At 45.3% G+C, this 72089-nt stretch overlaps 1 protein-coding gene across 1 annotated transcript; it reads left to right on the top strand.

The window, feature by feature from the left end:
* Positions 1-27862: 27862 nt before the first annotated feature.
* Positions 27863-51220, top strand: LOC309556771 (F-box/LRR-repeat protein 6-like; the record flags this gene model as incomplete). Its single annotated transcript, XM_082259269.1, has 9 exons — positions 27863-28158; positions 28239-28397; positions 35580-35643; positions 37419-37550; positions 39310-39417; positions 41926-42039; positions 45736-45964; positions 50734-50980; positions 51059-51220. 9 exons carry the CDS (start codon positions 27863-27865, stop codon positions 51213-51215), a joined length of 1506 nt encoding a protein of 501 aa, XP_082115395.1. The 3' UTR covers positions 51216-51220.
* Between the last annotated feature and the right edge of the window lie 20869 nt (positions 51221-72089).

The following is a 72089-nucleotide window of genomic DNA, read 5'->3' as shown; positions in this document are numbered from 1 at the left end:
ACACATACACCTACCTCCTGGAGAGTGATCTTGATCTGACACACATACACCTACCTCCTGGAGAGTGTTCCTGATCTGGCACACATACACCTACCTCCTGGAGAGTGTTCCTGATCTGGCTCCTGGAGAGTGTTCCTGATCTGACACACATACACCTACCTCCTGGAGAGTGTTCCTGATCTGACACACATACACCTACCTCCTGGAGAGTGTTCTTGATCTGACACACATACACCTACCTCCTGGAGAGTGTTCTTGCTCTGGCACACATACACCTACCTCCTGGAGAGTGTTCCTGATCTGACACACATACACCTACCTCCTGGAGAGTGTTCCTGATCTGACACACATACACCTACCTCCTGGAGAGTGTTCTTGATCTGGCACACATACACCTACCTCCTGGAGAGTGTTCTTGATCTGGCACACATACACCTACCTCCTGGAGAGTGGTTCTTGATCTGGCACACATACACCTACCTCCTGGAGAGTGTTCTTCATCTGACACACATACACCTACCTCCTGGAGAGTGTTCCTGATCTGACACACATACACCTACCTCCTGGAGAGTGTCTTGATCTGGCACACATACACCTACCTCCTGGAGAGTGTTCTTGATCTGACACACATACACCTACCTCCTGGAGAGTGTTCTTGATCTGACACACATACACCTACCTCCTGGAGAGTCTTCTTGATCTGACACACATACACCTACCTCCTGGAGAGCGTTCCTGATCTGACACACATACACCTACCTCCTGGAGAGTGTTCTTGATCTGACACACATACACCTACCTCCTGAAGAGTGTTCCTGATCTGGCACACATACACCTACCTCCTGGAGAGTGTTCTTGATCTGACACACATACACCTACCTCCTGGAGAGTGTTCTTGATCTGACACACATACACCTACCTCCTGAAGAGTGTTCCTGATCTGGCACACATACACCTACCTCCTGGAGAGTGTTCTTGATCTGACACACATACACCTACCTCCTGGAGAGTGTTCCTGATCTGGCACACATATACCTACCTCCTGGAGAGTGTTCTTGATCTGGCACACATACACCTACCTCCTGAAGAGTGTTCTTGATCTGGCACACATACACCTACCTCCTGGGAGAGTGTTCCTGATCTGACACACATACACCTACCTCCTGGAGAGTGATCTTGATCTGACACACATACACCTACCTCCTGGAGAGTGTTCTTGATCTGACACACATACACCTACCTCCTGGAGAGTGATCTTGATCTGGCACACATACACCTACCTCCTGGAGAGTGTTCCTGATCTGGCACACATACACCTACCTCCTGGAGAGTGATCTTGATCTGACACACATACACCTACCTCCTGGAGAGTGTTCCTGATCTGGCACACATACACCTACCTCCTGGAGAGTGTTCCTGATCTGGCTCCTGGAGAGTGTTCCTGATCTGACACACATACACCTACCTCCTGGAGAGTGTTCCTGATCTGGCACACATACACCTACCTCCTGGAGAGTGTTCCTGATCTGGCACACATACACCTACCTCCTGGAGAGTGTTCTTCATCTGACACACATACACCTACCTCCTGGAGAGTGATCTTGATCTGGCACACATACACCTACCTCCTGGAGAGTGTTCCTGATCTGACACACATACACCTACCTCCTGGAGAGTGTTCCTGATCTGACACACATACACCTACCTCCTGGAGAGCGTTCCTGATCTGACACACATACACCTACCTCCTGGAGAGTGTTCTTGATCTGACACACATACACCTACCTCCTGAAGAGTGTTCCTGATCTGGCACACATACACCTACCTCCTGGAGAGTGTTCTTGATCTGACACACATACACCTACCTCCAGGAGAGTGTTCTTGATCTGGCACACATACACCTACCTCCTGGAGAGTGTTCTTGATCTGGCACACATACACCTACCTCCTGGAGAGTGTTCTTGATCTGGCACACATATACCTACCTCCTGGAGAGTGATCTTGATCTGGCACACATACACCTACCTCCTGAAGAGTGTTCTTGATCTGGCACACATACACCTACCTCCTGGAGAGTGTTCTTGATCTGACACACATACACCTACCTCCTGGAGAGTGTTCCTGATCTGGCACACATATACCTACCTCCTGGAGAGTGATCTTGATCTGGCACACATACACCTACCTCCTGAAGAGTGTTCTTGATCTGGCACACATACACCTACCTCCTGGAGAGTGTTCCTGATCTGACACACATACACCTACCTCCTGGAGAGTGATCTTGATCTGACACACATACACCTACCTCCTGGAGAGTGTTCTTGATCTGACACACATACACCTACCTCCTGGAGAGTGATCTTGATCTGGCACACATACACCTACCTCCTGGAGAGTGTTCCTGATCTGGCACACATACACCTACCTCCTGGAGAGTGATCTTGATCTGACACACATACACCTACCTCCTGGAGAGTGTTCCTGATCTGGCACACATACACCTACCTCCTGGAGAGTGTTCCTGATCTGGCTCCTGGAGAGTGTTCCTGATCTGACACACATACACCTACCTCCTGGAGAGTGTTCCTGATCTGACACACATACACCTACCTCCTGGAGAGTGTTCTTGATCTGACACACATACACCTACCTCCTGGAGAGTGTTCTTGCTCTGGCACACATACACCTACCTCCTGGAGAGTGTTCCTGATCTGACACACATACACCTACCTCCTGGAGAGTGTTCCTGATCTGACACACATACACCTACCTCCTGGAGAGTGTTCTTGATCTGGCACACATACACCTACCTCCTGGAGAGTGTTCTTGATCTGGCACACATACACCTACCTCCTGGAGAGTGTTCTTGATCTGGCACACATACACCTACCTCCTGGAGAGTGTTCTTCATCTGACACACATACACCTACCTCCTGGAGAGTGTTCCTGATCTGACACACATACACCTACCTCCTGGAGAGTGATCTTGATCTGGCACACATACACCTACCTCCTGGAGAGTGTTCTTGATCTGACACACATACACCTACCTCCTGGAGAGTGTTCTTGATCTGACACACATACACCTACCTCCTGGAGAGTCTTCTTGATCTGACACACATACACCTACCTCCTGGAGAGCGTTCCTGATCTGACACACATACACCTACCTCCTGGAGAGTGTTCTTGATCTGACACACATACACCTACCTCCTGAAGAGTGTTCCTGATCTGGCACACATACACCTACCTCCTGGAGAGTGTTCTTGATCTGACACACATACACCTACCTCCTGGAGAGTGTTCTTGATCTGACACACATACACCTACCTCCTGAAGAGTGTTCCTGATCTGGCACACATACACCTACCTCCTGGAGAGTGTTCTTGATCTGACACACATACACCTACCTCCAGGAGAGTGTTCTTGATCTGGCACACATACACCTACCTCCTGGAGAGTGTTCTTGATCTGGCACACATACACCTACCTCCTGGAGAGTGTTCTTGATCTGGCACACATATACATTCCTCCTGGAGAGTGATCTTGATCTGGCACACATACACCTACCTCCTGAAGAGTGTTCTTGATCTGGCACACATACACCTACCTCCTGGAGAGTGTTCTTGATCTGACACACATACACCTACCTCCTGGAGAGTGTTCCTGATCTGGCACACATATACCTACCTCCTGGAGAGTGATCTTGATCTGGCACACATACACCTACCTCCTGAAGAGTGTTCTTGATCTGGCACACATACACCTACCTCCTGGAGAGTGTTCTTGATCTGGCACACATATACCTACCTCCTGGAGAGTGATCTTGATCTGGCACACATACACCTACCTCCTGGAGAGTGTTCCTGATCTGACACACATACACCTACCTCCTGGAGAGTGTTCTTAATCTGACACACATACACCTACCTCCTGGAGAGCGTTCTTGATCTGACACACATATACCTACCTCCTGGAGAGTGATCCTGATCTGACACACATACACCTACCTCCTGGAGAGTGTTCTTGATCTGACACACATATACCTACCTCCTGGAGAGAGTTCTTGATCTGACACACATACACCTACCTCCTGGAGAGAGTTCTTGATCTGACACACATACACCTACCTCCTGGAGAGTGTTCCTGATCTGACACACATACACCTACCTCCTGGAGAGTGATCTTGATCTGACACACATACACCTACCTCCTGGAGAGTGTTCTTGATCTGAGACACATACACCTACCTCCTGGAGAGTGTTCTTGATCTGACACACATACACCTACCTCCTGGAGAGAGTTCTTGATCTGGCTCACATACACCTACCTCCTGGAGAGTGTTCTTGATCTGACACACATACACCTACCTCCTGGAGAGTGTTCTTGATCTGACACACATACACCTACCTCCTGGAGAGAGTTCTTGATCTGGCACACATACACCTACCTCCTGGAGAGTGTTCTTGATCTGGCACACATACACCTACCTCCTGGAGAGTGTTCTTGATCTGGCACACATACACCTACCTCCTGGAGAGTGTTCTTGATCTGACACACATACATCTACCTCCTGGAGAGTGTTCTTGATCTGACACGCATACACCCACCTCCTGGAGAGTGTTCTTGATCTGACACACATACATCTACCTCCTGGAGAGTGTTCTTGATCTGACACGCATACACCCACCTCCTGGAGAGTCTTCTTGATCTGACACACATACACCCACCTCCTGGAGAGTGTTCCTGACCTGACACACATACACCTACCTCCTGGAGAGTGTTCTTGATCTGACACACATACACCTACCTCCTGGAGAGTGTTCTTGATCTGACACACATACACCTACCTCCTGGAGAGTGTTCCTGATCTGACACACATACACCTACCTCCTGGAGAGTGTTCTTGATCTGACACACATACACCTACCTCCTGGAGAGTGTTCTTGATCTGACACACATACACCTACCTCCTGGAGAGTGTTCTTGATCTGACACACATACACCTACCTCCTGGAGAGTGTTCCTGATCTGACACACATACACCTACCTCCTGGAGAGTGATCTTGATCTGACACACATACACCTTCCTCCTGGAGAGTGTTCTTGATCTGACACACATACACCTACCTCCTGGAGAGTGTTCCTGATCTGACACACATACACCTACCTCCTGGAGAGTGATCTTGATCTGACACACATACACCTACCTCCTGGAGAGTGTTCCTGACCTGACACACATACACCTACCTCCTGGAGAGTGTTCTTGATCTGACACACATACACCTACCTCCTGGAGAGTGTTCCTGATCTGACACACATACACCTACCTCCTGGAGAGTGTTCCTGATCTGACACACATACACCTACCTCCTGGAGAGCGTTCCTGATCTGACACTCATACACCTACCTCCTGGAGAGTGTTCTTGATCTGACACACATACACCTACCTCCTGAAGAGTGTTCCTGATCTGACACACATACACCTACCTCCTGGAGAGTGTTCCTGATCTGACACACATACACCTACCTCCTGGAGAGTGATCTTGATCTGACACACATACACCTACCTCCTGGAGAGTGTTCCTGATCTGACACACATACACCTACCTCCTGGAGAGTGATCTTGATCTGACACACATACACCTACCTCCTGGAGAGTGTTCCTGATCTGACACACATACACCTACCTCCTGGAGAGTGTTCCTGATCTGACACACATACACCTACCTCCTGGAGAGCGTTCCTGATCTGACACACATACACCTACCTCCTGGAGAGTGTTCTTGATCTGACACACATACACCTACCTCCTGAAGAGTGTTCCTGATCTGACACACATACACCTACCTCCTGGAGAGTGTTCCTGATCTGACACACATACACCTACCTCCTGGAGAGTGATCTTGATCTGACACACATACACCTACCTCCTGGAGAGTGTTCCTGATCTGACACACATACACCTACCTCCTGGAGAGTGATCTTGATCTGACACACATACACCTACCTCCTGGAGAGTGTTCCTGATCTGACACACATACACCTACCTCCTGGAGAGTGTTCCTGATCTGACACACATACACCTACCTCCTGGAGAGCGTTCCTGATCTGACACACATACACCTACCTCCTGGAGAGTGTTCTTGATCTGACACACATACACCTACCTCCTGAAGAGTGTTCCTGATCTGGCACACATACACCTACCTCCTGGAGAGTGTTCTTGATCTGACACACATACACCTACCTCCAGGAGAGTGTTCTTGATCTGGCACACATACACCTACCTCCTGGAGAGTGTTCTTGATCTGGCACACATATACCTACCTCCTGGAGAGTGATCTTGATCTGGCACACATACACCTACCTCCTGAAGAGTGTTCTTGATCTGGCACACATACACCTACCTCCTGGAGAGTGTTCTTGATCTGACACACATACACCTACCTCCTGGAGAGTGTTCCTGATCTGGCACACATATACCTACCTCCTGGAGAGTGATCTTGATCTGGCACACATACACCTACCTCCTGAAGAGTGTTCTTGATCTGGCACACATACACCTACCTCCTGGAGAGTGTTCCTGATCTGACACACATACACCTACCTCCTGGAGAGTGATCTTGATCTGACACACATACACCTACCTCCTGGAGAGTGTTCTTGATCTGACACACATACACCTACCTCCTGGAGAGTGATCTTGATCTGGCACACATACACCTACCTCCTGGAGAGTGTTCCTGATCTGGCACACATACACCTACCTCCTGGAGAGTGATCTTGATCTGACACACATACACCTACCTCCTGGAGAGTGTTCCTGATCTGGCACACATACACCTACCTCCTGGAGAGTGTTCCTGATCTGGCTCCTGGAGAGTGTTCCTGATCTGACACACATACACCTACCTCCTGGAGAGTGTTCCTGATCTGGCACACATACACCTACCTCCTGGAGAGTGTTCCTGATCTGGCACACATACACCTACCTCCTGGAGAGTGTTCTTCATCTGACACACATACACCTACCTCCTGGAGAGTGATCTTGATCTGGCACACATACACCTACCTCCTGGAGAGTGTTCCTGATCTGACACACATACACCTACCTCCTGGAGAGTGTTCCTGATCTGACACACATACACCTACCTCCTGGAGAGCGTTCCTGATCTGACACACATACACCTACCTCCTGGAGAGTGTTCCTGATCTGACACACATACACCTACCTCCTGAAGAGTGTTCCTGATCTGGCACACATACACCTACCTCCTGGAGAGTGTTCTTGATCTGACACACATACACCTACCTCCAGGAGAGTGTTCTTGATCTGGCACACATACACCTACCTCCTGGAGAGTGTTCTTGATCTGGCACACATACACCTACCTCCTGGAGAGTGTTCTTGATCTGGCACACATATACCTACCTCCTGGAGAGTGATCTTGATCTGGCACACATACACCTACCTCCTGAAGAGTGTTCTTGATCTGGCACACATACACCTACCTCCTGGAGAGTGTTCTTGATCTGACACACATACACCTACCTCCTGGAGAGTGTTCCTGATCTGGCATACATATACCTACCTCCTGGAGAGTGATCTTGATCTGGCACACATACACCTACCTCCTGAAGAGTGTTCTTGATCTGGCACACATACACCTACCTCCTGGAGAGTGTTCCTGATCTGACACACATACACCTACCTCCTGGAGAGTGATCTTGATCTGACACACATACACCTACCTCCTGGAGAGTGTTCTTGATCTGACACACATACACCTACCTCCTGGAGAGTGATCTTGATCTGGCACACATACACCTACCTCCTGGAGAGTGTTCCTGATCTGGCACACATACACCTACCTCCTGGAGAGTGATCTTGATCTGACACACATACACCTACCTCCTGGAGAGTGTTCCTGATCTGGCACACATACACCTACCTCCTGGAGAGTGTTCCTGATCTGGCTCCTGGAGAGTGTTCCTGATCTGACACACATACACCTACCTCCTGGAGAGTGTTCCTGATCTGACACACATACACCTACCTCCTGGAGAGTGTTCTTGATCTGACACACATACACCTACCTCCTGGAGAGTGTTCTTGCTCTGGCACACATACACCTACCTCCTGGAGAGTGTTCCTGATCTGACACACATACACCTACCTCCTGGAGAGTGTTCCTGATCTGACACACATACACCTACCTCCTGGAGAGTGTTCTTGATCTGGCACACATACACCTACCTCCTGGAGAGTGTTCTTGATCTGGCACACATACACCTACCTCCTGGAGAGTGTTCTTGATCTGGCACACATACACCTACCTCCTGGAGAGTGTTCTTCATCTGACACACATACACCTACCTCCTGGAGAGTGTTCCTGATCTGACACACATACACCTACCTCCTGGAGAGTGATCTTGATCTGGCACACATACACCTACCTCCTGGAGAGTGTTCTTGATCTGACACACATACACCTACCTCCTGGAGAGTGTTCTTGATCTGACACACATACACCTACCTCCTGGAGAGTCTTCTTGATCTGACACACATACACCTACCTCCTGGAGAGCGTTCCTGATCTGACACACATACACCTACCTCCTGGAGAGTGTTCTTGATCTGACACACATACACCTACCTCCTGAAGAGTGTTCCTGATCTGGCACACATACACCTACCTCCTGGAGAGTGTTCTTGATCTGACACACATACACCTACCTCCTGGAGAGTGTTCTTGATCTGACACACATACACCTACCTCCTGAAGAGTGTTCCTGATCTGGCACACATACACCTACCTCCTGGAGAGTGTTCTTGATCTGACACACATACACCTACCTCCTGGAGAGTGTTCCTGATCTGGCACACATATACCTACCTCCTGGAGAGTGTTCTTGATCTGGCACACATACACCTACCTCCTGAAGAGTGTTCTTGATCTGGCACACATACACCTACCTCCTGGAGAGTGTTCCTGATCTGACACACATACACCTACCTCCTGGAGAGTGATCTTGATCTGACACACATACACCTACCTCCTGGAGAGTGTTCTTGATCTGACACACATACACCTACCTCCTGGAGAGTGATCTTGATCTGGCACACATACACCTACCTCCTGGAGAGTGTTCCTGATCTGGCACACATACACCTACCTCCTGGAGAGTGATCTTGATCTGACACACATACACCTACCTCCTGGAGAGTGTTCCTGATCTGGCACACATACACCTACCTCCTGGAGAGTGTTCCTGATCTGGCTCCTGGAGAGTGTTCCTGATCTGACACACATACACCTACCTCCTGGAGAGTGTTCCTGATCTGGCACACATACACCTACCTCCTGGAGAGTGTTCCTGATCTGGCACACATACACCTACCTCCTGGAGAGTGTTCTTCATCTGACACACATACACCTACCTCCTGGAGAGTGATCTTGATCTGGCACACATACACCTACCTCCTGGAGAGTGTTCCTGATCTGACACACATACACCTACCTCCTGGAGAGTGTTCCTGATCTGACACACATACACCTACCTCCTGGAGAGCGTTCCTGATCTGACACACATACACCTACCTCCTGGAGAGTGTTCTTGATCTGACACACATACACCTACCTCCTGAAGAGTGTTCCTGATCTGGCACACATACACCTACCTCCTGGAGAGTGTTCTTGATCTGACACACATACACCTACCTCCAGGAGAGTGTTCTTGATCTGGCACACATACACCTACCTCCTGGAGAGTGTTCTTGATCTGGCACACATACACCTACCTCCTGGAGAGTGTTCTTGATCTGGCACACATATACCTACCTCCTGGAGAGTGATCTTGATCTGGCACACATACACCTACCTCCTGAAGAGTGTTCTTGATCTGGCACACATACACCTACCTCCTGGAGAGTGTTCTTGATCTGACACACATACACCTACCTCCTGGAGAGTGTTCCTGATCTGGCACACATATACCTACCTCCTGGAGAGTGATCTTGATCTGGCACACATACACCTACCTCCTGAAGAGTGTTCTTGATCTGGCACACATACACCTACCTCCTGGAGAGTGTTCCTGATCTGACACACATACACCTACCTCCTGGAGAGTGATCTTGATCTGACACACATACACCTACCTCCTGGAGAGTGTTCTTGATCTGACACACATACACCTACCTCCTGGAGAGTGATCTTGATCTGGCACACATACACCTACCTCCTGGAGAGTGTTCCTGATCTGGCACACATACACCTACCTCCTGGAGAGTGATCTTGATCTGACACACATACACCTACCTCCTGGAGAGTGTTCCTGATCTGGCACACATACACCTACCTCCTGGAGAGTGTTCCTGATCTGGCTCCTGGAGAGTGTTCCTGATCTGACACACATACACCTACCTCCTGGAGAGTGTTCCTGATCTGACACACATACACCTACCTCCTGGAGAGTGTTCTTGATCTGACACACATACACCTACCTCCTGGAGAGTGTTCTTGCTCTGGCACACATACACCTACCTCCTGGAGAGTGTTCCTGATCTGACACACATACACCTACCTCCTGGAGAGTGTTCCTGATCTGACACACATACACCTACCTCCTGGAGAGTGTTCTTGATCTGGCACACATACACCTACCTCCTGGAGAGTGTTCTTGATCTGGCACACATACACCTACCTCCTGGAGAGTGTTCTTGATCTGGCACACATACACCTACCTCCTGGAGAGTGTTCTTCATCTGACACACATACACCTACCTCCTGGAGAGTGTTCCTGATCTGACACACATACACCTACCTCCTGGAGAGTGATCTTGATCTGGCACACATACACCTACCTCCTGGAGAGTGTTCTTGATCTGACACACATACACCTACCTCCTGGAGAGTGTTCTTGATCTGACACACATACACCTACCTCCTGGAGAGTCTTCTTGATCTGACACACATACACCTACCTCCTGGAGAGCGTTCCTGATCTGACACACATACACCTACCTCCTGGAGAGTGTTCTTGATCTGACACACATACACCTACCTCCTGAAGAGTGTTCCTGATCTGGCACACATACACCTACCTCCTGGAGAGTGTTCTTGATCTGACACACATACACCTACCTCCTGGAGAGTGTTCTTGATCTGACACACATACACCTACCTCCTGAAGAGTGTTCCTGATCTGGCACACATACACCTACCTCCTGGAGAGTGTTCTTGATCTGACACACATACACCTACCTCCAGGAGAGTGTTCTTGATCTGGCACACATACACCTACCTCCTGGAGAGTGTTCTTGATCTGGCACACATACACCTACCTCCTGGAGAGTGTTCTTGATCTGGCACACATATACATTCCTCCTGGAGAGTGATCTTGATCTGGCACACATACACCTACCTCCTGAAGAGTGTTCTTGATCTGGCACACATACACCTACCTCCTGGAGAGTGTTCTTGATCTGACACACATACACCTACCTCCTGGAGAGTGTTCCTGATCTGGCACACATATACCTACCTCCTGGAGAGTGATCTTGATCTGGCACACATACACCTACCTCCTGAAGAGTGTTCTTGATCTGGCACACATACACCTACCTCCTGGAGAGTGTTCTTGATCTGGCACACATATACCTACCTCCTGGAGAGTGATCTTGATCTGGCACACATACACCTACCTCCTGGAGAGTGTTCCTGATCTGACACACATACACCTACCTCCTGGAGAGTGTTCTTAATCTGACACACATACACCTACCTCCTGGAGAGCGTTCTTGATCTGACACACATATACCTACCTCCTGGAGAGTGATCCTGATCTGACACACATACACCTACCTCCTGGAGAGTGTTCTTGATCTGACACACATATACCTACCTCCTGGAGAGAGTTCTTGATCTGACACACATACACCTACCTCCTGGAGAGAGTTCTTGATCTGACACACATACACCTACCTCCTGGAGAGTGTTCCTGATCTGACACACATACACCTACCTCCTGGAGAGTGATCTTGATCTGACACACATACACCTACCTCCTGGAGAGTGTTCTTGATCTGAGACACATACACCTACCTCCTGGAGAGTGTTCTTGATCTGACACACATACACCTACCTCCTGGAGAGAGTTCTTGATCTGGCTCACATACACCTACCTCCTGGAGAGTGTTCTTGATCTGACACACATACACCTACCTCCTGGAGAGTGTTCTTGATCTGACACACATACACCTACCTCCTGGAGAGAGTTCTTGATCTGGCACACATACACCTACCTCCTGGAGAGTGTTCTTGATCTGGCACACATACACCTACCTCCTGGAGAGTGTTCTTGATCTGGCACACATACACCTACCTCCTGGAGAGTGTTCTTGATCTGACACACATACATCTACCTCCTGGAGAGTGTTCTTGATCTGACACGCATACACCCACCTCCTGGAGAGTGTTCTTGATCTGACACACATACATCTACCTCCTGGAGAGTGTTCTTGATCTGACACGCATACACCCACCTCCTGGAGAGTCTTCTTGATCTGACACACATACACCCACCTCCTGGAGAGTCTTCTTGATCTGACACACATACACCTACCTCCTGGAGAGTGTTCCTGATCTGGCACACATACACCTACCTCCTGGAGAGTGTTCTTGATCTGACACACATACACCTACCTCCTGGAGAGTGTTCTTGATCTGACACGCATACACCTACCTCCTGGAGAGTGATCTTGATCTGGCCAACTATTGTGAAGGGTGTTTTCTTTACCAGGGAAAGAATTCTTTGGTCATCCACCACAGTTGTTTCCGTGGTCTTCCGTGTCTTTTGGTGTTGCTGAGCTCACCTGTGCATTCTTTCTTTTTAAGGATGTTCCAAACAGTTGATTTGGCTACTGTAGCGGCCGCCCCGATGGAAAGAGGGGTTTCCCTGCCAGAGATGTTCTCTTCCTACTCATCCTTGCTCCTTTTTCATAAATGTTTTTTACTATACACATTTAATCATCAACTATTACCCCCTTTTTAATTTGTTTTTCTTTCTTTGACAGTTACTCTCATCAGATTATAGATTATCATACATACAGGGAGGCTCCCTTGCCACCAGCCTGCCTACTCCTGGGGCTGCGATGCACGATTTTGACGCACCCTCCCCCGCCCCGTCTCTGATATCATCCGGGATGTCGGGTGGGGTGCGTCATAGGCTGCATCGGCGCCATGTTCGTTTGCCCCTCCCCGCTCTCCTTCGGGATCGGGTTGCTGGGGCAACCCTCCTAATCCACTCTGACGCTTGGCGGTGTGGGTGTGTCTCGCCTCCGGCGCTCCATGCCGGATGTGAGATCATACCTCCCCGACCCATATAATGGCGTCTTCCACATGGCGTTGGCGGGTAACAGCCGATGATAGTGGGGTGTTGGGACATGGAGGGGCTAAGAAGCTACCCACTTGGTCATCTGTAGTTTGGTTCCAATCCAGCAATTATTTGCACGATACTGTCTATCATTCCATTCATTTATTGGTAAGACACTTATTGATATATTCTTTACTTTCTTTCACCTTGTTATACACGTGGATTGTTTCCTTATCTTTTCAATTTTTCTTTCACTACTATTATTCCTTTTGGCAACATTGGTACTTCACATATCTTTTTTGTTTTCCTGGCACATGGCACTTTTACTTCATCTTCATTTCACATTCTATGGGTTTTTGTGTTATATTTTCCCTATATTTACTTTTTTCTTGGCACACTATAGCATGCTCCTATATCTTGTATATACCTAACACATAATTTGATACACTTTGGTTACCCCTATACATCTCCCTGGTATTCTGATAATATCTTAAGTCTTGGTCGGACACATATGATCACTATTATTATCTCACCTATTTCCCTTGATCCTTTTCTTCATATGTTTATATATTTGAATACAACCCTTACTTAATCACATAAGAAATATGATAAGTATATAATTAAATTATTATTTTGAGATACACTCTGCAACTATTCTTTTTCAGTCTCCTCCCTTTTTTTTAAGACTTTTCTGGTCACGATGTGTCCCCTCATTAATATTTATTCAAGTGATGTCCATACCCATATCCTTTTTTTGGAACCATCATAGCTACCCCTTCATTTCTCCCTCCCCTCGCTCTCCACCTCGGCCAATTTACCCGCCTCAGCCCCGGGTGAGACAGTTTGCTGTGTGTTGGGAGATGACCCCCTTCCTTCTCAGAAGTCTCGCCTCTTTTAACTACTGTAGTAAGTAGGATTCTTTATTTATTCTGGAGCATTGGTTATTTTTTCGTTATTATTTATTTTTTCCGTTATTTTTCCCATAATTATTATACATTTAAATATCAATTTACATTTACAGACTCAAAGTCTCAAACTAGCTCCTGATGAGTGGACATAGAGCCACGAAACGCGTAGAGCCTATTAAATATGAAGATATACTATTTGAAGACTGACTACATGTTGTTTATATATAAAATGTATTGACGGATTTTTTTATTCATTGATTATGATGTAAAGATATATTTTTATGAATTGATGTACTTCATGTCCAGCTTTTGATTTGTATAATGTTTATATTTATTTTGATATTGCTGTACCCTTTATGAAATATGTAATAAATTATCAATTTTTTATAACATTTCATATTATTATATAATATCTATCTATGAAAGGAGTAATCAACTTAAATCGATTACCTATAGCGCTTGCTGTGATAAATAGTGAAAAATTTGCATAAAAATGTATAAATCAATAATCCGCGAAAAAATCTATAAACATATAATGAATAAGTTAACAATCAAGTCCATATGTGAAATAAATATGTGCAAAGATATCAAATAGTCCAATAAATAATGTAAATTCCAAAACAATTAATAGATGGATAAAGCGCCGATATTCCTTCTTCTCTTCTTCCCAATAAAAATGTGACCCTTCACCGTGGAAAATAAGTGAAATGCAGACTCACCAGAAGACGGGGGTCCTGTATGCCTTACGGCATCAGGACCTACCTTGCTTTGGAGACAGTCTCCAGATACAGGAACGTCCCTCCTGGCGGACCCAGATGTCCCTTCTATGGTGCCGGTATCGCTGCTGGCTCACTCCAAGGGGTTCCAGCACAGCTCAACGGGTAGATGGTCCTCCTATATAGGGTCAGCTCCAGCCACGGGGTATAAGGGAAAAAACTTGGATAGTGCAATATTGTATGTAAATCAAATTTTATTGCACACCCCCGGTTCACTCCAAATACATGCAGTCCCAAAAAAGGTTATATGGTGTATAATTGAATATATATCCACACACAAAGATCAAATGGTGAAGAAAATCCAAACTGATGTGGTAAACCAACGAAAAAACAGTCCATGCATATGCAGACACGCCGTCATACACGTGGGCTTACAGTGGCGAGCGGTAGTTCCGGCTTGCGTTCCACCGAGCGCCGTATGACGTCACAACGTGCGTTCCACCTAACGCGTTTCGTCATTGGCTAGACGTCTTCAGAGGTGGAGTCAGCACGTCTATCCAGGTCTATTTGTATTGGAGCTACCGATGTCCACTCCGCCCCTACTTGTGGCCGGAAATGGCCGCAATATCCGTGTCCCCATTGCTTTAATAGATACAGCGGGCTAAATTCTAATATAAGTAAGCACCTTTCACAAACATTAAAGTAGCTAATCCCGTGCAGGGCAAAACAGTGTTGTAATAGGAAATGGCGGGGAACGGCTTCATCCTTATAATATACCATTATGAACCTTTATCATTAATTCCAGCACCGTAGATACATATATTTATGCCCCTATGCAATATGAATGTATCCTTTTTGTACTTCACTACATTTAGATCATAAAATTTATTAGTACTAAATATATTAATATATATAAATTAATTATACGTTAAAAATACTTTATTCATATTAATTAAAATCAAGTTAAAAATTAATTAATAATAAATGGTTTTCCGGGGGTAGTTAAATAATAGATATTAAGATAGTATAGTGGACATACAGTGTATACCTAATAAATATAAATTCCATGAAATATGATATAATGTTTTTTATTTCCATATATATATATGACTAAAATTAAATTCATATTAAAATTAATAAATAGTTTTTTATTATTTATTATTATTATTGAGAGTAAAATTTCTATAAAAATTATTGTTATATTACACCCAATGGGGATCAGATAAAATGCAAACAGATAAAAATCAGATGAGGAATCGCAGGTGCTACTCATGGGTTTGAGATAAAACAATTGATGTCCATATCAATGTTCATACCCTTGGGCTGTAGGGTGGACAATTCAAAAATCCATCTCGTTTCATTTTGAGAAACTGCGATTTGCATGTTATTTCCTCTCCAGTTTTTCTCTATTCTGTCTATGCCCTGAAAGGATAAGAGAGTGGGGTCTCTGTTGTGTACTAGTCTAAAGTGCATGGAGACACTATGTTTCTTGAATCCATTTCTGATGTTAGTAATGTGTTCTCCAATGCGTACCCTGAGCTCTCTTGTAGTACGGCCTACATATTGCAGCCCGCAAGGGCACGTCAAGAGATACGTGACATGCGTGCTATTGCAGGTTATTCGTTTTTTTATTTTATATTTCTTTTTTGTCACATTGGATTGAAATTCCAAAATCTGACGTCTTCTCGTTTTGACCGTTCTGCAGGGTTTGCATCTTCCACATGAGTAAAAACCATTGTAATCTAAAAAAGTTAAAAGGCGTTTTGGGGGGTCTGGTACATTCTTCACAAGTCTATCCCTAAGATTTGGTCCTCTGCGATAAATGAACTTAGGGTGATTGGGGATAATCTCCCTTAATTTCTCATCCCTTAGTAGAAGGTGCCAATGCTTTTTTATTATACTTTCTACTTCCTTGTATCTCACGTTATACTGCGTAATAAAATTCAGCGAGTAATCCTTATTTGTTTTTGATTTATCTTCTAAAAGCATGTTTCTGTCCATACTTTTGATATCCTCTTTTAATTTTAGAAGGATATCTTCTTTATACCCTTTTTCTTGGAACCTTTTGATAATCATATCAGCTTGACACTGAAAATCTTGTTCATGGGTACAGTTCCTTCTTAACCGCATTAGTTGTCCCTTAGGTATTCCTCTGATCCAGTTGGGGTGATGTCCACTATGGGTGGGGATATACCCATTTCTGTCCGTGGGCTTAAAGTGCGTTTTAGTGCATAGTCCATTCTCGCCCCTAAAAACCGTGAGATCCAAGAAATGTATCTCGTTCTTATCCCATGTGCCGGTAAATTTGATCTTATATTTGTTGTTATTCATACCTTCTATATATTCTCTCAGGGATTCTTCCGAGCCTCTCCACACGATAAACACGTCATCAATGTACCTTCGGTACATCACCAATTCTTTCGTTTTTTTCCAAATATTTCTTCGTTTTCCCATTTGCTCAGGAATATATTGGCAACACTGGGAGTGTACCGTGCCCCCATGGCAACTCCCTTGTGCTGCCGATAATATTCCCCTTGGTGCCAGAAGTAATTGCTTCTCATTGCCATTTTTAGAAGTTTTAGGATAAATTTCTTTTGATCCAATTCCAAATCCAACTGGTCTTCCAGGGCCCATTCAATGGCTGTTAAGGCATCCTTCTGTTCAATGTTGGTGTATAAAGATTCCACGTCCACCGTGGCTAAAATGATATCTTCATCCCAACTTTGTTCCTTGATCAAATTGATGAGGTGTTTACTATCTCGAAAATGAGATGGGTACCGTGTGACCAGAGGGTTAAGATAGACATCTAAATACTCTCTGATCCGTGAGAACAGGGAGTCTATCCCACTTATTATCGGTCTGCCCGGCGGTTTTTCAGAATTCTTGTGCACCTTTGGTAATTGATAAATAACTGGTAGTCTGGGGGCTTCAGGGAGTAGATAACGGTATTCCTTATTTGTAAGTATTCCCCTTTTATGTGCTCTTTTCAAATATTTTTTACATTTTTTTCTATAAGTATTTAAAGGATTACTCTTTAATTTTGTATATGTATCTTCATCATGTAGCAGTCTATTAAGTTCCTCATAGTAATCCTCTTTCTTGAGGATAACGATGCCCCCGCCTTTATCCGCTGGGCGAATCATGACATTTTTCCTTTGTTCCAATTCTCGTATCCCTAGTTTTATATTTTCTTTAGGTCTATGCCATTTTTTCTTCAGCGTTTTCAAATCTTGTTCAACTAATGTTTTAAAAGTGTCCACAAAATGGTTGTTCCCGCATTTGGGGTTAAAAGTTGATTTGTTTTTTAATCCACTACTCATATATTTACTCTCATTATTTAAAACTTTAAAATCAGGTTTATTATGAAAATGTTTTTTTATATTGATTTTTCTTACAAATTTCTGTATGTCCACAAATACGTTAAAAGGATCTAAAAGTTGGTCAGGAGCGTACTTTAATCCCATGTCTAGTGTCTCCAATTCCTTATCTGAGAATACAACCCCGCTCAGGTTGAAAATCCCAAGGCCTAACGGGCCCTTTTCCTTTTTGCTTTTGCCACCTCTACATCCTCTGCGTCTTTTTCCACCTCTTGTTCTTTTCGTGCAGGAGGGGGATAGTTGGATTGGTTCTGGTGGTAAGTTTGGTAACCCTGGTAGGGGGGTGGGGGTTGGGAGTGCCAATGTCCTCCTCTGCCTCCCCGTCCTCTTCCGTAGTATGGGCGATTCCAACCTTGGTTCCAACCCTGGTTGCCGTAGGGTGGGCGATAATGGTAATGTGCTTGGTTTCTGTAATTGTTCCATACCGGGGGTTCCCTGTTGTCCCATCTGGGAAAATCCCGATGTTGGGGTCTCTCAGGGGTGTAGTACCCATTCTGTGTGTTCCCCAGTGGTTGAAAGGAATTATATGTCGGTACATTGTACCTCACAGGTGGGTTAGAGGATGGGCCTGACCTGTGCTTTTCCCATTGTATATGTGGGGTCCTTTGTGGTTTGGGCCCCCCTGTAGATCTGGAAGTAATGGGATGGTGATTAGATTCCTCTTGTGGGGTGGGTGTTGGTGCTCCTTGTTGTGGATAGATTTCTCTCTCTGGGGACGGGGATCTGGATATGACATTCGTTTCTACTTTGATTTCCTGCCACTTATAAACTAAGTTTTTATTATAGTCCCCAATATCTCTCTGATATTTCTTTATTTTCTTTTGTTAGGTGTCCCTGTCCAATTTATCCAAAAAATCTTTCAGCTGTTTATACTTCTTATATTCGTTGGAATTTATATATGGCTCTAGTTCTTCTTTTAGATTTTTTATGTTTTCATTTATTTTATTCAACTTTGATTTTCTTCTTTTTACTATGAGTTCTAACAGATCCTGTTCACAGGTTTGGAAAAACGAATACCATTCATCTTCCAGGTCTGTGTCTGTCATACCATCATTAGGGGCAAGGTCCCACCTAAGTCTCCTTGGGGTCATCTTGTCTTTGATATATTTTTCCGGGGTCAAGTTGTCCCACCAGGTTCTGATTTGTTTGTCCATTTGGTTCTTTAGGGACTTAAATAATTGATCCATATTTTTACCGGCACATGGGATAAGAACGAGATACATTTCTTGGATCTCACGGTTTTTAGGGGCGAGAATGGACTATGCACTAAAACGCACTTTAAGCCCACGGACAGAAATGGGTATATCCCCACCCATAGTGGACATCACCCCAACTGGATCAGAGGAATACCTAAGGGACAACTAATGCGGTTAAGAAGGAACTGTACCCATGAACAAGATTTTCAGTGTCAAGCTGATATGATTATCAAAAGGTTCCAAGAAAAAGGGTATAAAGAAGATATCCTTCTAAAATTAAAAGAGGATATCAAAAGTATGGACAGAAACATGCTTTTAGAAGATAAATCAAAAACAAATAAGGATTACTCGCTGAATTTTATTACGTAGTATAACGTGAGATACAAGGAAGTAGAAAGTATAATAAAAAAGCATTGGCACCTTCTACTAAGGGATGAGAAATTAAGGGAGATTATCCCCAATCACCCTAAGTTCATTTATCGCAGAGGACCAAATCTTAGGGATAGACTTGTGAAGAATGTACCAGACCCCCCAAAACTCCTTTTAACTTTTTTAGATTACAATGGTTTTTACTCATGTGGAAGATGCAAACCCTGCAGAATGGTCAAAACGAGAAGACGTCAGATTTTGGAATTTCAATCCAATGTGACAAAAAAGAAATATAAAATAAAAAAACGAATAACCTGCAATAGCACGCATGTCACGTATCTCTTGACGTGCCCTTGCGGGCTGCAATATGTAGGCCGTACTACAAGAGAGCTCAGGGTACGCATTGGAGAACACATTACTAACATCAGAAATGGATTCAAGAAACATAGTGTCTCCATGCACTTTAGACTAGTACACAACAGAGACCCCACTCTCTTATCCTTTCAGGGCATAGACAGAATAGAGAAAAACTGGAGAGGAAATAACATGCAAATCGCAGTTTCTCAAAATGAAACGAGATGGATTTTTGAATTGTCCACCCTACAGCCCAAGGGTATGAACATTGATATGGACATCAATTGTTTTATCTCAAACCCATGAGTAGCACCTGCGATTCCTCATCTGATTTTTATCTGTTTGCATTTTATCTGATCCCCATTGGGTGTAATATAACAATAATTTTTATAGAAATTTTACTCTCAATAATAATAATAAATAATAAAAAACTATTTATTAATTTTAATATGAATTTAATTTTAGTCATATATATATGGAAATAAAAAACATTATATCATATTTCATGGAATTTATATTTATTAGGTATACACTGTATGTCCACTATACTATCTTAATATCTATTATTTAACTACCCCTGGAAAACCATTTATTATTAATTAATTTTTAACTTGATTTTAATTAATATGAATAAAGTATTTTTAACGTATAATTAATTTATATATATTAACATATTTAGTACTAATAAATTTTATGATCTAAATGTAGTGAAGTACAAAAAGGATACATTCATATTGCATAGGGGCATAAATATATGTATCTACGGTGCTGGAATTAATGATAAAGGTTCATAATGGTATATGATAAGGATGAAGCCGTTCCCCGCCATTTCCTATTACAACACTGTTTTGCACTGCACGGGATTAGCTACTTTAATGTTTGTGAAAGGTGCTTACTTATATTAGAATTTAGCCCGCTGTATCTATTAAAGCAATGGGGACACGGATATTACGGCCATTTCCGGCCACAAGTAGGGGCGGAGTGGACATCGGTAGCTCCAATACAAATAGACCTGGATAGACGTGCTGACTCCACCTCTGAAGACGTCTAGCCAATGACGAAACGCGTTAGTTGGAACGCACGTTGTGACGTCATACGGCGCTCGGTGGAACGCAAGCCGGAACTACCGCTCGCCACTGTAAGCCCACGTGTATGACGGCGTGTCTGCATATGCATGGACTGTTTTTTCGTTGGTTTACCACATCAGTTTGGATTTTCTTCACCATTTGATCTTTGTGTGTGGATATATATTCAATTATACACCATATAACCTTTTTTGGGACTGCATGTATTTGGAGTGAACCGGGGGTGTGCAATAAAATTTGATTTACATACAATATTGCACTATCCAAGTTTTTTCCCTTATACCCCGTGGCTGGAGCTGACCCTATATAGGAGGACCATCTACCCGTTGAGCTGTGCTGGAACCCCTTGGAGTGAGCCAGCAGCGATACCGGCACCATAGAAGGGACATCTGGGTCCGCCAGGAGGGACGTTCCTGTATCTGGAGACTGTCTCCAAAGCAAGGTAGGTCCTGATGCCGTAAGGCATACAGGACCCCCGTCTTCTGGTGAGTCTGCATTTCACTTATTTTCCACGGTGAAGGGTCACATTTTTATTGGGAAGAAGAGAAGAAGGAATATCGGCGCTTTATCCATCTATTAATTGTTTTGGAATTTACATTATTTATTGGACTATTTGATATCTTTGCACATATTTATTTCACATATGGACTTGATTGTTAACTTATTCATTATATGTTTATAGATTTTTTCGCGGATTATTGATTTATACATTTTTATGCAAATTTTTCACTATTTATCACAGCAAGCGCTATAGGTAATCGATTTAAGTTGATTACTCCTTTCACATTTTGCACCAGCACTTTCTATAGCAGCTGCTATTATAAGTATATAATACAATCACTTGTTTATAACTATTTATATATATTTATTTATCGATCACCATTAGGCTGTTACACTTTCACATATTTGTTATTATTGGATTACTCACTATAGGACTAGGCCCTTCAAAATACTCGAATAGATCCCTCCTTGGTGCAGGTAATATACTTGCATCTTCAGGTATATTTTTTCCAATATCTATCTATGACTGCAAACCTCATTTAATGTCCCACAACTCTTTGCCTTTTTCCAGATGTTCTCTTCCCCCTAGTGGGAGGGATGCTGTAGAGTAGAGCAGGAATCGCTCTTACCAGAGCTAGGGATTTAGCGATCTAAGCAGAAGAGAGATAGAGCTGGTATAGTCTTCTACCACAAACATGAGATGAGACTCCATGTTGAGGGTAAGCAAGAAGAACTGTTTATTGAACCCACACACACACATTATATACACTAGCAGGTCAGGTGAGTCTGATTTCATTAGCATATGCAGATAGATTTGTATACAGGAACAGAATAACCCTAAACTAATTATCTAGCCACCTGGCCAGAACAATGTGGGGTCATTAACATGTAACAATGGAACAGGAATACTTAGCACAATACACGTTCCATCTCAAAACACAGACAGTATTAGCATATTTAACAATGTGTGGATGACCAGTGGCTGAGCCGATGACATTGCAGTACAATACACGTTAGCATCACTTGTAAATACAGACCCCATTTGAAGCAATCCAAACCACCAAGTATCTGATTTTTTAATCATAGTGACGGTTAGTAGTGTCACAGCCACACCTAATGTTTTTGCTATCTCTCTGATGGGTTTGTTTTGTTTTTTCAGCCTAATGATGGCTTGCTTCACTGATAGTGACAGCTCTTTGGATCTCATATTGATAGTTGACAGCAACAGATTCCAAATGCAAATAGCACACTTGAAATGAACTCTGGACCTTTTATCTGCTCCTTGTAAATGGGATAATGAGGGAATAACACACACCTGGCCATGGAACAGCAGAGCAGCCAATTGTCCCATTACTTTTTGTCCATTAAAAAGTGGGAGGCACATATACAAACTGTTGTAATTCCTACACCGGTCACCTGATTTGGATGTAAATACCCTCAAATTAAAGCTGAAAGTCTGCAGGTAAAGCACATCTTGTTTGTTTCATTTCAAATCCATTGTGGTGGTGTATAGAGCCAAAAAGATTACAATTGTGTTGATGTCCCAATATTTATGGACCTGACTGTATGTATGTATGTGTACATGTGTGTGTTTATATATGGGTGTATTATTATTATTATACAGGATTTATATAGCACCAACAGTTTGCGCAGCGCTTTACAGTGTGGGGAAGACAATACAGTTACAATACAATTCAATACAGGAGGAATCAGAGGGCCCTGCTCATTAGAGCTTACAATCTAGAAGGGAGGGTCAAGTGAAACAAAAGGCAGTAACCGAGGGGGATGGGCAGATGGAGAAAATGGAGGTAGAGTTGTTAGGGGTTGGTAGGATAGGCTTCTCTGAAGAGGAGGGTTTTCAGAGATCGCCTAAAAGCTAATAGAGTAGGAGATAATCGGACAGATAAGGGTAAGGAGTTCCATAGGATTGGAGAGGCTCTGGTAAAGTCCTGGAGGGGAGCATGGGAGGAGGTGATTAGGGAGTTAGAGAGCAGGAGGTTTTGAGAGGAAGGAAGAGAGCGATTAGGTTGGTATTTTGAGATGAGGCTGGTGATGTAGTTGGGGGCTAAGCTGTGGATTGCTTTGTAAGATGTTGTAAGTATTTTGAATTTAATTAGTTGGGTGAGTGGAAGCCAGTGGAGGGATGGACAGAGAGGAGCGGCGGACACTGAGTGATTGGTGAGGTGGATGAGTCTGGCGGCAGCATTCATGATGGATTGAAGGGGGGAGGAGCCTGTGTAGAGGTGAGCCAATGAGAAGGGAATTGCAGTAGTAGTCAAGGCGCGAAATGACCAGAGAGTGAACTAAGAGCTTTGTTGTGTCTTTGGTTAGAAAGAGGCGTATTTTGGAGATGTTACGGAGGTTGAGGCGGCAAGATTTGGACAGCGATTGGATGTGGGATTTGAAGGAGAGTTCAGAGTCCAGGACATATGTGTATGTATGCACATTACTTTTAACCACTTAAGCCCCGGAGGATTTGGCTGCTAAAAGACCAGGGTTTTTTTTGCGATTTTTTACTGCGGGACTTTAACGGACAATTGCGCGGTCGTGCGACGTTGTACCTAAACGAATTTGACGTCCTTTTTTTCCCACAAACAGAGCTTTCTTTTAGTGGTATTTGATCACCTGTGCGATTTTTTGATCATGCGATATAAACAAAAAAAGAACGTCAATTTTGCAAAAATAACAATATTTTTCACATTTTTTTATATGAAATTCCCAAAAAAAAAAAATGTAAAAATCAAAATTTTTTAACATTTAACATTGGCCAATTTGTTTTATGCTACATACGTTTGGTAAAAAAAAATCGCAAAAAGCGTATTTTGATTGGTTTGCGCAAAAGTTATCGCGTTTACTAACAAAGGGAAAGATTTTTGTCATTTTTGGTGTTTTTTTTTTTAACGCGTAATGGCGGCGATCTGCAATATTTTTTTCGGTACTGCGACATTGCGGCGGACAGATCGGACCCTTGACTGACATTTTTGACACTTTTGGGGGTAGCAGTGACATTACTACAGTAATCAGTGCTATACATATGCACTGTTACTGCAAAAATGACACTGGCAGGGAAGGGGTTAACTTTATTGGAGAGGGAGGGGTTAAGTGTGTCTTAGGGGCGTGATTCTAACTGTATAGGGACATGGCTATTGGTGTAAAAACAAAGATCAACGGTCCTACATAGTAGAACCGTCTGATCTTCATTTTTACACCAGGGAGAATGACGGGCGGCTTGTTTACATAAGCCGCTCCGCCTTTCTCCCTTCACTGGAGCGATCGTAGTGTGACCGGCGGACATCGAGTCCGCCGGTCACACGCACTGACTTGTCTGTGAACGAGCCGCGGCGGGCGCGCGCCTCGGCGGGCGCACGCCCGCCCGCAATTGGCTCTCAAGTCAGTGACAGGCGAGTGACGTATCCATACGTCACTCTGCCTGGCCGGGTCTGACCGCCGCAGTATATAGTCGTGCGGCGGTCGGCAACCGGTTAATCCTGACCCCCTATATGTGTACAATCAGAACTAGAGATCGACCAATTATCGGCAAAGCCAATATATCGGGGGCCGGTATGCACTTTACCCGATATATCGAATTTGGCCCCGGAGATTACTGATATTTCCAATATTTCGGGAAAGTGCTGTACCGGAGTGATGGCTGCAGCTAGAGGCCTCACCCCGGTACCGGCATCCATAGCTGACGCTCGGCTGTCATTACACGGAGCGGCAGGGGGCGTCCCCCCCCTCCCGCTGCCTTCCGTGGCTCGCCCGTTTCTCCCATCCCACTAGTAGACCCGGGCAACCAGCCTGCACGGCCGCCAAAGACCCGATCAAAGCTGCATTCGGTCCATGTGATCAGTAGCTGAACTGACCTCTCCCCCAAGCTCTGACCGGAAGAAGCAGACAAAATCCCCAGTCTCCTCCATAGGCCATAATGAGTGAGTAGGAGGCACGCCCCTAGTCCCCTTAAGTCCATGTCTTCCCAAAATACACTGACTCTGGGAACCTAGGACCTGGATACTAGGATTGCACCGATACCACTTTTTTAAGACCGAGTACAAGTACCGATACTTTCTTCAAGTACTCGCTGAAACCGATACTTTTTGTTAATGTCATGTGACTAATATATAGCACTGATGGGGTGGCACTGATGAAGCGGCACTAATATACAGCACTAATTGGGCGGCACTGATGAAGCGGCACTAATATGCAGCACTGATGGGGTGGCACTGATGAAGCGGGAATTAATATGCAGCACTGATGGGGCGGCACTGATGAAGCGGCACTAATATGCAGCACTGATGGGGTGGCACTGATGAAGCAGGACTAATATGCAGCACTAATGGGGCGGCACTGATGAAGCGGCACTAATATGCAGCACTGATGGGGTGGCACTGATGAAGCGGGAGTAATATGCAGCACTAATGGGGCGGCACTGATGAAGCGGCACTAATATGCAGCACTGATGGGGTGGCACTGATGAGGAGGCACGAATATGCAGCACTGATGGGCACTAATATGCAGCACTGATGGGCACTGATGAGGCGTGGACTGTGTCAGTAGTTTTTTGTTTATATCATATTTTTTTTTCAATTTATACTTTGTTTGTTATTTTTTTGGGTGGGGGGGAGTGGACAGTGTCATGTTTTTTTTAAATTTATTTTTATTTTTGCAATTTAACCTTTAAATATTTATTTATTACAATTCATTCTTTTTTTATTATTTTTCTTTTATCAGCACTGTTGGGGGGGGGTAGTTTGGTAAGATATCAGGGGTCTAAACAGATCCCTGACATCTCGCTTTTGAGACAGGGAAAGGGTCCGAGAACACAGACCCCACCCCCCCACTCCCTTTCTCTGCAGCCTCTGCTGCACTGAAGATGAATGAACAGAAGACAGAGGCTCCTCCCTATTCATAAACTGAAGAATTGTAAATGCAATTTACGATGCTCGGTTATGAATGAACAGTCAGTGATCGCTGACTCTGTGCATTCAGAAAAGGAAGGAGCCGGTAAATTACATATATACCGGCTCCTTACTCCGCTCTCTATCCTGACAGATCTGGGATGAGGGGGGACCTGAAGAGGAGCCGGAGGAGGACCCAGGAAGCTGAAGGAGGGCCCAGGGAGCCAGAGGAGGACCCGGGGAGCCGGAGGAGGACCCAGGAAGCTGAAGGAGGACCCAGGGAGCCGGAGGAGGACCCGGGGAGCCGGAGGAGGACCCAGGAAGCTGAAGGAGGACCCAGGGAGCCGGAGGAGGACCCGGGGAGCCAGAGAAGGACCCAGGGAGCCAGGGGAGGACCCAGGAAACTGATGGAGGATCCAGGGAGCCGGAGAAGGACACAGCGGACAGTCAGGGAGAATCGGTGCCATGGTGGGGTCAGTTATAAGCACCAATTTCCCTGTATAGCTCTCAATAAAGCAGCTGACAGCCGCGGGAGGGAGAGGAGGAGAAGTGGCTGTCAGCTGCTTTATTGAAAGCTATACAGGGAAATTGGTGGTTATAACTCTCCCCACCACTGCACCGATCATCTGTGAGGCTACGCTGAGGAGGCTGGGCCCGGTACAACAGGGCCGGCTGTACTGGCCTATCAGTGGCCCTGCTGGTAGGTATCGGATTTAGCATCAAAGCATTTGCTTGAATACAAGTACTCATGCAAATGCTCAGTATGGGTACTGATACTAGTATCGGTATAGGTACAACCCTACTGGATACATATTTAGGGCCTCTATGCCCAAACCAGTAATGACTGCTTTAGACTGTGAGACTCAGAGCAGATGGTAATATAATCAGCTCAAACCAAGCTGATACTGGGGTCTTCTGCTGTAATCTAAGGTGTTATGTTTGTCTTTGCCCCTTTGTGTGCCTCCTAGGTGTACATTCCTATTGTTAATTGAGTCACCTATTAAACTGGAACATTGTCCTTCCGCTGGAAGCATCTCATTATTATTTTTATTGTTATATCATTATTATCTCTTCCTTTTAGATGTCACCTTCCCGCAAGAAGCGCTCTGCAAAGCGTGGTCGTCCCAAAAAACACTCCAGAAACAGGCAGCAATCCCAAAATGCAGCACCTTCCCATTATATCAATCAAACAGATAAGGACATGGCGCTCCTCAACTCCAGCAATCACGATCGGAACGCAGGCTGTGTGGTGGCATCAATGGACAAGGAAGCTGTCACCACTGACTTTGGCTGGAGCTCTGTCATCCCAGTGGAGATCTTATATCGAGTCTTCCGATTACTGGTGGACAGTGAGGGTGCGGTGCCCACTCTGTGCAGGTGAGGACAGAAGATGACGGGCGTATCCTGGGTATTATTCTCTTCATCTCTTATGTCCCTGTGTCCCTTTTCATCTGTAGGCTCTCCCAGGTGTGTCGGCTATGGAGAAGGGTAGCGTCCAGTCGGGACTTGTGGCGCCGTGTGACAGTGAGTCGCTGCTGGGTCATTCCAGACGAAAAAGATTCACCTCGAACCCAGGAAAGGGTGATGAAGACAATGGAGGCGTTCATCCAGCAATGGTCAGTTTAGATCTTCTCTAGATGTTTGTTAGACAGGTTGTAGAATTGGGCAGCAAGAAGTGTTATCTGCAGATATCCACAAACCAGAAGACCCCAAAACTATTCCAAACAAAAAAAAAAGAATTCCCATGCCTTTACTTTACATTTTGGTGTCACATTTTTGAAGAATTAAATGAAACTTTCTTCTTCCTCCATTAAGGGACACAGTAATTCTTACACTATTGGGTTATACTGCCGCCTACTCGAAGATTGGACACTGGCAACCAGAAAAAGTGTAAGCCAGCCTCATGTATAACCCCCCTTTACCCAGCATGTCTCAGTGCATTCATCCAGGGTATCAGTTACCACTAATTCTCGGCCTCCAGTGTTCAAGCGTTGTGACATCAAGCCCCTCTCCTACGCGTTGCGCCACAGGGTCACGTGGCTTCCTCTGGGATGTGCACTGGTGGATGCAGTATTTTTATTGCTTGTGGTCATTTGTGTTTACAGTTTTGGAGAATGTGAGTTTTATACCTTGAGTTGTTTTTAGTAATATTTGTGGTTTTAAGGATAAAGCACTATGGTTGTACTTTACATTTCTATGGCTGAGTGGAGGAGCGATTAGAAGGAGGAGGCATCTGTGCTATTAATGCCCAGAAGGACTACTCAAAGTCCTCTCTGGAGGAACAAAAGTGTAATTAGACCATATTATTGTGTGTGGTCCATTACCCGAGGTGAGAGCACACTCGGTGGAGGGGTTAAATGCCGCGTGAAGCATGTTTGACACGGAGTAATGGAGTGTAATAGGAAGATTGCATAGTATCACTGTGGGCTGTACATATAGTGATAGTGACAATAGAGACAGATGTAGCACCCTGCAGGTAGGTGCTAGGTAAAGTATAATGGACCTTGGCTGCTTAACAGCAGGGCCATGATTTCAGCTGGACTGTCATGTCTCCCCAGGTGAGGTTACTGAGAGGGGAGTCTCCCCACTGGCTCTGTGAGAGGATTCTCATTGAGCAGTGGAGGAAACCCAATCAGGGGCTCAGTCAGGCTTGTATCTACCCCAGAAGGCAGATTCTGCCGCAGAGGATTCTGGGAGTGGGTATAAGTTTGAGGGGAGTGCATGACGCAGCGTCTTTGGCGGGAAGCAGAGTCCCAGGAGGGGGAAGTACGGCTGTCTCTCCTCCTGTCAGAGGAAGTGGATGTCCCTGGGTGCTGCCTGAGAGCCCAGAGGGTGCTGAGTTGAGCTGAAGGGGATCCGGTGTGCCGAGAACCAGCGGAGCGAGAGAGGGGTCCAGTCCCAGGAAAGCTTATAAAGGTTGTGAGTACTGTGGATTGACCCTGGGGGTCTTCCTAGTGTCAGAGGAGACCGCTCTATAGAAGGTTCTGGGATCCAAGAGTCAGCTAGCTGTAAAGGGGGTACCTAGTCAGAGGACCCTGAAGTGTTAGAGGGGGTACCTAGTCAGAGGACCCTGAAGTGTTGGATGGGGTACTTAGTCAGAGGACCCTGAAGTGTTAGAGGGGGTACTTAGTCAGAGGACCCTGAAGTGTTAGAGGGGGTACCTAGGTTAAGGACCCGGAAAGTGTTAAAGGGGCGCCTGCAGTTTGGGCCCTGAAGTGCCAGTGTACAGTGTGGAGTATACCAGCTGAGAGTTCCAACAGCACAGGAAGAGCTGCCTCACGCCAGCGCAGGGCCGGAGGGAGCTATTCAGTGACTTTTGAGCAAAGCAATGTCAGGAGTCAAGTGTTCGACAGTCCTGGCAAACAAGCGTCAGGAAGCGTCGGCTGCCGTCAAGACAGCGCTAACAGGCATTGTTCTAGAAGAGTCCCGAAATTGTACCTAGTTGAGCCAGAGGAGCATCCCACTCATTCCCTTCTCCTATCCCCGAAACATAATAAAACACACAAACCAAAGATGCCGGAATTGTCCTTGTCTCAGTTCTCACACCTGGAGTTACAGTTCAAATGTGCTGGAAGTGTTACCGGTAACAATGGCAGACCCACCTCAGGCCCCATGCCTGGAAAACCTGCTACACATTATTTCACTCTTCTTCACATTAGCACTGAGAGTCACCATTGGTGTTTATATGAAATTAGTGCAGGAGCATCTCTTAAAATTGGAATATCATCAAAAAGTGAATTCATTCCAGTAATTCAATTCAGAAAGGTAACCTCCTATATTTTATATAGATGTGTTACACAGAGTGATATATATTATATAGATGTGATTTCACACATTTTTTTCTTTTCATTTTGATGATTATGGCTTCCAGCGAGTGACACCCCAACATTCAGTATCTCAGAAAATTAGAATATTATATACGACCAATAAAAAATTTTTTTTTTTTATAAATACAGAAATGTTGTCTTAGTGAGAAGTCCATGTACAGTATAGGATGCACTCAATACTTGGTTGGGGCTCCTTTTGCATGAATTACTGCATCAATGGGGCGTGGCATAGAGGCGTGGCATGGAGGTGTGGCATGGAGGCGATCAGCCTGTGGCACTGCTGAGGTGTTATGGAAGCCCAGGTTGCTTTGATAGCGGCCTTCAGCTCCTCTGCATTGTTGGGTCTGGTGTCTCTCATCTTCCTCTTGACAATACCCCACAGATTCTCTATGGGGTTTAGGTCAGGCCAGTTTGCTGACCAATCAAGCACAATCCCATGATCATGTGACCAGTTATTGGTAGTTTTGGCAGTGTGGGCATCAGCATCTCTATAAAGCTGGTCAGTAGAGGGAAGCATGAAGTGCTCTAGAATTGCCTGCTAGAGGGCTGCGCTGAATTTGGACTTGATAAAATACAGTGGACCAACACCAGCAGATGACACGGCTCCCCAAATCATCATTCAGTTGAGTTCAAGTCTGGGCTCTGGCTGGGCCTCTTTACAGAGTTGTCCCGTAGTCACTCCTTTGTTATCTTGGCTGTGTGCTTAGGGCCGTTGTCCTGTTGGAAGATGAACCTTTGCTCCAGTCTGAGGTCCAGAGCGCTCTGGAGAAGGTTTTCATCAAGGATGTTTCTGTCAGGACCCGAACTTGAACCTGGGACCTCCAGTGTGTCTGGTAATGACTCTACTTGCTGAGCCACCTGGAATACTGGACAGCTCCTTGGACAAATCCTTGAATGATCTTGCCATGAATCTTGATTGCCTTGAACCTTGAACTCTTTGCTCCTCCCATGAACTTCCTGATTTAAGCCATGTCTTTGCACTTCCTGGTCGCCAGAATATTGTACCTTCACCAGCCAATATCTTGCTTGTTTCTCCTGCTGCCGTCCGTATCTTCGCTACCATTCGTTATCGACACTTGGCTTGTTCCTCGACTACGCTTTTGCCTAATCCCGACCTGCAACTACTTGTTACCGACCTTTGGCTATTCCTAGACTACGCTTCTGCTTGATCCTGACCTGCTAGATCTGCTACTGGACCCTGGCTTGCTCACCTCCTGATGGGGCGATCCTGAGGACCGCGACCTGGTACTAACACGCAGCAAAATCCATCTCCACCATCAGGAGCGCTGGTGAACACCGGTTAGTACTTAGATTCCGCACCTCAGGTGAGCCTGCGTCATCTGCCATCTTTCTTGATCTGTTCAATCCCCCCCCCACCCCCGTCTCTAACTGACATGAAACTTTTCTCCTATAGGAAATGTAGGCGGGGATCTTGTTTCCCATATGACAAATACCTCAAAAAGGGGCTTATTTGCTAAGTTTCTATAATTCGGACACAACTTTGAACAATCACCAGGGGGCACTGTTAGATTACGATCAAATTTGGGACATTGAATTTAATTTCATTGTTTTCCCAAAGATAACCTTTTGACCTAAGTCTAGGAAAGAAATTAAATCTCCTGGGTTGTCCCCTACCGCCTCAGTTTCTGTCAAGAATAGAAGCTCCCTTTAAGATATATGTTTGCTTGGATAAGGTTTACGACCACAGCGTCTCAGAATACCCCTCCTTCACATACCTTAAAATTAAGTAAATTAGTTCAAGACACAATTTAGTTCTTTACACATAAGGTAAGAAAATGGTATATATACTGTATCTACCCAACATTATATACCTCTAGTTCACGCCTACTATATCGAAAATATAACAACACATTGTTGCTAATGTATTTCACATAATGTTTCCTTTAAGCATATTTTAAATGAGTTCTAAAAAAAAATATATATATATATTGATCATTGTTCATTGTGAAACACAGATAAGGCTTCAAATATCACCCTCATTAGTATCTGGTGCCATTCTGGTTGGACTCTATCTGGTGAGATTTCAAAAGGGCCCCATTATTTATGGCTTAAAGAAAAAAAAAATCTTTTGCTGAGACTTAAAACTTGTCTGTTAAAGAAACTCAAAGACAATTTTTGTTTATTATTATACAGGATTTATATACAGTGCCATGCGAAAGTATTCGGCCCCGTTGAACTTTGCGACCTTTTGCCACATTTCAGGCTTCAAACATAAAGATATAAAACTGTAATTTTTTGTGAAGAATCAACAAGTGGGACACAATCATGAAGTGGAACGAAATTTATTGGATATTTCAAACTTTGTTAACGTAAAAAAAAAAACTGAAAAATTGGGCGTGCAAAATTATTCAGCCCCTTTACTTTCAGTGCAGCAAACTCTCTCCAGAAGTTCAGTGAGGATCTCTGAATGATCCAATGTTGACCTAAATGACTAATGATGATAAATAGAATCCACCTGTGTGTAATCAAGTCTCCGTATAAATGCACCTGCACTGTGATAGTCTCAGAGGTCCGTTTAAAGCGCAGAGAGCATCATGAAGAACAAGGAACACACCAGGCAGGTCCGAGATACTGTTGTGGAGAAGTTTAAAGCCGGATTTGGATACAAAAAGATTTCCCAAGCTTTAAACATCCCAAGGAGCTCTGTGCAAGCGATAATATTGAAATGGAAGGAATATCAGACCACTGCAAATCTACGAAGACCTGGCCGTCCCTCTAAACTTTCAGCTCATACAAGGAGAAGACTGATCAGAGATGCAGCCAAGAGGCCCATGATCACTCTGGATGAACTGCAGAGATCTACAGCTGAGGTGGGAGACTCTGTCCATAGGACAACAATCAGTCGTATACTGCACAAATCTGTCCTTTATGGAAGAGTGGCAAGAAGAAAGCCATTTCTTAAAGATATCCATAAAAAGTGTCATTTAAAGTTTGCCACAAGCCACCTGGGAGACACCAAACATGTGGAAGAAGGGGCTCTGCTCAGATGAAACCAAAATCAAACTTTTTGGCAACAATGCAAAACGTTATGTTTGGTGTAAAAGCAACACAGCTCATCACCCTGAACACACCATCCCCACTGTGAAACATGGTGGTGGCAGCATCATGGTTTGGCCTGCTTTTCTTCAGCAGGGACAGGGAAGATGGTTAAAATTGATGGGAAGATGGATGGAGCCAAATACAGGACCATTCTGGAAGAAAACCTGATGGAGTCTGCAAAAGACCTGAGACTGGGACGGAGATTTGTCTTCCAACAAGACAATGATCCAAAACATAAAGCAAAATCTACAATGGAATGGTTCACAAATAAACATATCCAGGTGTTAGAATGGCCAAGTCAAAGTCCAGACCTGAATCCAATCGAGAATCTGTGGAAAGAACTGAAAACTGCTGTTCACAAACGCTCTCCATCCAACCTCACTGAGCTCGAGCTGTTTTGCAAGGAGGAATGGGCAAACATTTCAGTCTCTCGATGTGCAAAACTGATAGAGACATACCCCAAGCGACTTACAGCTGTAATCGCAGCAAAAGGTGGCGCTACAAAGTATTAACTTAAGGGGGCTGAATCATTTTGCATGCCCAATTTTTCAGTTTTTTATTTGTTAAAAAAGTTTGGAATATCCAATAAATTTTGTTCCACTTCATGATTGTGTCCCACTTGTTGTTGATTCTTCACAAAAATTTACAGTTTTATATCTTTATGTTTGAAGCCTGAAATGTGGCAAACGGTCGCAAAGTTCAAGGGGGCAGAATACTTTCGCAAGGCACTGTAGCGCCAACAGTTTGCGCAGAGCTTTACAGTGTGGGGAAGACAATACAGTTACAATACAATTCAATACAGGAGGAATCAGAGGGCCCTGCTCATTAGAGCTTACAATCTAGAAGGTAGGGTCAAGTGAAACAAAAGGCAGTAACCGAGGGGGGTGGGCAAATGGATAAAATGGAGGTAGAGTTGTTAGGTGTGGATAGGATATGCTTCACTGAAGAGGAGGGTTTTCAGAGATCGCCTGAATGAACTTTCATTCACCCCATGACAAAATGGCTGCTAGGTTGCCCATTAGAACAATATGTATAAAATAATATGTATAGGCTTTATATGACTCAATTTTTAGTCCCGATAGTTCTGACAGTGTCTATGGAAATGTTTGACCATTCTTCCAGAAGCGCATTTGTGAGGTCAGGCACTGATGTTGGAGAGAAGGCCTGGCTCACAGTCTCCACTCTTATTCATCCCAAAGGTGTTCTATCGGGTTGAGGTCAGGACTCTGTGCAGGCCAGTCAAGTTCCTCCACCCCAAACTCGCTCATCCATGTCTTTATGGACCTTGCTTTTTATGTTGGAACCGGAAGTGGCCATTCCCAAACTGTTACCACAAAGTTGGGAACATGAAACTGTCCAAAATGTCTTTGCATGCTGACGCCTTAAGAGTTCCCTTCACTGGAACTAAACGGCCAAGCCCAACCCCTGAAAAACAACCCCACACCATAATCCCCCCTCCACCAAATGATTTGGAACAGTGCACAAAGCAAGGCCCATAAAGACATGGATGGGCTGTTATAGGTGCAAAGGGTGGGCCAACTCAATATTGAAACCTACAGACTAAGACTGGGATGCCATTAATGTTCACCAGTATGTAAAGGCAGGCGTCCCAATACTTTTGGTACTGTAGTGTATATATCAAGGGGAGATTGGTGGTGCCTTAAAAGCAGTTGCCATAGGAGATCCCCATGCATGAACCTTTATCCATTCCAAGTAGCAGTGCTCACTTTTATATTTAGTTCTAGTGGTGAGTGTTGCACGGTGAACATTTTTGTTGCATATATACTGTAGCAGTCATCTGTTTAGCTGTGTCCAGGGTTTACACTGACTAGTGGTCGAAATCTTTTGGAATATTGATCACATGTCCTCACCTTCATTGCTGTCATCTGTAATCCAGTTTGTTTCTTCTAGGCTTCCTCAGGTCTCTGACTTTTCTCTTCATAAATGGAAGAGTTCTGTTTCCTTTGTACTACAGGTAAGTGCGATCGTTTACTCTCCATCCTCAGGGGCTGAGAAGTCCCTACCACCTGTCCTTAGACACCATGGGCGCCTCTTATCTATCCCCAGATGCCATGGGACCCTCGTTTTTAGTCTCTTAATGCCATAGGGTTATCTTGCCTGTCCCTACATGCCATGAGTTCCTCCCACGAGCTCTTGGTGCCACTGGTGCTTCATACCTCTCCCCCCTTGCCACTAGGTCCTCTCCCCTGTCCATGCAGGGCCGGTGCTTCCACTAGGCAAACTAGGCAGCCGCCTAGGGCGCATTGCCACCTAGGGGCGCAGCCACGAGTCAGCACTCACTCTCCGTCATGAATGATCCTTGTGAGCTGAGGGGAGGGACGGCAGTGGGGGAGGAAGAAGGGACAGAGGAAGATGTCAGGTGTCTGGGGCAGTGGCAGAACTACCAGGCCCTGGCTTTCCACCATTGTTGGGGGAGTCCCAAGGGGCAGGAAAATAGCCCACCGGAGTGCTAGCTGCATAATGATCCTCTTCGTCTGGAGCTGAGCAGCCTAATCCCTGGGCGGGAAGTGACTCTCTAATCTGAGCTGGTGGGCAGCCGTTCATTTCCCTCGGTCGGTATTAAGCAGGGAGCGGGGGAGAGCTGAACCTGAGCCGGAGCTCGGTACTGCAGGGCGGCACCTTTACTGGAGCAGAAGCGACGAGGTACCGGAATGGTCTGAGGATGTTGGTGATGAAGGAGGTGCGGAGCTCTCTGACTGCTGCTTCTCCCTCCAACAGGAGCCGGTTGGAGCTGTGGTGAGGAGAGGAGCGTCCTGGGAGAAGGAATCAGCAGGATCACAGTGAAGGAGGGCAGAGTGCAGGCCACTCTCTTCATACTGCTCAGTAAGTGTCCCCAGAACAGGGAATCAGGGTCCCTGGGTGTGACATGGAGTATCACTGGTGTGAAAGAGAATTCCGGTCACCAGGTATGCCAGGGGGAATCGGAGTCACCAGGTGTGACAGGGGGGAAAGGGGTCACAAGTGTAACAGGGGTTTGGGGTCACCAGGTGTGCCATGAGGAATTGGGATCCCTGGGTGTGCCATTGGGGATTGAGGTCCCCAGGTGTGACATGGAGGAACATCAGGGTCCCCAGGTGTGACATGGAAAAACATTAGGGTCTCCGGGTATGACATGGAGGAACATCAGGGACCCCTGATGTGACATAGAGGAACATTGGGATCACTGGGTATGACAGCATTACATGGAGGAACCATCAGATCAGGGTCACTGGATATGACATAGAGCAGTTTTTAACCCCTTCCCTTTTTTTTTTTTTGGGGGGGGGGCGCAAGTAGCTGATCTTGCCTAGGGCGTAAAACAGTCTAGCACCGGCCCTGTGTCCATGGATGCCATAGTGACTTCTGCCTGTCTCCACATGCCATGGGTGCCTTCCACCTTCTTGGTGCCATGAGTCCCTCCCATCTCTCACCAGATGCCACAGGGCCCTCATACTTGGATGCCATAGGGACCTCCTATCTGTCCCCACAAGCCATCAGGGTTCTCCCCATCTGTACCTTGAAGCCACAGGGCCTCCTTCTTATCCTCTGAAGCCACTGGGGCCTCTCCACCTGTGCCCAGATGCCATAAGGGTTTCTGGATGCCAAGGTTGTTTCCTCTATGTCTCCAGATGCCACAGGGCTTCCATCCTGACCGACTCTCAAAAGGGGGCCTATAATCTCCCTCAAATATCTGTCTTGATATCTTCGCCTGGTATCCTGCTTCTCACCGTCTTTTCTGTTTTTCTGTAGAATTTGTCGCAGTCCTGCCCACTGCTGACGTCTCTTACAATGTCACATTGTAATCAGGTGACTGTGGATGACCTGCTGTCTATAGGACGTTGCTGTTCAAAATTGCAGAATCTCAACCTGCAATTCTCCAAGGTACAATGTGCATCGCTCTACACACTCTGCAGAACAAGCTGTGTTTGATATGGGAGGCTGTCTTGTGTTTTCTCCATTTTACAGTGAGGGAAAAAAGTATTTGATCCCCTGCTGATTTTGTGCGTTTGCCCATTGACAAAGAAATGATCAGTCAATAATTTAATGGTCGGTTTATTTTATCAGTGAGAGACAGAATAACAACAAAAATATCCAGAAAAACGCATTTCAAAAAAGTTATAAATTGAATTGCATTTTAATGAGTGAAATAAATATTTGATCCCCGATCAATCAGCAAGATTTCTGGCTCTCAGGTGTCTTCTATACAGGTAATGATCTGAGAATAGGAGCACTCTCTTAAAGGGAGTGCTCCTAATCTCAGCTTGTTTCCTGTATAAAGAAACCAATCAATCAATCTATCAAATTCCAAACTTTCCACCATGGCCAAGACCAAAATGCTGTCCAAGGACATCAAGGACAAGATTGTAGACTTGCACAAGGCTGGAATGGGCTACAAGACCATCGCCAAGCAGCTTGCTGAAAGGGTGACAACAGTCGGTGCGATTATTTGCAAATGGAAGAAACACAAAATAACTGTCAGTCTCCCTCTCTCTTGGGCTCCATGTAAGGTCTCACCTCGTAGAGTTTCAATGATCATGAGAACGGTGAGGAACTACATGGGAGAAACTTGTCAATGATCTCAAGGCAGCTGGGACTATAGTCAGCAAGAAAACAATTGGAAACACACTACGCCGTGAAGCACTAAAATCCTGCAGCACCCGCAAGGTCACCCTGCTTAAAAAAGCACATGTACAGCCCATCTGAAATTTGCCTATGAACATCTGAATGATTCAGAGGAGAACTGGGTGAAAGTGTTGTGGTCAGATGAGACCAAAATCAAGCTCTTTGGCATCAACTCAACTCGCTTTGTTTGGAGGAGGAGGAATGCTGCCTAAGACCCCAAGAACACCATCCCCCACCGTCACACATGGAGGTGGAAACATTATGCTTTGGGGGTGTTTTTCTACTAAGGGGACAACTTCACCGCATCAAAGGGACGATGGACAGGGCCATGTACCATCAAATCTCGGGTGAGAACCTCTTTCCCTCAGCCAGGGCATTGAAAATGGGTCGTTGATGGGTATTCCAGCATGACAATGACCTAAAATACATGGCTAAGGCAACAAAGGAGTGGCTCAAGAAGAAGCACATTAGGGTCCTGGAGTGGCCTAGCCAGTCTCCAGACCTTAGTCCCATTAAAAATATGTGGAGGGAACTGAAGGTTCGAATTACCAAACGTCATCCTCAAAACCTTAGTGACTTAGAGAGGATCTGCAAAGAGGAGTGGGACAAAATCCCTCCTGAGATGTGTGCAAACCTGGAGGCCAACTACAAGAAACGTCTGACCTCTGTGCTTCCAACAAGGATTTTGCCACCAAGTAGCAAGTCATGTTTTGTGAAGGGGTCAAATACTTATTTCACTCATTAAAATTCAAATCAATTTATAACTTTTTTGAAATGTGTTTTTTTCTGGATATTTTTGTTGTTATTCTGTCTCTCACTGGTAAAATAAACCGACCAATAAAATTATAGACTGATCATTTCTTTGTCAGTGGCCAAATGTACAAAATCAGCAGGGGATCAAATACTTTTTTCCCTCTCTGTAAGTGCCCCAAGTCTGAGGCTTGACTTTGACCGCTGTCTGCTGATACTTCCCTCACCTTCTGTTTGTCTTGTAGTGATGGGTGTGTTGTCTCCATAGGTTCAGTTTGATGCTGTGCAAAGATTCCTAGAGATGTACGGTGCCCGTGTCAGGCGACTTCTGCTGTCATACACCCTTCATATGACATCAATTATGGCCGGAATAGCGGTATGTGCCTCTGGTATATATATATCTCCACCAAACTAGGTCATATATCCCTCCCCAGTTCTATCCTCCTCCTTCGCTTATCTCCTCTCCATTATATATCCCTCCCCAGTTCTATCCTCCTCCTTCCCTTATCTCCTCTCCATTATATAACCCTCCCCAGTTCTATCCTCCTCCTTCCCTTATCTCCTCCATTATATATCCCTCCCCAGTTCTATCCTCCTCCTTCCCTTATCTCATCTCCATTATATAACCCCCCCCCCTAGTTCTATCCTCCTCCTTCCCTTATCTCATCTCCATTATATAACCCTCCCCAGTTCTATCCTCCTCGTTCCCTTATCTTATCTCCATTATATAACCCTCCCCAGTTCTATCCTCCTTCCCTTATCTCATCTCCATTATATATCCCTCCCCAGTTCTATCCTCCTTCCCTTATCTCATCTCCATTATATAACCCTCCCCAGTTCTATCCTCCTCCTTCACTTATCTCCTCTCCATTATATATCCCTCCCCAGTTCTATCCTCCTCCTTCCCTTATCTCCTCTCCATTATATATCCCTCCCCAGTTCTATCCTCCTCCTTCCCTTATCTCCTCTCCATTATATATCCTTCCACAGTTCTATCCTCCTCCTTCCCTTTTCTCATCTCCATTATATATCCCTCCCCAGTTCTATCCTCCTCCTTCCCTTATCTCATCTCCATTATATATCCCTCCCCAGTTCTATCCTCCTCCTTTGCTTATCTCATCTCCATTATATATCCCTCCCCAGTTCTATCCTCCTCCTTCCCTTATCTCATCTCCATTATATATCCCTCCCCAGTTCTATCCTCCTCCTTCCCTTATCTCCTCTCCATTATATATCCTTCCACAGTTCTATCCTCCTCCTTCCCTTTTCTCATCTCCATTATATATCCCTCCCCAGTTCTATCCTCCTCCTTCCCTTATCTCATCTCCATTATATATCCCTCCCCAGTTCTATCCTCCTCCTTTGCTTATCTCATCTCCATTATATATCCCTCCCCAGTTCTATCCTCCTCCTTCCCTTATCTCATCTCCATTATATATCCCTCCCCAGTTCTATCCTCCTCCTTCCCTTATCTCCTCTCCATTATATATCCTTCCACAGTTCTATCCTCCTCCTTCCCTTATCTCATCTCCATTATATATCCCTCCCCAGTTCTATCCTCCTCCTTCGCTTATCTCCTCTCCATTATATATCCCTCCCCAGTTCTATCCTCCTTCTTCCCTTATCTCATCTCCATTATATAACCCTTCCCAGTTCTATCCTCCTCCTTCCCTCATCTCCTCCATTATATATCCCTCCCCAGTTCTATCCTCCTCCTTCGCTTATCTCCTCTCCATTATATATCCCTCCCCAGTTCTATCCTCCTCCTTCCCTTATCTCCTCTCCATTATATATCCCTCCCCAGTTCTATCCTCCTCCTTCCCTTATCTCCTCTCCATTATATATCCTTCCACAGTTCTATCCTCCTCCTTCCCTTATCTCATCTCCATTATATATCCCTGCTTGGTTCTATCCTCCTCCTTTGCTTATCTCATCTCCATTATATAACCCTTCCCAGTTCTATCCTCCTCCTTCCCTCATCTCCTCCATTATATATCCCTCCCCAGTTCTATCCTCCTCCTTCGCTTATCTCCTCTCCATTATATATCCCTCCCCAGTTCTATCCTCCTCCTTCCCTTATCTCCTCTCCATTATATATCCCTCCCCAGTTCTATCCTCCTCCTTCCCTTATCTCATCTCCATTATATATTCCTCTCCAGTTCTATCCTCCTCCTTCCCTTATCTCCTCCATTATATATCCCTCCCCAGTTCTATCCTCCTCCTTCCCTTATCTCATCTCCATTATATAACCCTCCCCAGTTCTATCATCCTCCTTCTCTTATCTCCTCTCCATTATATATCCCTCCCCAGTTCTATCCTCCTCCTTCCCTTATCTCATCTCCATTATATATCCCTCCCCAGTTCTATCCTCCTCCTTCCCTTATCTCATCTCCATTATATATCCCTCGCCAGTTCTATCCTCCTTCCCTTATCTCATCTCCATTATATAACCCTCCCCAGTTCTATCCTCCCCCTTCCCTTATCTCCTCTCCATTATATATCCCTCCCCAGTTCTATCCTCCTTCCCTTATCTCATCTCCATTATATAACCCTCCCCAGTTCTATCCTCCTCCTTCCCTTATCTCATCTCCATTATATATCCCTCCCCAGTTCTATCCTCCTCCTTCGCTTATCTCATCTCCATTATATATCCCTCCCCAGTTCTATCCTCCTCCTTCGCTTATCTCATCTCCATTATATATCCCTCCCCAGTTCTATCCTCCTCCTTCACTTATCTCATCTCCATTATATATCCCTCCCCAGTTCTATCCTCCTCCTTTGCTTATCTCATCTCTGTTACATATCCCTCTCCAATTCTATCTTCCTCCTTTCCTTTGCCTTCCTCTCCTATGTGTCTCTAATAGTCTTCTTTTTGTGATTATAGCGTGGCTGGTGTCCAGAGCTCAGGCTTTTAGAGGTGAATGTTCCCAGATGGGCGAAGGTCAAGACCCTTCAGCTCTCCATTGAAGGGTTTCAGGCTTCCTGCCCCAAGCTGGAGGTGAGTGAGTATAATACAGGTACCCTTTATATGGACTGGAGTATTGTCAGAATTGTATCTTTTGCATTTCTATAAAATCACAGAAGAACCTCACAACGGTCCATTAATTCCACCAGCGGGAACAGCGTGAAGATGGGATATCAGCTTTTTTTAAAAAAAGTTGTATAGAAATGGAGTTTGTATTTTACCCGGGGAGTCAACAGAATTTCACAATCGCCACATTCAGAGTGTCATAGTTGCAGAGACAGTCCTTAACCACTCTACTACCGCTCACGGTAATACTACTGCGGCAGAGTGGCTCGTTCCCGTCCAGTCACGTAGTATTAACGTGACTGGACTCCTCCCCTTCTGGGCAGCGCTTGCGCGCCGCCGGAGGCTCGCTCCCGCTGTTTTCATTCACAGCGGGAGTCGGGCCAGGGGAGGAGCAGCGGCGATCGCCGCTGCTCTTACCCGATCGTCGGGGATCGAGTCTGGAGATCCGCCCGCTGTGTGTAAACACAGCGGGCGGATCTCCATAGTGACAGGGACTGACAGATCGGACTGTTCAGCATAGCTGGACATCCGATCTGTCCATGAATCACACAGTCACCTCCCCCCCTACACGTCAGTAAGCACCAGGCATACATTAACCCCTCCCTCTCCAATAAAATTAACCCCTTCCCTGCCAGTGTCATTTTTACAGTAACAGTGCATATATATAGCACTGATTACTGCAGTAATGTCACTGGTACCCCCAAAAGTGTCAAAAATGTCAGTCAGGGGTCCGGTCTGTCCGCCGCAATGTCGCAGTCCCGCAAAAAAAATCGCAGATCGCCGCCATTACGCGTTAAAAAAAAAACACCAAAAATGACAGAAATCTTTCCCTTTGTTAGTAAACGCAATAACTTTTGCGCAAACCAATCAAAATACGCTTATTGCGATTTTTTTTACTAAACATATGTAGCATAAAACAAATTGGCCAAAAACTTTTAAAAAAATTGGTTTTTACATCTTTTTTGGGGGGAATTTCATATAAAAAAATGTGAAAAATATTGTTATTTTTTCAAAATAAACGCTCTTTTTTTGTTTATAGCGCAAAAAGTAAAAATCGCACAGGTGATCAAATACCACCAAAAGAAAGCTCTGTTTGTGGGAGAAAAAGGACGTAAATTTCGTTTGGGTACGGCGTCGCACGACCGCGCAATTGTCAGTTGAAGTCGCACAGCGCCGAATCGCAAAAAGTGGCCTGGACGGAAGACAGCAAAATCCTCCGGTTGTAAAGTGGTTAATAAATAGGAAGTGTTCGCTATCAGTGACCACACATTATACAAATCTAGATACATCTTATGTCTGAGCTCTGCTTAAATGTAGTTGTTGAGACAGAAATATTGAGTTCTTACAGTGGATCTGATTTCAGCAGGCACAACCAATGGAGAATTCCATCCTATACTGGCAGATTCCAGGCATTTGTAGCGTGTTAGCAGTCGGCTAAACTGAAGTATCCAAGAGTATAAAGAGAGCACCAGACAAATGAAAGTGTGTTGCTGTGGCTATTTTATTCATTTTTTTTTTTAGCAATTATATATGGAATAATACATTTTATCTACCATCTAGAATTCAGAGGTTGGGCGTCCTCTATATAAATGCTAATGAACTTGTTTAACTGGTTCATAAAGGCTACTTAAACAGAAAGTGATGTTGACAAGAATTGGGGAGGCAAGAAGTGAGATAACACAGCCATATGCTGAACACAAGGGGAATCTGGAAGGAGACCTGGGTAGAATGAAGAGGGCTCCATAACACCAAGGAGACCTGAATGGATGGAAGAGAGCTCCATAACACCAAGAAGACCTTGATGGATGGAAGAGGGCTCCATAACACCAAAGAGACCTGGATAGATGGAGGAGGACTCCATAACCCCAAGGAGACCTGGATGCATGGAGGAGGGCTCCATAACACCAAGAAGACCAGGATGGATGGAAGAGGGCTCCATAACACCAAGGATACCTAAATGGATGAAAGAGGGCTCCATAACACCAAGGAGACCTGGATGGATGGAGGAGGGCTCCATAACACCAAAGAGACCTGGATAGATGGAGGAGGACTCCATAACCCCAAGGAGACCTGGATGCATGAAGGAGGGCTCCATAACCCCAAGGAGACCTGGATGCATGGAGGAGGGCTTCATATTACCAAGGAGACCTGGATGGAAGGAAGAGGGCTCCAAAACACCAAGGAGACCTGGGTAGATGGGGGAGGGCTCCATAACACCTAGGAGACCTGGATGGAAGGAAGAGGGCTCTATAACACCAAGAAGACCTGAATGGAAGGAAGAATCTTTTCTGAATTAAAAGCCTGCCTGCCAGCAATGTATTTTCTTTTCGTACATCACGGAACACAGAGTCAAAAAATGTAACATATGGGTTATATAGCCACCTCCAGGTGAAGGACACTGGCAAACAATCAGAAAGAATGGCCTCTAAAGGTGATGGTCACGGTGGAGATTCTCTCCACATATTCTCTAAAGAAGAAAGAAGATTATCCTACATTCAACCTTCTTTTTTTTTTTTTAGTACCATACACCCAGGTTTTTTGCCCAAGATAGTGTCCACCTTTCATTTGAATCAGAACATTATACTACCTTCCTTTTTTCCAGATCCTCAGACAGAGGAGGAAAAGTTATTGCATTCTCTTTATATAGTGCATGCACTTAAAATTGACTTGGAAAGATCAGTTTAGATTTGTAAGACCGATCTCTTGTTTGTGCTGCCAGAAGGGCCCAGGAAAGAGTTGGCAGCATCTAAGTCTATGATTTCTCATTGGGTTCACCAGGTTATTACCCAGGCGTATGCTTAGTAGGAAAGGTTCCACCTTTTCCTGTAAAGGCACATCTACCAGAGGAGTAGGTGCCTCTTGGGCACATCGCCATCAAGCCTCTATGGCTCAGATTTGCAAGGCCGCGACCTGGTCATCGGTGCATTCACTCGTTTCTATAGTGTGGATGTTGGGACCCAGGAGGAATCTGCATTTGGCCACAGTGTTCTGCAGGCAGCAGTGTTATCCTTTTTGGGGTCAGATGGCGGTATTTTTGGTGTCCCCCTCCCCTCAGATGCATTGCTTTGGGACATCCCATATGTTATGATTTATGGCTCTGTGTCCCGTGATGTACGAAAAGAAAAATGGATTTTTAATACATAGCTACCTGTAAAATCCATTTCTTGAAGTACATCACGGGACACAGAGGTCCCGCCCCTCTTTTATGGGGCCTTTATCGCGTTCTACAAAACTGAGGTACTTCCTGTGTGGGAGGGGTTATATAGGGATACATCCTTTCTGATTGGTTGCCAGTGTCCTTCACCTGTGGGTGGCTATATAACCCATATGTTATGATTTATGGCTCTGTGTCCCGTGATGTATTTCAAGAAATGGATTTTACAGTTAAGTCTGTATTAAAAATATATTTTTTTCTCACTTTGAATTCAAAGCTACAAAAAGATAGAGTTGTATAGGGGAGACACTGCTGCTCTAGGATCCCTTTCTGCTGAAAGTAGGGATTGGCTGCATTTTCAGCTGATCACCATTACAGTGAGGTATGAACTCTTTTATATGCAATGTGTTTAGGTGTCTGTGTAAGTGACAGGTCCTCTTTAGAGTTGATGCTGTTGGGATGGTCATATGATGAGCTTTCTTCTCAGGTTCCTCTGTTCTCCATTGCAGGTGCTGAGACTGTTAAACGTCCCGTGGCAGGCAAAACCCGAACCTGAAATTCGCACTGGTGCCTCCGCTTTTCCTGAGCTGAAGGAACTGCGCCTCACCAAATTTGTCTCCCCCCTCACCGATGACGTCTGCCAGAGGCTACTTAAAGGTTCTAGGAAGCTGCGAGTCCTAGACCTGCATGGATGTTATAAGATCTCACCACAGGCATTGTGGGACCTCCCATGTACTGGTCAGTATCGGAGCAACTCCAGAGCCCATCCCCCGTATTCCTGGTGTGAGTGTCTGGTTATAAATTGGAGAGGTGGCAGTGGGGTAAGATGTGGGCCTCATCCTCCAGGGCCCCATGGTCACACTGCTAGCACAGTCTGTTCTCCCTGGACTAGTAGGTCTGTCTGTGGCACCCCAAGTTGCGGCCTGCGACTGCTCAGCGTACAGGCCCAGGATGTGTCCTTGAAGTTTGTTAAAGAGGAACTTTTTTTTTTAAATTTAATTTAACCACTTCAATACCGGGCACTTTCACCCCCTTCCTGCCCAGGCCAATTTTCAGCTTTTAGCTCTGTTGCATTTTGAATGACAATTGCGCGGTCATGCAACACTGTACCTAACACAAATTTATGTAATTCTTTTCCCACAAATAGAGCTTGTGGTGGTATTTGATCACTGCAAGTTTTTTTCTTTTTTGCTAAACAAATTAACCGCTTTCCGACCGCCGCACGACTATTTACTGCAGCAGTCAGCCCCTCCTGGGCAAAGCGACGTAGTACTACATCGCTCGCCCACGAGCCTCTAGGGGGCGAGCGCGCACGGCCGGAGGCGAGCTCCCGCCCCCGCTCATTCAGTAACATCCCCGCGTGAGTGACCGGTGGCTCCGACGTCCGCCGGTCACTCGCGATCTCCCGCTGGAGAGGGAGAAATGCAGGCGGCTGATGTAAGCAAAGCCGTCTGTCATTCTCCCTGAAGTAAGTGCAGAGATCATACGATCCTGCTATGTAGGATCCTATGTCTCTGTGGTTACATAACTAGCCACGCCCCCCCACAGTTAGAATCACGCCCCTAGGGATACATTTAACCCCTTGATCACCAATGAAGTTAACCCCTTCCCTGCCAGTGTCATTTTTACAGTAACAGTGCATATTTATAGCACTGATTACTGCAGTAATGTCACTGGTACTCCCAAAAGTGTCAAAAATTTCAGTCAAGGGTCCGATCTGTCCGCCGCAATGTCGCAGTCCCGCAAAAAAAAAAATCGCAGATCGCCGCCATTACTCGTTAAAAAAAAACAATAAAAATGACAGAAATCTTTCCCGTAGTTAGTAAACGCAATAACTTTTGCGCAAACCAATCAAAATACGCTTATTGCGATTTTCTTCACCAAAAATATGTAGCAGAAAACAAATTGGATTTTTACATTTTTTTTTTTTTTGGGAATTTCAATTAAAGAAATGTGAAAAATATTGTTATTTTTTCAGAATTGTCGCTCTTTTTTTTGTTTATAGCGCAAAAAGTAAAAATCAAATACCAGCAAAAGAAAGTTCTGTTTGTGGGAAAAAAGGACCTCAATTTCATTTGGGTACGGCGTCGCACAACCGCACAATTGTCCGTTAAAGTCACGCAGTGCCGAATCGCAAAATAGGCCCTGGTCTTTGAGCAGCCAAATCCTCCGGGGCTTAAGTGGTTAAAAAAGACTGAAAAGTTTGAAAAAAAAAAAAAAAAGTTTTTTTGTTAATGTTATAAAATTATGCAACTAAATACGTTTTTTCCTGCACTGATGAGGCCGTACTGACAGGCACTGATGAGGAGGCACTAATATGCAGCACTGGAAAATGGATAGGTTGGAAAAGCAAGGACTTTGAAGGCACTAAATATTAAAAATTAACAATTTTATTAATATAATTTTAAAATTACATCAGATTGTGAACATTGTGTCTCAACAAAGGCAATTGTTTAGTCAATGTACCCAATAGGGCTGATTAGTAACAAATAATATACAAAGAAAACAGGCTATAAAGTATTATTAATGGCATAGGTTAATAGATACATCCCAAAAAAATGAAAGTTGAAAAGGATTAAAAGAGGTGCATGGAAGCCAGCCAGCCCCAGTCTGATGTACTCACCCTCCAGTCTGCCACCAACCAAGTAGACCTGTCTTATGATATAAATAAAGAACAGGGGTTTAGTTGACACGCATTTGCAAACGCATGTGTAAGCTGCAGGGCCACGACACAGCACCCTGTATTACCTGCAGTCCTAACACTTTCTATTTGAGTGTCTCCACATTGGTAGCACATGGCTGCTAATGTATGAATAGGAGGCAGGTGGAAGGGAGGCAGCCCAAACCTCCCCCAACCCACCCCCATCCATGACCGGTCTAGTATCTCAAAACTCTGGCTGGCTTCAATGCACCTCTTTTAATCCTTTTCAACTTTTGTTTTTTCTGATACAGGGATGGAGACGCTGGGCATTACCTGCTGGTGTCTCACTTAAAGTCCCACATAGCCTACATTGTTCATGTAACCAGGGATGGAGGTGCTATGCCTACAGGCTGGTGCTTTGTTTAAAGTCCCACCGTGCGTTTTTTGGTGGATGCAGTCTGACTTGACCTCAGTTTTTTCATATACAGGGATGGAGACCAATAGCATGACCTGCTTGTCTCATGTAAAGTCCCAAATATTTTATGAAATTAGGGATGGAGGCACTGTGCTTTACAGGCCAATGCCTCATATAAAGTCCCAATCTGTGTTTTATACTGCATCTGCCAAGGGGATGGAGGTGCATGCTTCTCAGCTGGTCCTTTTCAGTTTGTACCATCGCTACAACATCACTATTAGAGTTTTGAGATACTAGACCAGTCATGGATGGGGGTGGGTTGGGGGAGGTTTGGGCTGCCTCCCTCCCACCTGCCTCCTATCCATCCATTAGCAGCCATGTGCTTCCATTGTGGAGACACTCAAAGTAGAAAGTGTTAGGACTGCAGGTAACACAGGGTGCCGTGTAGTGGCCCTGTAGCTTAAACATGCGTTTCCAAATGCGTGTCAACTAAACCCCTGTTCTTTATTTATATCATGAGACCGGTCTACTTGGTTGGTGGCAGACTGGAGGTTGAGTACATCAGACTGGGGGCTGGCTGGCTTCCATGCCTCCTCTTTTAATCCTTCAACTTTAATCTTTTCTGATACAGGGATGGAGACGCTGGGCATTACCTGCTGGTGTCTCACTTAAAGTCCCACATAGCCTACATTGTTTATAATAGATACATCACATCAAGAAGATCTCATGAGGGGTGACAGAAAGGTGAAGCTGCCGTCCATCGAGATCGGTTGATGTTGTATTTGGACAATCAAAGAGTTCGTAGAGCCAAATTACTCGACATGTTTCGCTAAAATAGCTTCGTAGTGAAATGCTCTGTATAATTAAAAAAGCGAACAATTAGATGACAATACAATATAAGTACATACATATAACCATTGTTTTCTAATATCCAAAAATTACACAATCAGGAAAAAACAAAAGGGAGTGTTTACAACATAGGCATATATTATTTACACACGAGGATGAGAATGATTGCCATATAAATAGCCAAAACCTGAGGGGAAATGGAGCAGATTGAGTAACAAAAAGGGGGTCCAACAGGGTCATATGGTGGGGATCCACGTGGTATGTACTTGTACCAAGAAGGTATTATCTAAGATAACATTAAATAAAAAAAGTATTAACCCATTATACAACTTTTTTTTATTTAACCACTTAAGCCCCGGAAGATTTTACCCCCTTCCTGACCAGGGCCTATTTTGCGATTCGGCACTGCGTGACTTTAATGGACAATTGCGCGGTCGTGCCATGCTGTACCTAAACTAATTTGACGTCCTTTATTTCCCCACAAACAGAGCTTTCTTTTGGTGGTATTTGATCACCTGTGCGATTTTTTGATCGTGCGCTATAAACAAAAAATGAGCGTAAATTTTGCAAAAATAACAATATTTTTCACATTTTTTCATATGAAATTCCCCAAGAAAAAAAAATTTAAAAATCAAAATATTTTTACATTTTCGGCCAATTTGTTTTCTGCTACATATGTTTGGTAAAAAAAAAAAATCGCAAAAAGCGTATTTTGATTGGTTTGCACAACAGTTATCATGTTTACTAACAAAGGGAAAGATTTTTGTCATTTTTGTTGTTTTTTTTTTTAAACGCGTAATGGCGGCGATCTGCGATTTTTTTGCGGGACTGCGACATTGCGGCGGACAGATCGGACCCTTGACTGACATTTTTGACACTTTTGGGGTTACCAGTGACATTTCTACAGTAATCAGTGCTATACATATGCACTGTTACTGTAAAATTACACTGGCAGTGAAGGGGTTAACTTTTTTGAGAGGGAGGGGTTATGTGTGTCCCTAGGGGCGTGATTCTAACTGTGATTGGCTGTGGCTTGAGGTGTAGGAACAATGATCAATGGTCCTACATAGTAGAACCGTATGATCACTATTCTTACACAGGGGAGAATGACAGGCGGCTTTTTTACATTAGCCGCCTGCCTTTCTCCCTCTCCACCCGACGATCGGGTTCGCCGGTCACACGCGCCCTCGCTCCCGAGACCCTCACAGGCTAGCGACGTAGTACTACTTAGTTCTGCCTGTGAGGGGCTGATCGCCGCAGTAAATAGTCGTACGGGGTTGGCAAGCGGTTAATGTTATCTTAGATAATACCTTCTTGGTACAAGTACATACCGCGTGGATCCCCACCATATGACCCTGTTGGGCCCCCTTTTTGCTACTCAACCGGCTCCATTTCCCCTCAGGTTTTCACAATTTTTTTTGGCAATCATTCTCATCCTCGTGTGGAATTAATATATGCCTATGTTGTAAACACTCCCTTTTGTTTTTTCCTGACTGTAATTTTTGGATATTAGAAAAGAATGGTTATAAGGGTATATTCTCTCACACTGTATGTGGCCTTCAGTTGGGTTCTCTGGGTCTAATCTTTGCTTGTCTTCATCAGATGTGGAGCGCCTCTTCCTGGGTTTGTACTGCAGTGATCTTGTACCTGTCTCCATTGTTTCTGGGTCCCATCTGCTGACCGGTAAATGGCGGCACAGCCTGCGGGAACTGGACTTGAAAGGTCAGGGATATACAGAAGAGGATTTGGTAGAGGCCTTGCTTAATCTCACCAGAGGAAGTGGTGCCGGCAATAACACACTCCGATCCTTGAATCTCTCAAAAACAAGAGCCACGCCCCACGCTGTCAGGTGATCATTCCACAATCTAGATATTTGTAGTGATATTCTGCCCACCCTGCAGAGTACTGACCCTTCTTTTCTCTACAGAGATGTCCTCCTCAGCTGCCGGTCCCTCACCCACCTCGACCTGTCCTCCTGCCGCAACATTCCCCAAGGACTGGATCGCGTTTACCACGGCAGAGAAGACATTGAGGGGTGTCTGGCTGATCTGACCCGGAAACTTCAGGAGACAGAAGAGCAGTGACACCCCCGATGGACTTTATTCATTGAACTTAAGGATCCAGAGGCTCTCCTGTGCCTATTTCTAGATCTCCTCCAGCTGGAGCACTGATTATTCTAGAGGGCTCTGCACTAATGACTTTCCTATTCTGTTTTAATCTTTTTCTATCGGCATTAATAAAGTATTCAGAATCTGAATCTGAGTTCTACAATATGTTTTCACCCATAAATGGGAGGCCCAGAGGCCAAAAATAACAAAATTTCAGGATTTTTACAGACTTTTTTCACCCAGATTTTATTTTATTGTTCTGCTGGTGCTATTTATTCAGTGCGGTGCTTTAGATGGACGGTATGTTTATTATAGTATTTCATTTTCTTTATTTCTATTAATGTTATTGTATGTATGTGTGTGTGTATATATATACATATGTGTGTGTGTGTGTGTATATATATACATATGTGTGTGTGTGTGTGTATATATATATATATGTGTGTGTGTGTGTATATATATATATGTATTTGTGTGTGTATATATATATGTGTGTGTGTGTATATATATATATGTGTGTGTGTGTGTATATATATATATGTATTTGTGTGTGTATATATATATGTGTGTGTGTGTATATATATATATGTGTGTGTGTGTATATATATATATATATGTGTGTGTATATATATATATATGTGTGTGTGTGTGTATATATATATATATATATATATATATACAGTATTAGCTTTTTACTTGCCATTTGGTCTATGATTTTAAATAATCCAGACCAAAGCTGCTTGATCTTGTCACAACTCCAGAATATGTATAAAAGCGTTCCAGGAAGCGAACATCCTCTAAAACACTCTTGGGGGGGGGGGGGGGGGAGGGGTGTCCGCAAAAAATGTGTTCAATTGAACTGGTGTGTAGTACCATCTAGTAAATAATTTTACCGCTGTCTCTCTAATTGACAGTGACCTAGTACATTCACGCAAATTGGACCACATCAGACCCCAATCTTTTATGGAGATTTCTGTGTCCAAATCTGCTTCCCACTTTAGCATATATGGTAGTTTCCTATCTGGGGGTTGTGTATTAAATTCATTATACAGGGTGGAAATAAGTCCCCTTCCCTTGGGTGTTGTGAAACAAATATGTTCAAATACCGTAACTGGTGATCCAGTGGATCTCGAGTAATGCGACTCAAAAAATTATTTTATGAGTATGTAATTTGGTCTCTCTGTGTCCGGCATATTATAAGTGTTGAGTATATTTTCAAAAGGGAGAATTACATCTCCGTTATAGAAGTCTGAAAGTCGGATGATATTTCTCTCTGACTATTGTGTGAAATCATATGGAGAAATGAAAGCCTCCGTAAATCTAGGGTCCCCAAGGAAAGAGCAGGGCCGGATTAAGAGCATCATGGTCTTGGTGCTGAGGATTTTGAAGGGCCTTAAGGGCCGTGCCTTGGCATGCACCTAGAGGAGGAAGGGTGCAGCCATGCATGCCTAATTCAACATGGGATGCTGTCTCTGAAGCCCATAAACACATCCATGCATCGGCAACTGTCCCTCCTTGTCAGGCCTTCGCGCTGTGTGGGGAGGTTCTAAGGGTGCTGCCTGGGGAAGCGAGCATAGAAGCCAGACTTCTGTGTTTACAAGTGAAAGAAGAGCGGTCACAGTGAATATGGCCAACCCGGGGCCTATATAAAAGGTAGGGGCCTGGAGCTGCAGCTCCAATAGCCCCTACATTAATCTGGCCCTGGGAAAGAGGCTCCCGGAGGGGGGGCTAGAAGTCAGGACCCCTCCCTTTTTCACTTTATTCCATATTTTGGATAGAATCTGAGACTATGGTGTTGCGAGCTGCAAGTTGTCTAACCCAATTACCACTGGACCACAACAGGCTGGGAAGGTGAAAGGGGGCCACCGAAACGTTTTCAAAGTGCAGCCATAGAATAGAAGTACTCAAGATGTTCCATTGGGCCAACTGAGATAGTCTACATGAGGTGTAATAAAACCATATATGCGGAAGGCCCAATCCACCCAATTTGTGTGATTGATAAAGGATTGTTCTGTTATACCTGGGTCTCTTACCGCTCCATACAAATTTATTAATAATAGATAGAATTTTGGAAACATAACCTTTCGAGAGATTAATCGGGAGTGTTCTAAATAGATATAGGATTTTCGGAAGTATAGTCATTTTGATTGCAGTCATTTTTCCAAGAAAAGAGAGGGAGTATGAAGACCAGATTTGTAGGGTATTGCGAATTTTATTAACAAGGGGAGGGAATTTATATTGAAATACAGTGGCGGCCGGTGCGTTGGGGGCGCAGGGGTGCCGCCCCCCCTATCCATGCGTCCGGCCCCCTAATCATGCAGGGGCGCCGGACGCATGGATTCCAATGGGGCTTTTTTTTTTTTTTTTTGGCATCACCTGATTAGAGCCAGAGGCTCTAATAGGGCAATGCAAAGGGTGGACCCGGGGTGCAGAGCAGTGCGTCCCGAGCCCACCCATTGTGTGACAATAGTGAATGAAAATTCGCTATTGTCACACGGGTCCTCCTCCTCCTGTCCAATCAGGGAGCGCTTCCGATACGCGCTTCCTGATTGGCCGCAAGGCAAACCCCATGCCATTGGCCGAGGAGGAGGCGGGAGCGGGAGGACTCGTGGAGATGCCGGGGGATTGAAGACAGAGAAGCTGCCGCCGGGACACTGAAGAGAAGGCGCCGCCGCAGCTGCTCCAGGTAAGTGCACTGGTCTTGGGGGGGGGGGCACACTGTATTGAAGGGGGCATGTACACTGGTCACTGCATTGAAAGAGGGCATGTACGCTGGTCACTGCATTGAAGGGGGCATGTACGCTGGTCACTGCATTGAAGGGGGCATGTACGCTGGTCACTGCATTGAAAGGGGGCATGTACGCTGGTCACTGCATTGAAAGGGGGCATGTACGCTGGTCACTGCATTGAAAGAGGGCATGTACGCTGGTCACTGCATTGAAAGGGGGCATGTACGCTGGTCACTGCATTGAAAGGGGGCATGTATGCTGGTCACTGCATTGAAAGGGGGCATTTACGCTGGTCACTGCATTGAAAGGGGGCACACACGCTGGTCACTGCATTGAAAGGGGGCACACACGCTGGTCACTGCATTGAAAGGGGGCACATACGCTGGTCACTGCATTGAAAGGGGGCATGTACGCTGGTCACTGAATTGAAAGGGGGCATTTACGCTGGTCACTGCATTGAAAGGGGGCACGCACGCTGGTCACTGCATTGAAAGGGGGCACACACGCTGGTCACTGCATTGAAAGGGGGCATGTACGCTGGTCACTGCATTGAAAGGGGGCATTTACGCTGGTCACTGCATTGAAAGGGGGCACGCACGCTGGTCACTGCATTGAAAGGGGGCACCCACGCTGGTCACTGCATTGAAAGGGGGCACGCACGCTGGTCACTGCATTGAAAGGGGGCACGCACGCTGGTCACTGCATTGAAAGGGGGCACGTACGCTGGTCACTGCATTGAAAGGGGGCACGTACGCTGGTCACTGCATTGAAAGGGGGCACGCACGCTGGTCACTGCATTGAAAGGGGGCATTTACGCTGGTCACTGCATTGAAAGGGGGCACGCACGCTGGTCACTGCATTGAAAGGGGGCACGCACGCTGGTCACTGCATTGAAAGGGGGCATGTACGCTGGTCACTGAATTGAAAGGGGGCATTTACGCTGGTCACTGCATTGAAAGGGGGCACGCACGCTGGTCACTGCATTGAAAGGGGGCACACACGCTGGTCACTGCATTGAAAGGGGGCATGTAAGCTGGTCACTGCATTGAAAGGGGGCATGTAAGCTGGTCACTGCATTGAAAGGGGGCACGCACGCTGGTCACTGCATTGAAAGGGGGCACGCACGCTGGTCACTGCATTGAAAGGGGGCACGCACGCTGGTCTCTGCATTGAAAGGGGGCATGTAAGCTGGTCACTGCATTGAAAGGGGGCATGTAAGCTGGTCACTGCATTGAAAGGGGGCACGCACGCTGGTCACTGCATTGAAAGGGGGCACGCACGCTGGTCACTGCATTGAAAGGGGGCATGTAGGCTGGTCTCTGCATTGAAAGGGGGCATGTAGGCTGGTCACTGCAATGCCTATTACATTTTTCTGTTTGCGCCCCCCCCCCCCCCCCCCAAAAAAAAATTTTGAGCACCAGCTGCCACTGCTGAAATAACGAGTCATATGTTTTGGTCAGTTGGATCCCTAGGTAAGTGATTGAATCCATTGACCATGTACAGGGAAATTGACTTTTCAGGGATTGTATCTCAGCAAGGGTAAAGTTGATCGGAAGGGCCATAGACTTGGAAATATTAATATGAAGTCCTGAGATGTCGTCAAATAGATCTAAAAGTTGTAGTAGGTTTGGAATCGATGTGGAAGGTTCAGAAATGAATAATAATGTATCATCTGCATATAGGTTAAGTTTAAATGTCGCATCTCCTTTATTATATCCTAGAATGTTAGGGTGTTGTAGGATCGCGATGGAAAGTTATTGCCAAAGCCAATAAAAGAGGGGAAAGGGGACATCCTTGCCTTGTTCCTCTACCCAGGGGGAAAAAATCTGAGTTGCAGCCAGGGATCCTAATTCTAGTCCTAGGATTATGATACAACGCCCCGAATCCACTGAGAAATTCTCCCTCAAAGCCAAATCTGGATAACACCAGTTGTAGGAATTGCCACGAAACACTGTCGAAGGCCTTGTGTATATCTAAGCCTAAAAGTAGTAATTTTTTACTGAATTTGTTTGCATCTTGGATAATGTTGCCGGCCAATCTAATATTATCTGTGATTTGTCGATTAGGTATAAAGCCGGATTGATTAGGGGAAATTAACCACTTGCTGACCAGTCACGTTGACTGTACTGCGGCAAAGTGGTTAGTTATCGTCCAGCGACATAGACCTACATCGCTGGACTTCGTGGGCACCGCGCACGCGCCACCGTAGCCTCGCTCCCGCTGTATTCAGTCACAGCGGGACTCGGGCCAGGGGAGGAGAGGCGGTGATCACCGCTGCTCTTCCCCGATCATCGGGGATCGAGTGTGGAGATCCACCCGCTTGTGTAAACAAAGTGGGCGGATCTCCTAAGTGACAGACAGGGTCAGATTGCAGGGTTCAGCATAGCTCAACCTGCGATCTCTGTCTGTGTCACTCAGTCCCCTCCCCCCACACACGTCAGTAAGCACCAGGCATACATTAACCCCTTGATCACCAATAAAAATTAACCCCTTCCCTGCCGGTGTCATTTTTACTGTAACAGTGCATATTTATAGCACTGATTACTGTAGTAATGTCACTGGTACCCCCAAAAGTGTCAAAAATGTCAGTTAAGGGTCCGATCTGTCCGCCGTAATGTCGCAGTCCCGCAAAAAAAAAATCGCAGATCGCCGCCATTACTCGTTAAAAAAAAAACACCAAAAATGACAAAAATCTTTCCCTTAGTTAGTAAACGCAATAACTTTTGCGCAAACCAATCAAAATGCGCTTTTTGCGATTTTTTTTACCAAACATATGTAGCAGAAAACAAATTGGCCAAAAATGTTAAAAAATTTTGATTTTTACATTATTTTTGGGGAATTTCATATAAAAAAATGTGAAAAATATTTTTATTTTTTCAAAATTGTCGCTCTTTTTTTGTTTATAGCGCAAAAAGTAAAAATCGCACAGGTGAAAAAATACCACTAAGAGAAAGCTGTGTTTATGGGAAAAAAAGGACGTCAAATTTGTTTAGGTACAGCGTCGCACGACCGCGCAATTGTCCGTTAAAGTCACGCAATGCCGAATCGCAAAATAGGCCCTGGTCAGGAAAGGGGTAAAATCTTCCGGTCTTAAAGCGATTAAAAATACGCTCATTGAGAATTTTTTTGTCAAAGACATGGAGCTAAATACATTTTGGCCTAAATATATGACAAAAATTGAATATATTGGATATTTTTTAACTGTCAAAGTAGAAAAATATTGTTATTTTTTCAACATTTTCGCATTTTTTTATTAATATTGCAAAAAGTAAAAATCGCACAGGTGATCAAATACCACCAAAAGAAAGCTCTGTTTGTGGGAAAAAAAGGATGTAAATTTCATTTGGGTACGGCGTTGCATGACCGTGCAATTGTCAGTTAAAGTCGCACAGTGCCGAATCACAAAAAGTGGCCCGGACGTAAGACAGCGAAATCCTCCGGGGGTAAAGTGGTTAAAAGAAAAAAAAATGGAAGATAAATGAATGGCGGTACTGTCAGCTAAAACATTTTGTATCCACCCTGCCGAAACCGCTAAGATCGGAGGACGATTTGCTCCCTTTTGAGTAAGGCCCCGTTCACATAGGGGTGACGCTACTTCGCACCGCGACCTCCGAGGTCGCGGTGCGAGCAGCGCGCCGCGACCTCGGAGCGGCCGCCACGGACTTCATAACATTGAAGTCTATGGCGGTGGCCTCCTGGTTGCCCCAAAGAAGCTCCGGACCCTTTTTCTAAGTCGGAGCGACTTGTGTCGCTCCTATTAGAACGGGTCCGCAGCTTCCCTATGGGAGGCGACCTACGGCGACCTGTGAGGCGACCAGGTCGCCTCAGTGTGAACCCGGGACTAAATATGTTCCTCTGAAAAATACAAGAACAATATCTCAAATATTTACAAAATATTGGTGGACTTGACGGGTCCAACGGTACCGCCATACATTGAAAAATGGGAAAAAGAAATAGGAGCACGGAATAAAGATTACAATTTAGGAAAAAGTCTTAGACTAATACATAGTTCTTCAGTAGATGTGAACACAGCGGAGATGAAGTATAAATGCATCGCAAGATGGTTCAATACCCCAGATAGAATTCATAATTATCAAAAAGAGAAATCAGAACATTGTTGGAGGGGTTGTACAGAAGTTGGTACAATGGTCCACCTATGGTGGGATTGCCCAAAAATTAAAACATTTTGGAAGGAAGTTCTGAAACCAAGGGACGGTTCTTGGAGAGGGGTGGGGAGCAGAGACAAGCGGGGACTTATAAGGGGGGAGTTCCTGCACCCTGGTTGTCGGGTTACTTCTATCCAGGGTAGGATGTGCCACCATATTGAAATCCCCTCCCAGAAGAATGTGAGAGGAGTGATATCTCTCCAGAGTGGTGAAGAATTCCTGAAAGAACTGCATTGAGGAACCATTTGGGACAATAGATTTGAAATTGTAAGTTCCTTCCCTAAAATTCGTCCTTTTAATATAATGAATCTACTGTTTTTATCCTTATATACGTCTTGTACCTCAAAGAGGAATTTATTATGTATGAATATAGCTACTCCTCCATTCTTGGAAGAGAATAATGTATAGTAGGTTTGGTTATAGGATTTGTGAAAGTATTTCGGGTGATTGGCTTCCGCAAAGTGGGTTTCTTGTATGAGTAAAATTTTAGCACCTATCCGTTTATAACGGTGGAAAGCTTTACGCCTCTTGTTGGGTGAGTTAAATCCTCGCACCTTGTGTGAAATGCATCTAATATTCATTTTACACTAAATTACTAAAGTACGTATGATAGGGATAAACCTGTATACATTCACATTTTCTGCTGGGGTTGCCAGATATATTACCATGTCTATATAGAATCCTTGTCCAGTGTCCATAACAAAGCTCTAAAAAGTGCCCAAAAAAGTATTTGTCTGTATTGTATTTAAAAAGAAAATAAATGACTTGCCAAGTAGATAACAGTAATAAGAAAAATAAGAAAAAAACAAAAGATTGTTGTTTCCATCTCTTCAATATTGTAAAGGAAACAATTGAACATTATATATATCTGGATCAGTATACCCGGAATGGTTACTGAATAAATAGAGGATTATCCGGAGAAAGTTTTTCTCCTAAACAGCGAACTCGATGTCCCTATAGCTAAGCAGAACCACTCAACACCGTGTGGGCTGAGTGGGGGAACAATGACCTTGCACAGAACTAAGATTATAAAAACCCAAATTATGCAGAAAAAATGCAAAACAGTGAAATGTCCTCCTCAAAGAGATTTATATTTGTTGCAGGATTTAGGATTTGTAATAGTGACTACAAAATCTGCATAGCAAAAAAAAAAAAAAAGGGAATAATGGGGTGGGAAAAGGATAAGAGTGATATACTTTGCAATGTTCCAATTATGTCCTATATAAAGAACCTTGCATCACTCTAAGACTGTTTGTGGTCACGATATAATATTATACCAAACGATTTGTGGGTAATGTTTCTTAAAGCGGAGTTCCCGGGCACAAAAAAGATTTTTTTTTTGTGCCCCTCCGCTAGGTATGCCGCACCTGAAAAGGAATTGGATAGTTATTTTTTTTTTTTTGTTTACTCACCTTTTTATTGACGATCGTAAATACTCACCTATGACTGCTTCCTCCTCCAGCGCCGAGGCTCACCCCGTCACTTCCTGCCTCGCGATGATTCCTGGGAGCTAAACGTCATCGCTCCCAGGAATCAATGCGCCGCACCGGCCCTGCTCGTCATTTCCGGGCGACGCCGCATTCCCCTGCTAAACAGCTTCTGGGCATGCCCAGAAGCTGTTTAGGAATGCGGCGCCGCACCGGAAGTGACGAGAGGGGCCGGTGCAGTGCATTCTGGGACACGAAGACGCCGAAGAAGACAGAGAAGAGGACCGCGCCGGCTTCAGCTGCCCACAACCGAGATGGAAACGCTGTGGAAGAAAATTTCTAAGTAAGTATTTCTTCTAAAAGGTAAGTGCGAACCGGGACAGATCAGAGGCTAGCCATTGTGGAATGTGCTAGCCCTGACTGTCCCGGGGGTATGTTCAAGAAAAAAACGTTTCTCTGCCCGGAACTCCGCTTTAAAGTGTAATAGGTATAGCCAGAGGAAAGAAAAAAAAAAGTTATAGAAATACCGACTTTGACCACAAGATGTCATTGTTGCTTCAAGATTTTCTATGTTGATCAGTAGTATCCAAGTTCAGCAATAATGATAGTGGATTAGTTCGCCACCTAGTGGAAATTAATGTTATCAGAAGTCTGTTTCTTTGGAATTATTATTATTATTAAGGATTTCTATAGCGCCAGCAGTTTACGCAGCACTTTACAATATTAGAGGGAGACAGTACATATACAATACAATAAAATACAAGAGGATTTAGAGGGCCCTGCTCAGAAGAGCTTACAATCAGGGGTGGGGCAGGTGTTACAAGAGGTAAGAGTAGGGAATGAGCTGATGGAAGATTAGTTGGCGGTGTGATAGGCTTCCCTGAAGAGATGAGTTTTCAGGGATCGCCTGAAAGCAGCTAGAATAGGAGATAGCCGTACAGGTTGAGGTAGAGCGTTCCAGAGGATGGGAGAGGCCCTGGAGAAATCCTGGAGATGAGCATGGGAGCTTGAGAGTAGGAGGTCTTGAGAGGAGCGGAGAGGACGGTTTGGGTGATATTTGGAGACAAGTTTGGTGATGTAGCTCGGGGCAGAGCTGTGAATGGCTTTGTATGTTGTGGTTAGTATTTTGAATTTAATTCGCTGGGCAATCGGGAGCCAGTGTAGGGATTGGCAGAGAGGGGAGGCAGACGCTGAGCGGTGGTATATATCATGGAATGGAATCTGTAAAAAGAGAAAAAAAAAAAAAAAAAAACAAAACCAGAACTAGAGTGCAAACGTTATAGTGTTGAGGAGAATGATTGGAGATGTTAACCACTTTACCACCGGAGGATTTTGCTGTCTTACGTCCAGGCCACTTTTTGCGATTCGGCACTGTGCGAATTTAACGGACAATTTCGCGGTCGTGCGGCGCTGTACCCAAACGAAATTTACGTCCTTTTTTTCCCCACAAACAGAGCTTTCTTTTGGTGGTATTTGATCACCTGTGCGATTTTTACTTTTTGCGCTATAAACAAAAAAAGAGCGACAATTCTGAAAAAATAACAATATTTTTCACATTTTTTATATGAAATTCCAACAAAAAAATGTAAAAATCAAAATTTTTTATCATTTTAGGCCAATTTGTTTTCCGCTAAATATATGTTTGGTAAAAAAAAATTGCAATAAGCGTATTTTGGTTGGTTTGCGCAAAAGTTATTGCGTTTACTAACAAAGGGAAAGATTTTTGTCATTTTAGTTGTTTTTTTTTTTTAACGAGTAATGGCGGCGATCTGCGATTTTTTATGCGGGACTGCGACATTGCCTGACTGACATTTTTGACACTTTTGGGGGTACCAGTGACATTACTACAGTAATCAGTGCTATATATATGCACTGTTACTGTAAAAATGACACTGGCAGGGAAGGGGTTAACTTTATTGGTGATGCAGGGGTTAAGTATGTCCCTAAGGGCGTGCTTCTAACTGTCAAGGGGTGTGGCTAGTGGTGTAACAACAGAGAGTAGTTGTGTGTAAGAATGAATTTGATGAGCTGTGTAACATCCTCAGCACTGTATTTGTGGTTAGGTGAGGATGATAAGAATCTGTGATATGCAGCCAATCCATCCTTGTGAGGGATGTTACTATACAGGGATTCTACATCCACAGTGACTAGAAGTGTATTTGGTGGTAATTGTTGTGTATTGTTAAGCTTGTTAAGAAAGTCAGTTGTGTCCAGTGGCGGCCGGTTTATAGGTGGCGCAGGGGCACGGCCCCCCCCCCCCCAATCTATGCAAAAAATTACCATATGCAGCCCACTAGGGGTGCCGGACCTACTGTTGGCTATGGGGGGGTGGGGTTTTGCACCCCACATGCGCCACGCAGAGGCGCCGATTGGCGGCCTTCTGGGTGTCATCGGGGCGCAGAGCAATGCGCCCCGACACTCCCCACTGTGGCGCTGTCCTGGCTGTGATTAGTCCAGACTCCAGCCTGGACCAATCATAGAGCACATCCCGGGTGATGTCACATGGGGGCGGTGCGTGAGTTACTCACGCACCGTCCCGGCGTCACCTTCCCGCCCGCCATCAGAGAGGAGGGCAGCGGCGCGCATGCAGGTCGAGGAGGAAGAAGACGTCCAGAACAGAGTCCCGATCGAGTCTCCCGAGTCCCGGGCCATCAGCAGCAGAGAACAGCCAGCAGCACGCCAGGCAGTGACAGAGTCGGTCCGGTCGTTGTGAGAGAGAGAGCCAGCCCAAGAGCAGGAGGAAAGTGATTCTGCAGCCGCTTCCTCAGACTCAGTGCCTCCCTCCTCCTATGTGCGGGACTGCGGCCAGGCCAGCAGCTGTAACGCTCCTGCGTTTTTGTAACAAGATGGATTTGCAGCTGCAGAAATCTCCACTCAGCAGTCATGTAGAGATGTGTTGAAATACCAATTCCAACTCCCAAGACTCATCACTGTGGCCTGCCTGATTCAGCATACAAATATACACACTCAATAAGATGTTCCTGGAGTGATAGATGTATATAGCAGTATAGTGGTGATGTGCTGAAGGGACAGGTATGAACAGTGACAGTAGATGGCAAGCACTCAAGAGAAATGTTCAGGAGAGTATAGATGGTAACAGGTAGGATGCAGATAGGTTAGCAATCATGTATGGTAGTAGGTGGTAGGATAGCAGATGACATACAGGAGAGACTAACCCAGTGCAAGGATAGATGTTAGTAGGCTCAAGAGCTAGCAATCTAAATAACAGTGCAGATGATAGGTTTAGTATTGCATAGAGAGTGACAGTCTTTAGTGAGCAATAGATATAGTGTAAGTAGGTTTTATGGAGGTTTCCCCTGCGGGGTACTTATCACTAGAGAGTAGGTTAGTAGCGGGGTCCGGTAATGAGGAGTGATCCGGTAGCGAGATACAGGGATCAGGAGCGAGGTTCCGGTCTGTTCAAGGCAAAGGAAAGCAACTGGAGGTTCCGACAGCGAGACACACTAGCAAGCATGTGGACAGCCAAGCAGGTTGAACGAACGATGTGAGTGAGACCGCCGGCGGTTGAAATAGCCGCTCTGCGGCGCTCAGCAGTGACCTCATCGCTCTTAAAGGTATATGCGTACCACCTAAAGGGAAAGGTGGGACGCATTGAAAAGAAAGTAGTAAATAAGGGTACTAGAGGTACCAGAATCTTACAGCAGCCTGCTTAGCAGTGTACACAATATAAGACAGTGCAGGCCAGGCCAATTACATTGTACACAGGTAAAGTGCTATGCTAAGTTAGCATAGCACTTTACCTCCAAGGGGGGGGTGATCTATGCGCTGTCACTAAGGTATCAGATCAGGAGGAAAAACATGGAAGGAATATTACTAAAATATGTGAAGCACGCTGGTAAATATAATAGACACAAACTGAGGACCACGGTCCTAAACCCTCAGCAGCCAATTCTAGTATTATCACCAAATACTGACAAATAAACTGAGAGAAAAGAGTGAATCGGCGCTAGTGGGAAACAGCTTCTAAAGTGCTCACAGTGCTTTGCAACCTAAAATGCTGGATAAAAACGCATGAATAAATACATTACTGAAGGCCCCTTTTACACTTGTGTGACGTCAAAGTCACGCAATTTTTTACTGCGTTTTTTGCCGCGAATCAATACCTATTACATTTTTCTTTTTGCGCCCCCCCAAAAATTTTGAGCACCAGCCGCCACTGATCAGTAGTATCTGCAGAACACTGCGGTCACAGAGTGTGTTGGGTGCGATCATAGGAGGACGTCATGTGACGGCCTCCCAGAACTGGCCGCCTGTGCTGTAGCCGTCATTTGGTTATAGTGCGGTTGGCAAGTGGTTTAATATCTCCTGGCCTGGTCACAACTCATGAATCTGGAGCCAGCAGGTTCGTGAACTGCCGAGCTTGGTCTCTACCAGGGTTGTGGAGTCGGTAGATAAATGTTCTGACTCCGACTCCTCCGACTCCTCCGTTTTTTGTACTTCCGACTCCGACTCCTCTGTATTAATATGTATTAATCTTTCGAAACTGACTTGGATGGGTGGCATTGCAGTAACTATTCTGGCCACATCACTAACGATCTCTGGATAAACAAGGATGGCTTTTTTATTTGGACATTTACTGGTTCTGTAACGCTTATGCGACGTCGCTTTCCTTTTGCAACTTCCATTTTGTCTAAGAAGGAATCAAAGTCTAATTCTTCGTTTGAAGAAGATGATCCTGAGTTACCACTATTGCTTAAAAGAACTTCATCCTGTGGAGGTATTTCAGGTCGTAATCCCTTCATGTGAACTGCTACATCATAGAGGGCCTTTTTCCCAGTAGCAGTCTGTTGTAACGTTCATGCGTTTTTGTTAATGGATGGATTTACAGCTGCAGAATTATTACACTCAGTATCCTTGTAGAGATCTGTTGAACAACATATCCAACTCTCAGGACTTCATCATAGTGCACAGCCTGTATACAATTTACATATACTCAATCAGGTGTATAGATGGAGGGATAGAATATATGAGAAGTATAGATGAGAGACAGGCAATTGTATAGTGGGCACTTAGGAGAGTTGCAGGTGGTAATAATAGGCAGATAGGTTCTGATGTCAAGTATAATGCAGATGGTAAGAGGACACAGATGGAGTATACTTCAGACAGAGTAACCTAGTGCAAGGCTAGTGTAGGTAGTCCCAAGAGCTAACAATCTTATGCAGATGATAGGAGATAGATAGATATAGATAGTCCTGGTAGTTGCAGTAGATGACAGTAGGAGTGCAGTTAGTAAGGAATCCCCTGTGGGGTACTTATCACATAGATAGGTTAGTAAGGATAGAGTCCAATGGTGAGAGGTGATCCCGTAGCGAGGTACGGATCAGCAGCGAGGTTCCGGCTTCAGTTCAGCAAAGGGAAATGCCAGCAGCTCTGATTTCACAGGAGAAGGTGCGGTGAACATGTGGTTTCGAAAGGATGAAGGTGAAAGCAGCATGCTAAGGGTGATCGGGTGGCGAGACACAGGATCCGAGAACAGAGGTTCAGGTAGCGAGATACAGGAACGTGTAGATTAGCCATGCTGTCTTCAGAGAGCGGGACGCTCCAACCATGGTGGTTGAACGAACAATGAGTGAGAGAAAACCGTTGATTGAAATAGCCGCTCATAGCGGCGCTCGGCAATGATGTCATCCGGTCTTAAAGGTATCTTGTGTAACAAGATGAGACGCAATTAGAAAAGGAGAAATATATGGAACAAGGGTACCAGCGGTACCAGAACATTACAGTACCCCCCCCCTTAAGGCCGGCTCCGGAAGGCCTCTAGAACTGTTTTTTCTGGATATTTCGAGTGGAAATTGCGAATCAGTCTAGGGGCATGTATATCAGAGGTATCCAGCCAGGTGTCATCTTGGGGCCCATAGTTCTTCCATCGTACAAGATACTGGAGTCTTCTTCTATGAAAACGGGAATCCAAAATTTCTTTTATCTCAAATTCTTCTCCACCTTCCACTTGTACGGGTGGTGGAGGTGAGATAGTAGGCCTTATTCCTTGGTTAGGAACATGGGGCTTCAGTAGCGACACATGGAAGACAGGATGTATCTTGAGGTCTGCTGGTAATGTGAGTTGTACTGCAGCTTTTCCAATAAGCTTCTCTATTGGGAAAGGTCCCAGAAATAGAGGTCCAAGTTTTTTACTAGGGATTTTTAATCTCAGATTTTTTGTAGAAAGCCAAACAAGATCCCCAATGGCATATTGGGGAGAGGGTTTCCTACGGAGGTCGTAGTACCTCTTTTGATGGCTATGAGCATGTGATATGGTATTGTTGAGTAATCCCAGAGAATCCTTTATCTGGGCAAGATAATCAGATGCCACTGGATTACTTGATGGCAAGATACGTGGTGGAAGGAGTGTGGGATGAAACCCATAAGTAGAATGGACTTTGTTTAGTAGTGCTATGAGTCGCGTTGTTATAGGCGAATTCCGCCAGCGGGAGGAGATCTGCCCAATCGTCCTGTAGATACGAAGTATAGCAACGCAGATACTGTTCAATGCACTGGTTAACTCTCTCTGTCTGTCCGTTGGTCTGAGGGTGGTAGGCAGAAGTAAGGTTACGCTCTATTCGTAGTATCTGACATAGAGCTAGCCAAAACTTTGAGATGAATTGTGAACCACGGTCAGACAGCAGTGTTTTTGGAATACCATGTAACTTAAAGACATGTTTCACGAGTAATTCCGCTGTTTGTTTAGATGAAGGTAGTTTTCGGATAGGAGTGAAATGTGCCATCTTGGTCAGATGGTCCACTGACACCAAGATGGTGTTGAATCCTTTGGAAGGTGGTAGTTCCACTATGAAGTCTAAGGATACCACTTCCCACAGGACCTGGGGTATCGGTAAACTACAAAGTAACCCCGATGGTTTCGTGTTGTCAATTTTAGACCTTGCACAGATATCACAAGATGAAACAAACTTTTTTACGGTTGTCTTCATGTCTGGCCACCAAAACTGCCTCGTAAGTAGATTGAAAGTTTTAGTCATACCCATATGTCCTGCCAGAGGTACATCATGCGACAATTGCAAAATCTTGGTTCGCATAGTAGGGGGTATGTATAATTTATCATTGTAGTAGAGGAAGCCTTCTGCGTCAGTAGTTAGTTGTGGTGGAGGTGAATCCAGTCCTATGCTGTGCAAAATTTCCTCCTTCAGGGAACGAATGACACCGATAATACGCTCAAGTGGTATTATAGGAACTGAGGGAACCTCGGTGCAATCCCTTTCGGCTAGTCGTGAAAGCGCATCCGCTTTTTTATTTTTTTCTGCAGGCGTGTAAGTCACTAAGAAATTAAACCTCAGAAAGAATAACGACCACCGTACCTGCCGGTGGGAAAGAGTTCTATTAGTCTGAAGTATTGAAGGTTTTTGTGATCGGTATATATCAAGATTGGCAATTGAGTACCCTCAAGTAGATGTCTCCAATTTTCTAACGCCAGTTTTATGGCTAGTAACTCCTTTTCACCTACTGGGTAGTTCACCTCTGGGCTGCTTAACGACTTCGAGAAGAAAGCAACTGGGTGAAGAGGTGAGGTGTTTGTTGGTCGTTGTGAGAGAACTGCTCCTACTGCCATATTTGACGCATCTACCTCCAAGATGTATTGAAGGGATGGGTCTGGATGGCATAGTATGGGGGCAGTAGTGAAGCTTGATTTCAGCAGACAGAATGCTCCATTTGCTTCTTTTGACCAATTGAATGGTTTTTTCGTGCTTGTAAGTTGTGTGAGAGGTTTCACAATCGCAGAGAAATTTTTTATGAATTTCCTATAGTAGTTAGAGAATCCTAGGAACCTTTGTAATGCTTTGCGAGTTGTTAGCACAGGCCAATCCAGAATGCAGGATATTTTGCTCATGTCCATTTTGATTCCGTTTTTAGATATAATATATCCTAGGAATAGTACCTCCTCTTTATGAAATACACATTTTTTTGATTTAACATATAAGTTATGTGCAAGTAGTCTTGACAACACAAGTCTCACATGTTTTATGTGCTCAGGTAAGGAATGAGAATAGATAAGTATATCGTCCAAATATACTACAACACAAACGTCAAGCAAATCTCTGAATATCTCATTTATAAACCGTTGGAAGGCTGCGGGAGCATTACATAGCCCGAAAGGCATCACGAGATACTCAAACAGTCCGTATCTGGTTCTGAATGCCGTCTTCCATTCATCCCCCTTACGGATTCGAATTAAATTATATGCTCCCTTTAAGTCCAACTTTGTAAAGAAAGAAGCTCCACGCACCTGTTTGATACGTTCAGGAATAAGAGGTAAAGGATAACGATCCTTTATAGTAATGGCATTTAATTGTCTGAAATCAATGATAGGCCTAAGACTAGAATCCTTATTGCGAACAAAAAAGAGTCCAGCAGCAGTGGAGGAAGTAGAAGGTCGGATGAATCCTTTTGCCAAGTTCTCATCCAGATACTCCTTAAGATGAGAGAGTTCATCCTGTGAAAGAGGATGAACATGACCAAAAGGCAGCTTGCTATAAGGGAGTAAATCGATACAACAATCATAGTCCCTATGAGGAGGTAGCATTTGAGCGTTTTTTTCAAGGAAAACCTCCGATAAATCCTGATAACACTTGGGTATAATGTTATCCGGCACTACAGACAGGATCCTATCATATGTGGGGAGATTACATGTCATTTCACAATAGGGAGAAGAGAAGGCTAGCGTTCTCGTTTTCCAATCGATGATTGGTTGATGTATGTGTAACCAGGGAAGTCCCAAAATGATTGGAAAATGTGGTGAAGTTAATACATCAAAGGTGGTGGTCTCCACATGAGACTCGTCAGCAGTTACAAGAAGTGCCTGTGTTTGACTGGTGATAGGACCAGAGGATAAAGGGGTACCGTTAATAAAACTAACGGAAACAGGTTTGGGTTTTGAAACAATAGGTATTTTATTAAGGGAGACAAAACAAATGTCAATGTAGTTTCCACAAGATCCTGTGTCAATCATAGCCTTGGTGGTGATCCTAGTTTGGTCCCACTGCAATGTTAATTGAACAAAAAGATAAGGATTAGGAAAGGAAGTTGTGAGTCCCCCTAGCAAGACATTTGAACACTCACCCTCTTTTCTGCGGACAAGGGGACAGCCGCTTATCAAATGATCCGGGGATGCGCAGTACATGCAGAGATGTTCGGTTTTCCTCCTGGCACGTTCAGAAAGGGTCAGAGGTGGGCGTATCATTCCTACTTCCATAGGAGTAGGGTCAACAGGCAACATCCGAGAAGGACTGGATAATGGTGAGCCCATCTTCTCAGCCTTTCTTTCTCGTAGTCGTCTGTCAATATCAGTGGCGGCTGGTGCTCAAAATTTTTGGGGGGGCGCAAAAACAAAAATGTAATAGGTATTGCTTCGCGGCAAAAAACAAGGTAAAAAAATTGCATGACTTTGAGGTCATGGTACAGGCATGGCACATGTGATGGTATAGGCATGGCACAGATGGTACAGGCATGGCACAGGTGATGGAATAGGCATGGCACAGATGGTATAGGCATTGAACAGGTGGTAGAATAGGCATGGCACAGGTGATGGTATAGGCATGGCACAGGTGATGGTATAGGCATGGCGCAGGTGATGGAATAGGCATGGCACAGGTGATGGTACAGGCATGGCACAGGTGATGGAATAGGCATGGCACAGATGGTATAGGCATGGCACAGGTGATGGAATAGGCATGGCACAGATGGTACAGGCATGGCACAGGTGATGGTACAGGCATGGCACAGGTGATGAAATAGGCATTGCACAGGTGATGGTACAGGCATTGCACAGGTGATGGTACAGGCATGGCACAGGTGATGGAATAGGCATGGCACAGATGGTATAGGCATGGCACAGGTGATGGAATAGGCATGGCACAGATGGTACAGGCATGGCACAGGTGATGGTACAGGCATGGCACAGGTGATGGTACAGGCAGGGCACAGATGGTACAGGCATGGCACAGGTGATGGAATAGGCATGGCACAGATGGTATAGGCATGGCACAGGTGGTGGAATAGGCATGGCACAGATGGTACAGGCATGGCACAGGTGGTGGAATAGGCATGGCACAGATGGTACAGGCATGGCGCAGGTGGTGGAATAGGCATGGCACAGGCATGGCGCAGGTGGTGGAATAGGCATGGCACAGATGGTATAGGCATGGCACAGGTGATGGAATAGGCATGGCACAGATGGTACAGGCATGGCACAGGTGGTGGAATAGGCATGGCACAGATGGTACAGGCATGGCGCAGGTGATGGAATAGGCATGGAACAGATGGTACAGGCATGGCACAGGTGATGGAATAGGCATGGCACAGGTGATGGTAAGGTCATGGCACAGGTGGTGGAATAGGCATGGCACAGATGGTACAGGCATGGCGCAGATGATGGAATAGGCATGGAACAGATGGTACAGGCATGGCACAGGTGATGGAATAGGCATGGCACAGGTGATGGTAAGGTCATGGCACAGGTGGTGGAATAGGCATGACACAGGTGATGGAATAGGCATGGCACAGGTGATGGTAAGGTCATGGCACAGGTGGTGGAATAGGCATGGCACAGATGGTACAGGCATGGCGCAGGTGATGGAATAGGCATGGCACAGGTGATGGTAAGGTCATGGCACAGGTGGTGGAATAGGCATGGCGCAGGTGGTGGAATAGGCATGGCACAGATGGTACAGGCATGGCACAGGTGATGGTAAGGTCATGGCACAGGTGGTGGAATAGGCATGGCACAGATGGTACAGGCATGGGGCAGGTGATGGAATAGGCATGGCACAGGTGATGGTAAGGCCATGGCACAGGTGGTGGAATAGGCATGGCGCAGGTGGTGGAATAGGCATGGCACAGATGGTACAGGCATGGCACAGGTGATGGTAAGGTCATGGCACAGGTGGTGGAATAGGCATGGCACAGATGGTACAGGCATGGCGCAGGTGGTGGAATAGGCATGGCACAGGTGATGGAATAGGCATGGCACAGATGGTACAGGCATGGCGCAGGTGGTGGAATAGGCATGGCACAGGTGATGGAATAGGCATGGCACAGATGGTACAGGCATGGCGCAGGTGGTGGAATAGGCATGGCACAGGCATGGCGCAGGTGGTGGAATAGGCATGGCACAGATGGTACAGGCATGGCACAGGTGGTGGAATAGGCATGCCGCAGATGGTACAGGCATGGCGCAGGTGATGGAATAGGCATGGCACAGATGTTACAGGCATGGCACAGGTGATGGAATAGGCATGGCACAGGTGATGGTAAGGTCATGGCACAGGTGGTGGAATAGGCATGACACAGATGGTACAGGCATGGCGCAGGTGATTGAATAGGCATGGCACAGGTGATGGAATAGGCATGGCACAGGTGATGGAATAGGCATGCCGCAGATGGTACAGGCATGGCGCAGGTGATGGAATAGGCATGGCACAGATGGTACAGGCATGGCACAGGTGATGGTAAGGTCATGGCACAGGTGATGGTAAGGTCATGGCACAGGTGGTGGAATAGGCATGGCACAGATGGTACAGGCATGGCGCAGGTGGTGGAATAGGCATGGCACAGGCATGGCACAGGTGATGTAATAGGCATGGCACAGATGGTACAGGCATGGCGCAGGTGGTGGAATAGGCATGGCACAGGCATGGCGCAGGTGGTGGAATAGGCATGGCACAGATGGTACAGGCATGGCACAGGTGGTGGAATAGGCATGGCACAGGCTTGGCACAGGTGATGGAATAGGCATGGCACAGATGGTACAGGCATGGCGCAGGTGGTGGAATAGGCATGGCACAGGCATGGCGCAGGTGGTGGAATAGGCATGGCACAGATGGTACAGGCATGGCACAGGTGGTGGAATAGGCATGGCGCAGATGGTACAGGCATGGCGCAGGTGATGGAATAGGCATGGCACAGATGGTACAGGCATGGCACAGGTGATGGAATAGGCATGGCACAGGTGATGGTAAGGTCATGGCACAGGTGGTGGAATAGGCATGGCACAGGCATGGCGCAGGTGGTGGAATAGGCATGGCACAGGCATGGCGCTGGTGGTGGAATGGGCATGGCACAGGCATGGCGCAGGTGGTGGAATAGGCATGGCACAGATGGTACAGGCATGGCACAGGTGGTGGAATAGGCATGGCACAGATGGTACAGGCATGGCACAGGTGATGGTAAGGTCATGGCACAGGTGATGGTAAGGTCATGGCACAGGTGGTGGTAAGGTCATGGCACAGGTGGTGGAATAGGCATGGCACAGATGGTACAGGCATGGCGCAGGTGGTGGAATAGGCATGGCACAGGCATGGCGCAGGTGGTGGAATAGGCATGGCACAGGCATGGCGCAGGTGGTGGAATAGGCATGGCACAGATGGTACAGGCATGGCACAGGTGATGGTAAGGTCATGGCACAGGTGATGGTAAGGTCATGGCACAGGTGGTGGAATAGGCATGGCACAGATGGTACAGGCATGGCGCAGGTGGTGGAATAGGCATGGCACAGGCATG

The sequence above is a fragment of the Pelophylax lessonae genome, assembly GCF_965119305.1.
Source record: "Pelophylax lessonae genome assembly, chromosome: 5".
Lineage (NCBI taxonomy): Eukaryota > Metazoa > Chordata > Amphibia > Anura > Ranidae > Pelophylax > Pelophylax lessonae.
This window is presented reverse-complemented; position numbering and strand designations above follow the sequence as displayed.